Source organism: Hevea brasiliensis, chromosome 1 (genome assembly GCF_030052815.1).
Source record: "Hevea brasiliensis isolate MT/VB/25A 57/8 chromosome 1, ASM3005281v1, whole genome shotgun sequence".
NCBI classification, from domain to species: domain Eukaryota; kingdom Viridiplantae; phylum Streptophyta; class Magnoliopsida; order Malpighiales; family Euphorbiaceae; genus Hevea; species Hevea brasiliensis.
The window spans coordinates 1739533-1810518 of NC_079493.1; the positions used below are offsets into that span (position 1 = coordinate 1739533).

The 70986-nt window shown below is 30.9% G+C and overlaps 8 protein-coding genes, 1 long non-coding RNA gene, 1 other non-coding gene and 1 pseudogene across 13 annotated transcripts in view; 2 read left to right on the plus strand and 9 right to left on the minus strand.

The window, feature by feature from the left end:
- LOC131173773 (uncharacterized) overlaps positions 1-381 on the plus strand; it is an 847-nt gene extending 466 nt beyond the window's left edge. The window contains exon 2 of the long non-coding RNA XR_009144098.1: positions 1-381. This exon is cut by the window's left edge and continues 36 nt beyond it. This is a non-coding gene — a long non-coding RNA (uncharacterized LOC131173773).
- A 1430-nt stretch (positions 382-1811) lies between these two features.
- On the minus strand, positions 1812-6982 carry LOC110673332 (uncharacterized). Of its 4 annotated transcripts, none has more exons than XR_009144081.1 (10): positions 6564-6982; positions 5356-5542; positions 5129-5262; positions 4923-5035; positions 4578-4830; positions 4217-4369; positions 3804-3883; positions 3473-3522; positions 2452-2787; positions 1812-2088 (listed from the first exon to the last, which is right to left on the minus strand). XR_009144081.1 is itself a non-coding variant. In XM_058135941.1 (10 exons), the coding sequence occupies exons 1-9, from the start codon at positions 6948-6950 to the stop codon at positions 2573-2575; spliced, it is 1572 nt and encodes a 523-aa protein (XP_057991924.1). In that variant the 5' UTR covers positions 6951-6982; the 3' UTR covers positions 1812-2088; positions 2533-2572. The 4 variants fall into 4 exon arrangements, 1 of the variants encoding a protein (XP_057991924.1); XR_009144075.1 differs by having other exon boundaries at positions 2213-2787; XR_009144087.1 differs by lacking the exon at positions 6564-6982 and adding an exon at positions 5951-6179 and having other exon boundaries at positions 2213-2787.
- An 11516-nt stretch (positions 6983-18498) lies between these two features.
- On the plus strand, positions 18499-19974 carry LOC131173779 (glycosyltransferase family protein 64 C3-like; annotated as a pseudogene).
- Positions 19975-20048: 74 nt separating this feature from the next.
- Positions 20049-23309, minus strand: LOC110673330 (uncharacterized). The gene is made up of 9 exons (XM_021836437.2): positions 22791-23309; positions 22511-22697; positions 22267-22400; positions 22052-22164; positions 21706-21958; positions 21323-21475; positions 20841-20920; positions 20526-20575; positions 20049-20345 (listed from the first exon to the last, which is right to left on the minus strand). Exons 1-9 carry the CDS (start codon positions 23175-23177, stop codon positions 20209-20211), a joined length of 1494 nt encoding a protein of 497 aa, XP_021692129.1. The 5' UTR covers positions 23178-23309; the 3' UTR covers positions 20049-20208.
- A 6961-nt stretch (positions 23310-30270) lies between these two features.
- On the minus strand, positions 30271-31023 carry LOC131173792 (uncharacterized). The gene is made up of 2 exons (XM_058136156.1): positions 30921-31023; positions 30271-30777 (listed from the first exon to the last, which is right to left on the minus strand). Exon 2 carries the CDS (start codon positions 30709-30711, stop codon positions 30403-30405), a length of 309 nt encoding a protein of 102 aa, XP_057992139.1. The 5' UTR covers positions 30712-30777; positions 30921-31023; the 3' UTR covers positions 30271-30402.
- Positions 31024-31119: 96 nt separating this feature from the next.
- On the minus strand, positions 31120-32648 carry LOC131173785 (uncharacterized). Its single transcript, XM_058136104.1, has 2 exons — positions 32044-32648; positions 31120-31469 (listed from the first exon to the last, which is right to left on the minus strand). The coding sequence occupies exons 1-2, from the start codon at positions 32119-32121 to the stop codon at positions 31137-31139; spliced, it is 411 nt and encodes a 136-aa protein (XP_057992087.1). The 5' UTR covers positions 32122-32648; the 3' UTR covers positions 31120-31136.
- Positions 32649-32748: 100 nt separating this feature from the next.
- Positions 32749-35521, minus strand: LOC110659477 (uncharacterized). Its single transcript, XM_058152654.1, has 5 exons — positions 34610-35521; positions 34429-34502; positions 34110-34304; positions 33712-34026; positions 32749-33634 (listed from the first exon to the last, which is right to left on the minus strand). Exons 1-5 carry the CDS (start codon positions 35519-35521, stop codon positions 32749-32751), a joined length of 2382 nt encoding a protein of 793 aa, XP_058008637.1.
- A 4754-nt stretch (positions 35522-40275) lies between these two features.
- Positions 40276-44697, minus strand: LOC131173795 (uncharacterized). The gene is made up of 9 exons (XM_058136197.1): positions 44255-44697; positions 43810-43996; positions 43572-43705; positions 43357-43469; positions 43013-43259; positions 41693-41845; positions 41362-41441; positions 40898-40947; positions 40276-40511 (listed from the first exon to the last, which is right to left on the minus strand). The coding sequence occupies exons 1-9, from the start codon at positions 44654-44656 to the stop codon at positions 40378-40380; spliced, it is 1500 nt and encodes a 499-aa protein (XP_057992180.1). The 5' UTR covers positions 44657-44697; the 3' UTR covers positions 40276-40377.
- A 5783-nt stretch (positions 44698-50480) lies between these two features.
- LOC110673327 (uncharacterized) lies at positions 50481-53762 on the minus strand. The gene is made up of 9 exons (XM_021836433.2): positions 53373-53762; positions 53079-53259; positions 52785-52918; positions 52584-52696; positions 52093-52333; positions 51710-51862; positions 51484-51563; positions 50845-50894; positions 50481-50760 (listed from the first exon to the last, which is right to left on the minus strand). The coding sequence occupies exons 1-9, from the start codon at positions 53754-53756 to the stop codon at positions 50621-50623; spliced, it is 1476 nt and encodes a 491-aa protein (XP_021692125.2). The 5' UTR covers positions 53757-53762; the 3' UTR covers positions 50481-50620.
- A 545-nt stretch (positions 53763-54307) lies between these two features.
- TRNAC-GCA (transfer RNA cysteine (anticodon GCA)) lies at positions 54308-54379 on the minus strand. The gene has a single exon. It is a non-coding gene; the product is annotated as a tRNA-Cys (tRNA).
- Positions 54380-55913: 1534 nt separating this feature from the next.
- LOC110673333 (uncharacterized) lies at positions 55914-58346 on the minus strand. Its single transcript, XM_021836440.2, has 9 exons — positions 57972-58346; positions 57653-57839; positions 57271-57404; positions 57052-57164; positions 56706-56949; positions 56470-56625; positions 56274-56353; positions 56128-56177; positions 55914-56044 (listed from the first exon to the last, which is right to left on the minus strand). The coding sequence occupies exons 1-9, from the start codon at positions 58344-58346 to the stop codon at positions 55914-55916; spliced, it is 1470 nt and encodes a 489-aa protein (XP_021692132.2).
- Positions 58347-70986: the final 12640 nt, after the last annotated feature.

Here is a 70986-nt window from a genome sequence, read left to right on the forward strand (position 1 = left end):
TGATTGTCCCGGAATTTGGGGGATTGTTGATTCTGGGATGGGGTTTGCCAAAGCTGCAATGGGAATAAAAGTATTTCTGGTGGGTGAGTTGATGGTATTTCGTTTGTTTACATTAGTTTATTAGTTGAATATAAATGTATAATCTTAGTTCTGGAAACTAGGTGGTTTTTGGTCATGATTGGAAATTCCTTAAACCTTATTATCTGATTAATGATTTGATTTGTGGTCTTTTGACACTAGAACTTGCTCATGCCTTGTTGGGTATTTGAGTGTTGAATCACTCTGGTTTTGAACATTGTCAAAGTGTATGAAATTTTTGTTTACTGGTGTAGTAGGTTGAAAGTGAGAAAATAAATGAACAAGAATGACTATTTTCTTCTAGTATCTGCATTTTTTAAAGTGTAAAGGAACAGCAAATGACTAGCTTGTCACAACTAAAGGAAAAGCGACTGCAATAGCTTGTCAGAAATGCACTGATTAATGAGATGATGATGAAAACAATGGTGTAGAATTGATTTGGTAGCCACAAGAAAGAATGGAGTGAGAAGGCAGGGATTCTTGAAGTCCTTTGAAATTATCTAGTGTTGAATACCAATTAACTAAAGGAGATTCAAGAGTTAAGGTCATGCTAGGATTTAATCTAATTAATCCAATTTATAATGTTTTTAAAGGAGATTAATTCAAAAATCACTTCAATTCTCTTTTAAAACATATAAGGTGTGTTTTAATCAAATCAAACCCTATTTTCGTAGCCTTTGACTTAATTAAAATTCATTAAGTTATTTAATTAATCATTAATTCTTCTTAAAGCCCCATTTTATCTCTAACCGTATTGCCATAACTTCAAAATCTTGGTTATCCATCGTTAACTTTGATTTTTTAGTCCTTCAATCAATGACTAAGATAAATACATAGCAAATCCTATTACTATAACTCTTAATATTGAAAGAAAATCTAATCAAATCCATAGATTAATTTAGAGTGCTACAAACATAACTCTGAAATCAAAATATCTACTCACTCATATTCATCAATGCAAAGAAAACCTTATAATAAAGAAAACATAAAAAAAATGAAGGATTAAAGAAATCAAGAAGATTTGCAGCTTTGATGATCAAGAAATCTTTGTTGAAACTTCCTTGAAGCAGAGAAACCCAAAATTTCTCCTGGCCGTCCTTGCATTTTTTTTTTCTCTTTTTTTTCAACTTGTGGCTAAACCTAGGAATATGATGAATATATTGTGCCAAAAAAGAAACCCTAATAGGCTAAAAACAGTACTGCGGGTCTAGAGAAAAGATCCAAATCGCATGGAATGAATTGGCATAAAAATAGAAAAACATGGCCCGTGCACTACTCCGTGTAAGAGAAACAGCAGCTATGTAATATTGAATGCTGGAATTACAGGCCCAAAAGCAATGGGCTTTTCTGCTTCCTCTAAAAAGTTAACCGTTTGCATTTTTCTTCCTAACAGTTCTAGTCTCTAATTCAACACACTTTTCTTACATAATCATGTCCATGACTTTTGAAGCCAACTGCATTCATGCTTAACTTGTCCATTCTACTCGTCAAAGCTTCAAACTTAGCCCTAGTTAATCATTAATTCGTGCTCATTGCATAAATCTCAAACATACTAGCTAGTTCTTCAATTAATCATTGATTCCTCTTAAAGCCCTACTTCATCTCTAAACCTAACATTCATTCAAAAAATCTTGGTTATCCATCATTAATCTTTATCATCTAATCCTTCAATCAGTTACTAATATCAATATATAATGAGGCCTAACACTAAATAAGCATTCAGTCACAAGAAATTGAATCAAAGCATAAAATTCATAATATTGAATGAAAATAAAATCAAATCCATAGACTAAATAAAGAAAAGAAAACATAAAACTCATAAAGAAATCTCAGTTGGAACCTCTTTGAAGCAAAGAAACTAACGGACATAGATATGAAGAGGTAAACCCAAATATATTCCAAATGGACATAGATTAGAGAGTTTATTGAAAGAAACAACAAAAGACAAACAACAAAACCAATTTCTGCCCATGACTTCTTTATTGTCTGGTAGCAAGTCTCACTAGCTTCCTGCAAAAGGAATTCATAATTAATCAAACCTTTTTTCACATCAACATTTAGAACCTTTCAAAAACTCTTAATTAAGTGGAAAAAAAAATTGATATGTAGATGCCAGGCCTTCTGGACGTTATACCTAACTCACAATTCAGAGAAGGATTGGAATAGAGAAGAGAAGAACAGAATAGTGAAGAGAAGAGAGAGAAGAGCAACAAAGAAGATTCGAGAAAAAGAGAAAAAAGGGAGAGAGAAAAGAGATAAAGAATTAGGGAAGAAATGATATTTGTTTTACTAATTGCATTAAATGTATTCTTCAGCAGCACAAAGCATTTATACTCTCAATGCATGACTCTACTTTCTCAATACAAGACTTACATTGATTGACTAATACAGCTAACCAATTATTAATTGTTCCCGCCACTTATTGCCAACTCAGCAACTGCACAGTAGACTTACTCACTTAACTCTCTTCCTAACAGTAGATTACTCTAAAGATTTAATCATGCTCATCTGGAGGCGAAATATGATGAGAGTGAACAGTTGCTGATGAGGCCAAAGCTCGACGGGCTATATTAGGGTGCTGATTTCTTAGATCATCATAGTACTCATTAATCCACCCTTCAATAATTTTGATCTCAACTTCTCGTTGTGCTACCAACCACACTGGATCAGTTGTTTTGTTTGCAAAAAGTATGTCCAAGCAATGAGACCCTGCATGCCAAATTTCATGTATTAGCAACAAAACAATTCTCAAGAATAGAAATCCTTGAATCAGAACTTGTACTCATCTTTCTTATAGCTTGTTTTCAGTTTTGTTTTTATTTATTTTTTTACAGTTTAAAGCAGGGGCATTTTATTTTTTAAAAAAAGTAGATAAACTTAAGTTCGAATAATGATAATATATGAGTATTGCTGTTGAGTTGCTATTAGGAAAACTCTTATCTTAAATATATAAGTTATAGGTAATTAAAAGTTGATTTTAAGTCAAATTTGACATGTTTTCGCTTTAAGAACTTTAAAATAGCTAAAAACAATTTTTTCTTTCAATATATCTAAATCGATGTTTTTTCAAAGAAAAGGTTGAAACCACAATTCCAAAAGCAAAAGAAATAGTTTCTCTTAACTCTCAAATCCTCTTAAATTTTAATGATTTTTTTTTTCCTTTTTAGCTTTCTTTATTTTGTAAATTAATATTAACTTAATCATTGGAATGGGCAGAGAGAAACTCTCTTAACACCCACTTGATGGCATCTCATTGTAACTTGCAGGCATTCTCCTAGCAGAAAAATATGGATGATTTATCAAATATAAAGTTCTAATAGATAATTTCTAATTAATTCACAAACAAATTTATATATTAAACATGCTTTAACATGGAATATATATGGGAACATACCGTTAACTGTATAAACAGCAGTTATGTTGTCCGATAAGTTCTCCAACACCCTATAGTTAGAGGAAAATATATATATATTAATTTCTCTCTTCATTAAAAAAAAAAATTCAACACATTCCTGCCATCCAACATATGCTAAATTGACAGAAAATTTAAAAAAAAAGAGTAAACTTTGAAAAACAACGCATGAAATTGAAGAGAGAGATTAATAAATTTTCAACTTGAAAAATCTTTATGAAGGTAAATAATAATTGAGAAACATGTCTAATAAATAAATCCATAAACAAATATAAAATGATGAATTTCCCTATTTTCAGTTTTTTGTATTTACCCGCCACTACTATAAGGATCTTTCAATCCATTGGAGAAAATGATGTTGCTGCCATACCTCTGGAGAATAACTTTTATACTCTGCAATCAAAAAATGAAGAAAATATACACACAATTAAAGAAAATTAATAGTTAATTTAATTTCCTTAATGTCCAGAGAAATTTGAGTTTCAGTCATTTTAAGAAAAAAAATGTTTAATTAAAATAATAGGTTGAATGAGTTAAAAGATAGAAAAGAGTGAGAAAACTCATTCTATTGTGTAGTCTAAATTGCAGAATATTTTATCATAAGAGCAAAAAAAATATCATTGAATTTTATCTCAATGGTATTGAAGTGTCTATAGATTGTGAGGTCTTAAGTTGAAATCTCAGTATGAGCTAAATGAATAAAAAAAAAAAAAAAAAAAGAATTACGTGGTTTCCATAATAGGCAGTGACCCAATGAGGACGGGGTGGAACGCCAAACAAATCTTTGCAATCTTGGATGTAGCTCTTGAGGTCAAAAGGGTCAGGGGGGAACATGGTGTCATTCCCGCGGCCAATAGGTATCACCATCTCGCTACATGTCTAAAAAAAATTTGCACATGAATCAATACATCAATTAACTCTTTACATTACCAGTATACTATATTGTCTTAGCATGATCAATAGTGAATATATTTATTATCAAGATTATTATTATTATTATTATTATTATTATTATTCTTATTATTATGATAGCCACTGCTGTGAATAGTGATGGGTAAGTGGAAATGAAAAAGCTAACGTAATTTACCTCCCATCTCCACCCCATACTTGTTTCAGGTACATTAGCGGGTGAATTAATATAGCAAGATCTGTCTCCCATGTAAGCAAAAAGACCAGCAAATATTTTGCTTAGATTATCTTTGCCAGAATCGGTGCTTGAGCTTCCATCTATGCCACTGCAGACTATATTTACAGGATATGTGGGTGGCTTATTGTACTGAGCAGCGCCACTATACATGGAAACCAAGTAGTTTTTGAGCTCATAGGAGTCAGTTAAGGATCTAGAACAAGAAAAGAAACAGAGTTAATGAATTACAATAAAGCATAATTGTAGTAAGGATTCCAGAAAGATTGCAGAAGGTAATGTTATTACTTGCAAGTTTTGAATTTCTTGCTGAGGATTGAAAGGCCATTGGGTTTAGATGCAATTTCATCAATTTCTGCCCATGACTTCTTTATTGTCTGGTAGCAAGTCTCACTAGCTTCCTGCAAAAAGAATTCATAATTAATCAGCCCATTTTTCACATCATTTAGACCCTTTCAAAAGGTCAAAATTAAGTTTAAAGATATGTAGATTACTCTAAAATCATTCGCAACGATGGAATCATGTCCATCAGGCGGCGAAATATGATCAACATAAAGAACAGGTGCTGATGAGGCCAAAGCTCCAAGGGCTATGTGAGGGTACTTGAGCCGAAACCAGCAAGCCAACACTAAGAACACCAATGAAAAGAAAAAACAGATTTAAATTTTAAAATGTAATCTATGGAATGGTTGTGAAGAAGAATATGTGTTCAGTGACCTACTTCCACCATAGGATCCTCCGATGGCGATAACCGGAGAATTTTCAGCATGTAAGAGTTTCTTGACATGAATGATAATTTCTGCATAGTCTGCAATAGCTTGTGCAGAGTTGAAATACCCACGAGTGCGTCCATTTTTGAAGGCTTCTTCCCTTGATCCAGATGGGATTGATTTCCCATAGTATCTATGCTGATGAAAATAAAAAAAAAATTAAAAAAAAAGAGAAAGAATTGTTTTAATCAGGGCAGAGCATTCGGTCATCGGAAAAACTGAAGGACCCATTTCATGCAAAATGCCAACCAAAACCACCCAACAACAAACACAAGATTTCCACAAACTTTAACAGAATCCTCACAAAGCATTAGCACAATCTAAAATTAAAATCTTCAAATCTTCAATTGAATCAACAATAAATAAACTAATATTTTAACAAGAAATCAAAAAACAACAAAATCAACAAATTACAAAACCACCATAAGAGACCCATGAAAAATGAACGGTGAAGAAGAGAACCATGAGAGAAAATAATACCACACGGAAGAAATAAAAAAAAGCTTCAAGGGAAAGAAAAAACTGAGGCTAAGGTTGAATCGGCACTGAGAAGTGAGAACACTGCAGGAGACGGCGTCGGCCACGAAGATAACAGGCGCAGCAAATAGTCGCATGGAGAGCTTTGTCTCGCAACATGAAGCCAAACGGGTTGATGAAGAGTGAAAGACCAGAAACTAAAGGATATGCAGCTTTGACTCCGTGTAGAGAGACCAGTGAGAGCATGGGTTCGTGGAAATGCAAAAAAAAAGTTATATCTGTGGGCATTGGCATGGAGTGATGGGCATCAGAAAAGATAGGATTAGGAATTAGGATGTTTAGCGCACGCGCTCGCGCACAAAATCACGTGTTTTTTGACTTGCCAATCCCATTTTCTTTAAAAACTATCAGGATTAGTGACCCAACCAACCTCAATCTTTACCCATCCCAACATCAAGATTAGCAGCCCTCATTAAGCTTACACATCGAGCTTAGCAACCCACATCAGTCAAGCTTAACCATCCCAACATGAGATGGATAGATCAGGATAAACTGTTATAAAGGTTTGAACATCATGAGAAGAACTTTTAATTCTAATTTGTAAATCGAAAACTGCACACCTTTTAGTAATAAATTTTTAACAGCGGCTTAATATACAGGAAAAAAAATAATTTATACATACCTCTATATATAACAGAAGAGCATTCAATCGAAACGCATTGTCAGAGAGAAAACCAACAACAGCAAGATCACCATCAAGTGGTGCTTCTGCTCCAAAATACACAAGAATAGGTGCAAGAGAATTAGCACCACCCCAGTATTTGGAACTGATAACATATCTTTGCTCAAAGGTATTGTAGCTTTCAGGTTTATAGTTGAAGTGATCAAGGGTTTGGTTGTAAAAGAAAGTCTCCAGATCATCTGAAATTGATTTAGGCAAAATCTCATCTGAATCTTCAAGAATTCTTGGTCCTATTGGACTAAGCCTTGGAATATTAATCGGTGCAGTTGATGAGGCTAAGAGAATGAAAAATAACAGAAAACATTGAAACACGAGTATTGGAGACATTGTGGACAAGTGCCAATATAAATATGTTTTTTTCTGAGGATTTTGTTTGTGAATTAAAAGCTTGTATGCCAGAGTCTGCTTATAAAGCTAGAATAGGAAGGACCTTTGAACAGTGTTTTTTGCCCATTCTACGTGCCCCCAGGTTAGGTGATGGGCTAAAACGCACGGAATCTTACAAAAAAAATGATAAGCACGGTACAATATGTAACGTCATGATTTGATGGGTGACAATGGGTGACAATGTCAACGGTTCAAAATGCACCTTGTGTAACCGGCAACTGTGGAAAGCAGATCTCACGAACGAAATATGGGAAGCCGTTGTACTGTGTAGTTTTCGTAGGTTGTCAGAGAATTAATTATACTTCATTATTTAGGGTTCTAAAAATCCACACGGCAAAGTTTTGATGTAGAGGAGCAGTTAGGAGTAGCTATGCAATTTGTATCGCAATTTTAAAATTATTTTAATATATATATAATATATCGCAATTTTGAAGTTTCATTGTTTGACCATACACGTTAGAAGGGCGGTTTCAATTTTTTTTTTTTAGGATTGGATTTACTTTAAAATTAAAATTTTATTTATAATTTTTAATATATTTTTTCATTATTATTAATTTTTTAATATTTTTTAATTGTCTCTTTTGAATTTTATTTTCTTTTAATCTTTTTTATTTTTATTTTTAATGCTTAAGATGATGTCCATATAGATACATTATGATTTGAATTTTGCATAGCTTTTAATATAATCTTTTTAAATATAATATTTACTGTTTAAATTTTTATTTAAATAAACAATAAAAATATTTTAATTTTTATTTTCTTAAAAATACTTAGAATTTATTTTCTATTTATTTTTTTTAATAACAACTCATAAAAAATAAATAAAATTAGAAAGAGTTAAACAACAAAATTAAATGAAAAGAATGTGAAAGATAAAAAAAATTAATTTCAATGGTTGACTTTGGAAGTGAGGTGAGTAATTTTATGATTACATTCAGTTTTTTGTTTTTTCATTTTCTTGTAATTTTATATCTTGACTTTTCAAATAAAAAACTGTTATAGTTTTATGTATTTTTGTAAATATTTAAATCTATTTTATAAATTTATTTTCTACAATTTAAATTTTATTTTTTATAAAAGTTATCTAAATGAATATTAATGATTACATATTTACACTAATTAGAAAAACCAATATTAAAATAAAGTTGTTATACTTTTTATATATGGATTTTTCTCAAATTTTATTCTTATTAGAATTAGTTAAATTATTGTTATTATATTTGGTTTTTATATTTACTAAAAATTTTGATATTTTAATCTATATAGTGTTATTGTGAAAAAAAAAAATAATAAATTTTCCTTATCATGCTAATAATAAATACTATTTATAATTTCATCATATCCCTTTTAATCAATTTTAATTTTATAGTGAATAAAAATAGTTTTTTTTTTACAATATATTGTGATGTTTATTAATGAAAATCTCGTGCCTTAAAAGATATTCGTACACAACATTAATTGAATTTATATTAGAGATAAATTATATTTTAAAATTTTTTTAATCTATTTTTAAAAGTTAAATGACATATTTATCTCCACAGGCTTATTTAATTTATTTTTAAAATTTTAAAATACTTATTTAATCTTTTTTAATGATCGAAGGGCTTAATTAGACCCCAAAACACTTGAAAGACTTATGTAATTATTTGACATAACTTTAAAAGCCAAAATAGACATTTTACCAAAAACAAAAGAGAAAGTAAGGGTAAATGATTTTTTTTTAATAAAGGTAAATGAATCTAATAACTACAAAATTATACTATATATGAATTATGTAAAATTCAATTGAATTTTATATTCTAATAATAGTAATGCTTTAAAGAGAATTAAGTATCAATTTCTTACTAGATCAAACTAAGAAAAATATTTATTTTAATTTTGATTCCAAAATTTAAATCAAATGGATCTTTATACAAATTTTCTTATATAATTTCTTTATTTGATTAGAAAAATATTTTTCATTAATCAATTTTTTTAATATCCTAAACATAAAAAAATATAAAAATATTTAAAAAAAAAATCTTTTTCACATAATAAATAGAGCCTAATTTACAAAATAATACTTTGATTGTCCTGGTAGGGTGATAAGAGAGTTGAATTGAACACTTTTTTCTTTTTAAGAATTTTTGGTCTTTATTTGAATTCTTTAAAAAAATTTACTAATATTTTTCAAGATGTGTGATATTAACTATTAAATGGAAAAAAAATAAAAAAAAAACAACTGCAAATATAAAATTCATTTTAATTAAAGAAATTAATTATGGTCTGAAATTGAAATAAAAATTAGAGCATATTTATAACAAGCTATTTTACAATTATTTTCAAAAGGCATGTACCTTTTGAAGTAATTATGCCCCCCCTAATTAAAGAAAGAGAGAAGATTTATCATTGAAGAATAATAAAAAAAATTACAAAGTTAATGACAGTACAATTAAAAATTATGGCAAAATGCTATGGCAATATTTATATAAACAAACCTTTTAAATTTTTTAAAAAAATATTAAAATTTTTTTTTAAATTTTAAAAATAAATCAAATAAGTTATTTTATTATTTTAGAGATAATTAAACTTTTAACTTTTAAAAATAAATAAGAAAAAGTTATATTATAAATTATTTTTAATATAACTTTAGTCATAATTATGCATGAAGATATTTTAACTTGTGAAATTCTCATCATCATCAGTAATTCTACGTATATAATTTGTAATAACTTAATAAATATTTATTATATTCTAGAGTAAATTAATAATTTATTATTTATCAAATTATTAAAAAGACTTATAGAAGTTTCTTGAATCATTTTATAAATAATAACTTATCAATTAATTTTATGATATAGTAAATTTCTATTAAAATATTATCAATTAGATACTTAAAATTGCTAATAAAAATTCATACACTACAAAATTTTTGTGCAAATATGGGTGGAACTAAAATTCAAGGTTGGAGCTAAAAAAATTAATATTAAAAAGAAGTTAAACGAAATCTTAATAAAAATATAAGGATTAAAATAAAATATAAAACATTAAAATATGAAAAATAAAACAATGCAAAAATATGAGTAAAAATACGGATAAAACAGTAATAAAAATAATTAATTTCAAAAAAAACTTTGAGGTGGTAAAATATTAATTGTATTATCATTATTTTTGTTCTTTGGTCGTTAGGGGCGGCTGCAGATTCTGTTCGGTGGAGTTAATTTTGGTTTTTTGGAAAGTAAAGTGGAGTTAGTTGAGCCACTGATTTTATATAAATTGAGCGAAATAAATTTAAATAAATTAAAATATAAAATTATTTATCAAATTAATTTAATAAATTATTATTACAAATTTATTATTCTTTTCCCTGTATAATACACAAAGAAAAAAAAAACTAAATTATCTCACAACAACTTAATTAGATTTATTAAAAATTTTATTTTTTATTTTATTTATTTCTTTTAATTTTGCTTTTAATTAAAAGAAATTTTATTATATAAAAATCTACTTAATATTTTATTTTTTTAATCCAATGAAAAATTATTATATCATATTAGCTGCTATTTAAAATAGCAAATTGTGGACTCATCTCACATTAAAAAGTATACTTTCCAGAAAAAAAAAAAAAAAATTTCAACCAAACAAGGCATTGGTGATGGACCATTTCAGCGCAGCAAATCGAGGACTCATCTCACATTAGACTATTGCAAGAGATAAGCATAAGCATTTCGGCGTGGACTCATCTCACAAATTTGAGCTAATGCTTATGGATATAAGCATAAGCATACTATCCATTCTTCAATAATTGTAATCTAAACTTTTCTTTGTGCAATTTCTAGATTTAGTTGAAATTTAAATTTGAAATATATATCGTTCCATTAAATAATTAATTTGCAATTTTATAATCTTAATTTTTTAATTAAATTTTAAAATGTACAATAATTATTATATAGAATAAATATATTTCAATTTATATAATATTAATTTAAAACTTAAGTTAACACGAATAGCTTTATACTTAATTTCTACTAATTTTATTTCATGAACTAAACAAAAATAATTCTCCATATATTTATTAGTTCGAAAAATATAAAGATCTTCAAAGTTGAGATTATATCATTGTTTGTATGAAAATAGGCCAAGCAGTTTTTGGTTTAATTAAATCAAATTAAATTAAATTATTTTTTTTCTTAATGATTTGGTTTAATTATATTAAGAGATTTTAATTTTTTATTTTAATTTTAGTTTTTTTTACTTAATTATCAATAAATTAAACTAAATTGACCTTTTAAAAATTGCAGCATTTTACCACGTATGTGTATCTATATCTATAATATATATAAATGTATAAAGAAGGGACGAATTTATTAGCTGAATAAAATATTTTTATATATTTAATATAATTATTTAATTTAATTATTATAAAATTATTAATTAATTAATATAAAAATTTAATTAAATAAAATTTAGGAATACTAATATAATAAAAAGTCTATTATATTAGGATTTTTTATTTACATTTATGGAATGTAATAATTAAATTATTAATTAAATATGTGAAAAAAAAAATAAATTTCATTGCTTGGTTAGGTAAAATGTGACGCCCCTTACCCGTTTACTGTATAGCCGAGCAAGAAGTGCCACATTCGATGCCGGAGCACCCTATCTTGTTTTATCATATCTATTGTAAACTTTTGATGTCATTTAAAACATGTATTCTATGTATAGAATTTTTTTTTTTATATCTTATTTCTGTGGAGACCCGGACAGATCCTCCTCTGTTTTATTAGCATCTGGCGGGTTCCACTATCACTTGTTAACATATTCATAGTCATCTCACATATTTCCATATTATATTCTCTTTTATCATATCATTCACAACTATTTATGAGATTTCAAAATGAAGTATCATTTATTGCATTCATATGAAAATTCATAGATAATAAATTACAATTTTTCATTTCAATCTCAAGTTTAATTTTAAGTCCCAAATGAAATACATCATAAACTAGTAATTACATCATGGCTAAACATAATGAATCAAAATATTAGTATATACATGGGCCCTACCAAAATACAAAAGATCGGTGATGTGACTTTGGACAATGGCAGATCTGGTCAGAGCTCTGTCAGTGCACTACTGGTGGTGCTGCTGCGACTGCTGGGACTAATCTCAAGTACCTACGCGATCGAAAGCTAATGCGCTAAGCATAACGCTTAGTGGTGCATAATTTATAATAACAATAATTTAACAATTGAAATAATATTTGCAAATAATAATTTCTGGGTCTTTTACTTTTTTTATTGCTCTTTGTAAGCAATTAACATTATTGGGATCTTTTATGATTACTTATTATATTTTAAGTCTTAATTAATTTTTATCAGTGCCCAAAAAACCTATAACAAATTATAAAAGCTGGATGCACTGGTGTACACTGGTTAGACAGCCATATGTCTATCCAGTATACGTTTGTCAAGCACAAGGTCAGCTGTCGGGCACGAGACCATTGTCGGCTTGTAAACCGTAAAAGTAGGCACAATGGCCAGTAAGTAGGCATATAGCCTGTAGAACAATCATACCAGACATATATTGTCAGTTCATGATTTTCTCGGTAGGTAGTACTGCTATCTGTAGTCCCTAATTGGTATACCAATTTATCCAAACTAAATAAATAAGTCTAGGTATACTACAGGCAATTAAATATTTTTAATTATTTTAGCACTATTTACTGTTACATTTTTTTTGGTACTATTCATTGGTACCATTAATTTCATATTAATAAGACATTAGTCCCAATTTACATATTCATATCATTTTTAATATTTAATTATCCTTATGAGTATTTTAATTATCATATATAGCATTTTTGCCATGAACTTTTCTTTAGGTTCATGTTGATGTGTTATCTTTATCTAGGAATTTGACTAGGTTAGGATGTCTATTTAGTCACACTTCCTTCATAACAATTGCTCCTCTATATTTAAACTTGAATTTCAATTTTTGAATCACTGAATTTGGGGTTATAGAACTCAAGTTATTGTCAAAATACCATAACTGGTCCCTTTGCCTAAGCTATCCAGAATTTATAATTTCTGGTCAATAAACTTTGACCAGTCATTTGATCATTTTATGGTCATTTTTAGACTTAGGTTCCTTCACAAGATATGTTCCTCTATGTCTTAGGGACTTCCAGGTACAGTTTCATAATTTTTCAAGCTTGGTATAGTGAGTTATAGTCAGTGTATTAACCTGGACTCTCAGTCCTATAAGGGCAATAGCCAACTTTAGGGCAGTATGTTTGACCCTCTTTTTAGGGTCTTTACACTTAGAATTTGGCAAATGTGTCTAAATCAATGTTGTATCCCTAAGTATCATGTTTCCATTGATGAAATTTTAGGTCATTTGGACCAGTATAGAGAGAGTTATGACCAAATGAACACGTACTGTTCATTTGGTCATTTTCTGGGTTGACAGTTTTAGTGACTCAATTTTTGCTAATAATTTGATTTGGTTAAAAGCAAAAGTGAGTCAAGTGGTCTTCATGAAAAGTGTAGCCCTATGTCTAAGCTTTCCATTGATGAAATTTTAGGTCATTTGGACCAGTATAGGGAGTGTTATGACCAAATGAACATGTACTGTTCATTTGGTCATTTTTTGGGTTGGCAGTTTTAGTGACTCAACTTGTGCTAACAATTTGATTTGGTTAAAAGCAAAACTGAGTCAAGTGGTCGTCATGAAAAGTGTAGTCCTATGTCTAAACTTTCCATTGATGAAATTTTAGGTTATTTGGACCAGTATAGGGAGAGTTATGACCAAATGAACACATACTGTTCATTTGGTCATTTTCTGGGTTGGCAGTTTTAGTGACTCAACTTTTGCTAACAATTTGATTTGGTTAAAAGCAAAACTAGGTCAAGTGGTCTTCATGAAAAGTGTAGCCCTATGTCTAAGCTTTCCATTAATGAAATTTTAGGTCATTTGGACTAGTATAGGGAGAGTTATGACCAAATGAACACGCACTGTTCATTTGGTCATTTCTGGATTTTAATGTTTGGTCATCCAGGTTTGGGCAGAGGATTGGTCATGATTTGGGCAAAATTTGGGCATGGTGTCTACATGAAAAATGGGCTATTTTGAGTCTATTTTCACCTCTAATTGCCCTCATACCAATTGGAGTCACACATTTTTCAATTATGGATCAATAAACCGACTGGACTCATTAAGTCCAAACCTGCAGAAAATTGAACACTCCCAATATCTCAATTCCTTCAACTTTCTTACTTCTTTGCATGCAATACACTTCTATAAGCAACAATCTCAACTCAATAGGTCAATTTCCACATTTACACCAAGTCGTCAAGCATTTATACAAACCCTAGTTTTCAAAGTTTTAAATTTTCACAAACACTATACAATCAAACACCCAAACATTTCAACTCATCACACATTCTCATGAAACCATTTTTCATCACTTAAAAGCAATAAACATCAAGTTTCATGGCTACCAAAAATTCAAGGGTTCTTTCCTCAAGATTTTCTTTTTGTTTTAATGATATTTATGCTTGGCTAAACATGCTTTTCATGTTTAATAAAGAGAAGAAAAGGGATTAGTGCACTAACCTTACTTGAGCTTCCCAAAACTTCAACCTTTCTCCTCTTTATGGTTATCTATAGCTTCCTTAGAGTGTGGGGAGAATTTTTAATGAAATGTGTTATGGGTTTTGGTGAGGAAATGAGGGAGGAATCAAGCTTGAAGCTTGAATAACAATGGGGGAGGAAGGAAACCAAGGCAGCCGGCAATGAGAGGGAAGAGATGAGGGAGAAGATGAGTTAGGTAGCTTTTGTCTTTTGTGGGTATTTATATATTCGATATATGTTGTACTTTAATTTTGTTTTAAATTTTCATAAGCTTATTTTTCTTTTGTTCTTTTCTTCTTCTTTTCTTCTTCTTTCCTAATTCAACTCATAATATTAATTTGTGTTAATTATTTTTATTCTCTAAATTTTATTTTGACATTTAGGTCAAAATTCACCTCTGAGAGTGAAATGACCAAAATGCTCTTCATAATGTATATCGGGTTATTTTTATTATTTTTGTACCAATTTATAAATCCTCTAAACTTTAATTTATTTTTCTCCAAATTTTTCCTATATTTTCTTAAAATTTATTTCTTCAATTTATGCCTCCTCACTATAGTTTAGGTGTAGTTTCAGATATTTTGACTGTCTGAACAGATATTAGTCGTCAGAACAGTAAAATATACGGACTACCTATGGTGAGGGCGTTACAATTCTTCCCCTCTAATAAAAATTTCGTCCTCGAAATTTACCTAATGTGAAAAGCTGAGGGAACTGCTGCCTCATCGTCTCTTCGCTCTCCCATGTCGCTTCTTCCGTGTTGTGGTGTCTCCACAAGACTTTCACTAGTGGGATCCTCTTGTTTCTGAGTTCTTTCACTTCCCGTGCCAAGATTCTGACTGGTTCTTCTTCATATGTCAGATCAGGTTGCACAATTATCTCCTCTGCTGAAATGACATGTGAAGGATCTGATCTGTATCTCTTGAGCATCGACACATGGAATACACTGTGGATCTTATCCAGCTCAGGTGGTAAAGCTAGCCTGTAGGCTACTGGACTCACACACTCAATGACATCGTATGGACCAATAAACCTATGGCTCAACTTACCCTTCTTACCAAATCTCAGCACTTTCTTTTAAGGTGATACCTTAAGAAAGACCTTATCGCCAAACTCATACTCTATATCCTTTCTCCTCAAGTCGGCATATGACTTCTGTTTGTCCGAGGCGACTTTCAAATTTTCTCTGATGAGTTTTACTTTTTCCTCTGTTTGGGCCCACTAAGTCGGCATATAACAATTTATTTTTTCTTGTTTATTTTCTTTTCTCTCACTTTTCTTTTTATCAAAACAGGGTGTAAGTCAATATATATACAATATATATACATATATATATACGTAAAACCCTCACTCTATTATTATTTCTTTTCACTCAGATTTCTTCTTCTCCTCTTCCTTTTCGTCTTATTCAACCAATAAACATCTTGAAAGCAATGAGCACAGTGGCTTGAAGACGGAGCCTCACTCGAAGGCTTCTCATCCATCCTCTGTCCTTGAAGTCAAATACTTCTGTCTCTGACTTTTAGCTTTTTGTATTGCCTTGTTGAGGAATCAACTTGGGAAAATTCTTGTACGCAAGGGTGTATATACATTTAATTAATAAAAAAATTAAAAATTATTATTTTAAGTAAGCTCTATAATAAATATAGATAAAATCATCCTAATTTTATGTTTTTATGTAATGCGTCATGTTTATATCAATTGGGTATGTTCACCTAAGTGTAGATAAACTCATCGATTTGTCTCGGGGTGTTTGATTTCCATTGTATTGCTCTGTTTGTTGAGGGATTGATTTGTCCTGCATGTTTGATTTTGAGCCATCGTATTGCTCTGTTTGGGTTTTATTTATTTTTCCCTCGTGTTTGATTTCCGGGTTGACCCTTTTTCCTTGTGTTTGATTTCCGGGTTGACCCTTTTTCCTTGTGTTTGATTGAAATCCTGTTTCTGTTTAATTACCCGCCACTGCTGTAAGGATCTCAGAGTCCATTCGAGAAAATGATGTTGCAGCCTGTTCCTTGACTTACCTAGTTTGGACTTGTGTCCAGAGAGTTTACATGTTGGGCATAGATTGAGTATGGCTGTGTCCCTCTTTTAGTTGGACTCTTTAAATTGTAATGGGCCTTGATCCTGTCCAAGCGATGAGATCCTGCAAATGCAATTCAGAATTAGCTGCTTGGAGATCTTAATTCGAGTATTGCCATAGATTTTGTATTACTATTATTGTTGCTGTTTGAGACACCCACTGCTATAGGGATCTCTCAGCCCTTCTGAGAAGATAATGTTGCGGGCAAATCTATGGAGAATTTATCAATTTTAAATCCTGCCATAGATTTGGAATGACTGCCTAATTGGATCATCAATTATTCGGGTTGAAAATCACGCGAGACACGTCACAAAAAATTTTATAATAGATTATATAAGATTCTAATTCGAATAACTGTTAGTAAAAAAATAAAAAATAAGTGATTTTATTAAAATAAATTGAAGTATAATAAGTGAAATGAAATAATTAACAAAGTTGAGGAATTAATAGATAAATTTATACGAAACAGAAGAGAAGGTTAGGTAAAGAAGAACAAAAGATCAAAACGCTGCGTTTTGAAGACCCTGTACGCGCAGTGCAAAGTAAGCAAAACTAACCAAGGCCCACAAAAGATTCAAGCTGCATCACATTCTGTGGGGATTTAGAGATGACCATCTTAGATTTGGGCCATGTCTTCACTAGATTCGCATCTTTTCATTGGTCCCTTCTAATGCCGCTGAAAGGAGTTATTTATTTATTTATTTGAAGGAGAAGATTCGATTTTTAAACATCTCTAACTAGACCATTTCTCTCTATCAGGTAACTTCTGTGGACAGACTCTAATTTCTTGAACTGCTATTGTCAATTGATCTATGAATGAGGAAAAATTTATATATCTATAAAATGTTTTGATTTGATGCTTGATCATTTGGTTATTGTCTTGTTTTTATTCTTTCATTTGGGTTCTCATATTAAAATGCAGATTATCTCCAGAGCATGATTGTGGTGGGATTTTTGTTTAGAATAGCATCATATGGTAATGTGAATTGATTCATAGGTTACTGAATCAAATTGATTTTATTTTTGTGATCTAAGATATAATGGAACTTATGATTCATTTCTTAAATTGATATATCTAAGCTATAATTGTCTTGGAGAGAAGACATTTGCTTTTCTGCAGTTAGTTTCTTCATATTTTCAGATACATATTTTCATTCGATCGTCCTGGAATTTGGGGGATTGTTCATTCTGGATGGGGTTTGCCAAAGCTGCAATGGGTATAAGAGGATTTCTGGTGGTGAGTTGATGTTGTTTCTTTTGTTTACATTGGTTTATTAGTTGAATTAATATATGTATAATCTGAGCTGCGGAAACTAAGTGGTTTGTGGTCATGATTGGAAATTCCTTAAACATTATTATCTGATTAATGATTTGATTGAATTGACAAGTGGTCTTTTGGCACTAGAACATGCTCTTGCTTGGGTATTTGAGTGTTGAGTCACTCTGGTTTTGAACGTTGTAAAAGTGGATGGAATTGTTGTTTACTGGTGTAGGAGGTGGAGAGTTAGAAAGTAAACGAAACAAGAGAAAGTAAATGAATCAAGAAAGACTATTTTCTTCTAATATCTTCATTTTTTTGGAGTGTTAAAGGAAGAGCGAATGGACTAGCTTGTTACAACTAAAGGAATAGCGACTGTACTAGCTTGTCAGAAATGCGCTGATTAATGAGATGGTGATGAAAGCAATAATGTATAATTGATTTGGGAGCCACATGAAAGAATGAAGTGAGAAGGCAGGGATTTTTGAAGTCCTTTGTATATGAATCTTAGTAGTTTGGTGTCTATGAATAGAAAATATATTCATCTTTGTGCTCATTTGGAATCTTTGCTTGTGCAAGAAGCATGAGAACTGTAAAGAATCCATTTCTTCAACACTAGAATTATAATATTCAGATATATGCTGATCAGTGAACTTAGTTGCCAATCAGCACCACGCTTGAATTCCTTTATATTGTACCAATAATTGCTACTATTGATACTTATAAATTCTCAGATCCAAGTCATAACATTGGAATTGGACAAAGTCTTGTTGAATCAACATAATCAAGCTCATTGGAATTGGGAGCATTGGAGAAGAATACAGGTAAAACACACACATGCACACACACACACACATTGCTATGGCAATTGTTAACATAAAGTTGTTAAGAAACTTGTGACAAGTCAGATGTTATCAATTGCAGCTAACAAATGAACACCATGTGAGCCGTGGAGATGAAGAGTATTAAAATTTCACATAATCACATCCATGGTGAATGTTTTATCATATGTATGCTTGTTATTACCATTGCGTCTTTGTATGTTCTCCCTTCACACTCTCCCTTCTGATCCATGTGAACCTAAAAAAGAGCTGGATCCACGAAACCTCCGAGCAGATCACATCACTGTCCTTATTAATGGTTATTCCGAGTCTCGCATTCCTCTCCTTCAGACAATTGCTGCCACATACTCTGCCTCCTCACTAGTATCCTCAGTGCTTGTCCTCTAGGGAAACCCTTCCACTTCATCCCAAACACTAGCCCACTTGGCTTGTAATCTCCCCCCGCTCCTCATTTGGCCTTGCGACCATCTCCCTTGTCCGCCAACCTTCAAGCAGCCTCAATGATCGTTTCCTGCCTAGATCCTCCATTGGTACGCAAGCTGTCTTGATTTGCAATGATGATGTGGAGGTTGATCCTAAATCCTTCAACTTTGCTTTTCAGATTTGGAGATTAAATCCTGATCGTCTAATTGGGTTATTTGTTAGATCCCATGATCTTGATTTGTTAGCAAGGAAGTGGATTTACAACGTGCATCCAGATAAATACTCAATTGTGCTCACAAAGTTCATGATTTTGAAAAGCCAGTATCTGTTTGAGTATGGTCGCCAGGGTGGGTCTAACATGAGTAAAATGAGGGGGATTATCGATCAAATGCAAAACTGTGAAGATATACTGATGAATTTTGTGGTGGCTGACAAAGCAAATGCAGGGCCTATATTGGTGGAGGCAGAGAAGGTTAGGGATTGGGGGGGATGCTCGAAATGATGACAACGATGATGGAAGGTTGGGATTGAAGGATGCCAAAAAAAGGAGTGTAAGAGCAGTGGGGTTGAGTAGTAGAAGAGAGGAGCATAGAAAGAGGAGAGGAGATTACATAAGGGAATTTCATAATTTGTTAGGAAGGCCATTGAGGTATAGTTTTGGGAAAGTAGTTAATTCAGTTGGCGAACAAGGATTGTGCATGAAAGGAGACAAATTGGTCTTTTGTGATCAATATCAATGAAAATAAAAAATGTTATTTGTTCACCAAATTAATTTTATGGTTTGTAACTATGTCTACTTGCTGGAAATTGTAAATATACAACTTGCTTCTGATGCATTTATGTTTTCATGAATTTTTCTTGCTCAAGAATAACAAAATAGACACATTTCTTTCATGATTTCATTATATTGGAGTCCTTTAATATTCCTACTACCATTAATCGCATTCCAGATTATTACAAATTTGGTGTGGTTTTCATTGCTGATTCCTTAGATCATCATAGTACTTGTTAATCCATCCTTCAATAATTTTGATCTCGACTTCTCTTTGTTCGACCAACCATACTGGATCAGTTGTTTTGTTTGCGAAAACTATGTCCAAGCAATGAGACCCTGCACGCCAAATTTCATGTATCAGTAACAATTCTCAAGATTAGAAATCCTTGTATCAGGTCCTATACTCTTCTTTCTTATTGCTTGTTTTCAGTTTCTTTTACAGTTCAGAGCAGGAAAATTTTGAAACAAATTTATATATGACACATGCTTTAACATGGAGTTCATAAAGGAACATACCATTAACTGTATGAACAGCAGTAATGGTGTCTGATAAATTCTCCAACACCCTATAGTTAGAGGAAACATAGAGTACAATTAGAACTCAAGGAAGGTTTTCTCTATTCATTTTTTTTTTCAACACATTCCTGCCGTCCAACATTGACAAAAAGGTTTGAAAATTAACCTTTGAAAAGCAAAGCATGAGGAGAGAAATTAATAAATTTTCTGAAAAATCTTTATGAAGGTAAACAATAATTGAGAGACATTTATAATAAATAAATCCATAAACAAATATAAAATGATGAATTTCCCCATTTCAGTATCTGTGTTTACCCGCCACTACTGTAAGGATCTTTCAATCCATTGGAGAAAATGATGTTGCTACCAAACCTCTGGAGAATAAGCTTTATGCTCTGCAATTAAAAAATTGGAAATTTACACGCAATTAAAGAAAATTAATAGTCAATTTAATTGGTTTAGTGTAAGGAGAAATCTGAATTGGAGTGTATTAAATTTGAGAGAGTGCTGAAAATATTATAATTTAATTTATTTTAATATAAATTTATATGAGTAATTAAATTATTTTACATATTTAAATATTAATAAAATTAATGTTGTAATTCAATAATTTATATTTTGCCCTTTTATTTTACATATTTTCAAAGTATGACTTAGCCCAATTCATTTACGTCATTTTCAAAAATTGGTGTTTAACAAAAAATACTAAAATCGACTCTAAAATTGAAATCTCAAGTTGAAGTTTTAATCGGAGCAAAATGAATTTTAAAAAAAGAAAGATTAAAAACAAAACATACATGGCCTCCGTAATAGGTGGTGACCCAATGAGGTCGAGGTGGAACACCATAGAAATCCTTGCAGTCTTGGATGTAGCTGTTGAGATCGAAAGGGTCAGGCGGGAACATGGTGTCATTCCCACGGCCAATAGGTATCACCATCTCACTACATGTCTACACCAAAATTCCACATAAATCAATTAATTCTTTGCATAATTAAGTTCAATTTAAATTTCCCATCAACACTATAATAGAATAACTCTCTTATATAGTAAATTATACAGTGCACTCCATGCTTTTTAGTGTACTAGACCCTGACAAAAAATCAATTAAGGCTTGAATTTAGGAGGTAGGCCTATGTGAATTTGTTCCACATGCCTAAAAGGCTAATGTGATCGACTTACCTGCCATCTCCACCCAACTCTTGTTTCAGATACATTAGTCGGTGGATTAATATAGCAAGATTTGTTTCCCCTGTAAGCAAAAAGACCAGCAAATATTTTGCTCAGTGTATCATTCCCAGAATCAGTGCTTGAGCTTCCATCTATGCCACTACAGATTATATTTACAGGATATGTGGGTGGCTTATTGTATTGAGCAGCACCACTATACATGGAGTCCAAGTAGTTTTTGAGCTCATCGGAGTCGTTCAAGGGTCTAGAGAAAGAAAAGAAAACAGAGTTAATAAATGGCAAGAAAGTAAAATTGTAATGAGGATTCCTGAAAGATTGCAGAAGGTAATGTTATTACTTGCAAGTTTTGAATTTCTTGCTGAGGATTGAAAGGCCATTGGGTTTAGAAGCAATTTCATCAATTTCAGCCCATGACTTCTTTATTGTCCGGTAGCAAGTCTTACTAGCTTCCTGCAAAAGGAAGGAATATATAATTAATGAACCCTTTGTTGACAACAACATTTAGACCTTTTCAAATGCTTAATTAAGTGAAAAATGATATGTGTAGATTACTCTAAAATCCTTGGAAACAATAGAATAGTATCCATCATGTGGAGTAATATCATCAAAGTATAGAACAGGTGCTGATGAGGCCAAAGCTCCAAGGGCTATGTGAGGGTACTTAAGTCGAAACCAGGAAGCCAACACTAAGAACAACAATGAAAAGAAACATATATAAACCAGATTTAAAATGTAATCTATGGAATAGTTGTGAAGAAGAATATATATATATGTATGTATATGTTCAGTGATATACTTCCACCGTAGGATCCTCCGATGACAATAACCGGAGAATTTTCAGCATGTAAGATTTTCTTGACGTGAATGATAATTTCTGCATAGTCTGCAATAGCTTGTGCAGAGTTGAAATACCCACGAGTGCTTCCATTTTTCAAGGCTTCTTCCCTTGATCCAAATGGGATTGATTTCCCATAGTATCTGTGCTGATGAAAATAAAAAAAGAAAGAGAGAATTGTTTTAATTATAAATTTTTAATACAGCTTAATATACAGGGAAAAAAAATAATTTATATATACCTCTATATATAACAGAAGAGCATTAAATCGCAAAGCATTGTCAGAGAGAAACCCAATAACAGCAAGATCACCATCCAGTGGTGCTTCTGCACCAAAATACACTAAAATAGGTGCAGTAGAATTAGCACCACCCCAGTATTTGGAATTGATAACATATCTTTGTTCAAAGGTTTTGTAGCTTTCAGGTTTATAGTTGAAGTGATCAAGAGTTTGGTTGTAAAAGAATGTCTCGAAATCATCCGAAATTGATTCAGACAAAATCTCAGCTGGGTCTTCATGAATTCTTGGTCCTATTGGACTAAGCCTTGGAATATCAAGCAGTGCTGTTGCAGAGGTTAAGAGAATGACAAAGAACAGAAACCATCGAAATAGAAGAATAGAAGACATGTAGAAATGTGCCCAATAGAATATTTTTTTTTCCCAGGATTGTGAATTAGAGCTTGTATCTAGGACTCGCTTATATAGCTAGAATGTGAAAGAAACCTCAGCGGTTTACATGGAAAAGCTATATATCATATTTACCTCAAGATACAATATATATAATGGGATTCATTTATATATAAGTCTCACATGGTAGCTTAATAGATAGAATAATTCTGCGTTTGGTATAGAAATTAATTAAGAAAAAATAAAATTTATCATTTCCATTATTTTTCTTAATCATGTAAAGAACTGATTGTCTAATCCACATTTTTTTTTCCAAAAAAGAATAATTTCATGAATTTTTAAAAGAATGATGACACAAATGAGTTAGATCAAGCAGGTTCAAATCAATTCAACTATTGTCCTTTTTGAATAAGTTTAATTACATTATTTCATATTATAATTGAGTTATCTATCAGGTCACTATATATCTAGAAGGTATCGCATGTGTCTAGTTTGAATTAATATATAGGCATTTATGCGTCAAGTCATCAATTTTCATTGGAAAAATTAGTTTTAAAAATTTTATTTATTTAACTTTTAGATTAAATTTAAGTTGATTAAGTCAAATATTAGATTGATGCTTTTTTTTTCTTATTTAATTCATATTGAGACTCAAATTAATTAAAAAAGAACTTACAATTCTAAAAACAAATCTAATACATACTACTAAGTTCAAATGTATTGATTAATCTAGTTTATATTTAAGTGAATTACAATATCTCTTTAAATAGGATGAGTTTAAGCGAATTTTTTTCTGTTTTCTAATCATAAAGGTCATATTCAGTAACAGATTTTAAGATAATAATTAGTATTTTGACTTTAGTCAAAATACTATCTCTCTTATTTATACTCTTTAGTGGCATAGTATTTATTTTAATATTTAGTATTTAGAAGTTAAAGGGGTTATTCATGAAAAATTACACCTCCTAACTTTTAAAAGTTAAGAGAATATTTTAACTAAAATTAATAAAAATAATACTACTATTTTTATATTTAACAGCTAATCTAATAATTATTTTTATCATGCGCTTTTACTTTAAATAATTGAACAAATAATTAACCATTAACCGCTAATATCTAGCAACTAACCGCTAGTAAAACAGTTGGCAGCTACTAAAAATAGCTAATTAAACAGATGACAGCTATTAAAACAGTTAATATTATAGAAAATGATCAAATTTTTTAATTTAATTTTTTTAACAAAATAAAAAATTTGTGAAATTTAAAGTACCCATGCATGGCACGTAGCATAGAGTCTTATTATAAAATGGAGAATAAAAAAGGGCAAGAGTTTTAAGGATTACGCTTGATTTCCAAGATAAAAATTGGTGATACTGCCAGCTTATGCCCTCTCTGGCACTGATCGAACAGCAGAATACACAAGAAATGGATCTTGAAATATTCATTTTATGCCAGCTATTAATTTTTTTTTTATTAACTTTATTCATAACTAAACAGGGCAAGAAATAATAAAAAGGTTTTCTTACATTTTTCCAGTATAATATTGAAGCTGGCAAACCGTGGAAGATTTGCTATTAACGTCACTTGATGACAATGAATTTGAATTGAATTTTGATCCCCAGCCAACAATTTTAACTCCAGAGTTGAAAGCTTCTGTCACAACCGATCTGTTCTTGGGTAATAGGTAATGAAACTTTGGTTTCATTGGCATCTAGACCTGCTTCTGCCACCAGATTTATTCATGGGTATGGTTTTATATTGTAATTGATTTTGGTTTTTGTGGTTTTCATTGATAAGATTAATCGATTTGTGATTGTGGGTATTGGATTTGTGATCATTTTTTTGTGCTTATTGTTAATTTGTTGTGATTATTTTGTTTTTATGAATTTTTTGATTTATTTTACATTTGAATTTTACAAATATTTTATAAATAAATTTATTTTATTAATTAAAAAAAATAAGATATATAAAACACATCCAGATACCTCATCACTATCAAATCTCTCTTTTTCTATTTTTTCCTCCATCAGCAACTACTTATTAAATAATTTTATTTATAAAATAATTGATAGGGTAACATGTTAATATAAAAAATTTTAATTTTTAATCATAATAAATTTTATAAATCAAATTAAAATTTGATAAATTTTATTAAAAAAAATTAAAAGTTAATAACTTTTATAAATTATCCTCTTTTCCTCTGTTTTTCCTTAAAATCTTTTTTACTTTAAATTTAGTTTGTGGTTGTCGCTATTAATCAGCAGTGGCCCATACCTCTTTTTCTTTTATTTGCTTTCAATAAATGCAGATTCGTTATTAGCATATATGCTTTTTTTTTTTTTTCTCTTGTTTCTCCTCTTTTCTGAAGTTCTTGTTTTCTTTTCCACACTTTCCCCTTACCTGTAAAGTTGATTTCCTTTACGTGGTTGTCTCATTTCCCATTGTAGATATTATTTCATATCTTCAATGAGAAGATGTTTATTAATTTCAGATTATTATTGCTCAATTTTGCAAAATAAATATGATCTCTCTTTGAATATTACAATAATTATGATGAAGAATTCTATTAAAAAAAATAAAATATTGAAACAATTTAGGATTTGTGTGGAAGGGATTTTATGTAGTATTTTAAGGGATTTAATTGATTTTATGAGATTAGATTATAATTTTTTATATCAATATTAGAGTTATATACGATTTTTAAAAATTTTAAATCGAATTAAAGAATTATATTGAATTAAAATAAAAAAAATTATTATTAGAAGAACTGAAACTAAAAGGAACTCAAACCGAAAGCATTCAAAATCAAATTAAAATTTAATTTTGATTCTAATTTTATAAATAAAAGAATTGAAATTTAATTTTAGTTTTTATTTTTATAAATAAATAAATCAAAATAAAAACTGAAACAACAAATTTCATGATATTTTTTATTAAAAAATAATTTAATTATTAAGTATTTTTGATGCTAACGTGGGATCTACTAAAGGACTTTTATAACGTAAAAGGTAAATAAAAGAATTAAATTTGAGTAGTGCTCTTTAAAAATGTTTAATATAATAAAAAAAATTGGGTTGAATTGTTTGCCAAGTATACTGTAGAAGGGATGAGCATTAACTTAGCCAAAGGTGACATCATTTTGCAAGCATCACTCTTTGGAAATTCAATAAAAAATTAGTAATGTAAAAAAGACAATATTGTCCTACCAAAGATATTAATGCAAGCTAAAGATAGTGCTGTACCCATTAGCGTACAGCATAAAGCAGCCGGCCACTTGGTATATAGGAGACTTTTTTTGGGGGGATTTTTGCTACAATTCTTTCCAATGTGTTTCACATTTCAGTTCTACAAGAATCAAAATTTAAAAAAAAAAATCCACTTTTTCTAAAAGTGATAAATTTTTCAAGAAGGCAATTACAATCTTGCTTAGATTATATTTTACAAATAATTTAAGTGACTCAACTTTCGTAATAAAAAAGATGAATAATTTGAATATATTCACTAAATTAATATCCATAAATTTCAATTCAGTGATGTTATAGTGGTTTTCAGGTAACAAAGTCTCAACTTCGAGTTTGAATCCTATTCGACAATAGCTTTAAAGTAGCATTTAGTATTTTGACTATAGTTAAAATATCACTTCTCTTATTTATACTGTTTGATAGTACAATGTTTATATTAGTGTTTAGATATTGAGAGAATAATTTATGAAAAACTACTCTTTTTTACTTTTAAAGATTGAGAAAGTATTTTGATTATATCAATAAGATTAAATTATTATTTTTGTATTTAACAATTAATTCAATAACTATTTTTATTGAATATTTCTACTTAACTGCTACATAAATAACTAAGAGTTAATATCTAACAATTAATTATTAGTAAAATAGATGATAATTATTAAAATAGCTAATAATTAATATTGTCAAACAGACTCCTAATCAAAATAGTTTGATTGATCCATTAAAAGTTGAACAAGTAATAATATATATTTATGTTATTTGGACTCAAATTCAAGTGGTGGGATCGCCATTCCTTGTTGAAGTTTTCGAATTCCATGTTCACATCCATGTTCAGACTAATCTCATGAAATTTGAATTTTATATGTTGCTTTCACTGGAAATCGTCCTTTGCTAGAAATGCTATCACAATTAATTAGATTAATTGCGTGTGAATGTCAAGTTGCCTTCACGTTTTGCCTTTTGTCAATTCTAGGTGTTCCTTCCAAACCTGGTTTTAGCTCAAGCCAGTCACTTATTTTCATATTTTTCTTATCTAAATTTAATTTATCATAAATTAAAAATATATAATATTTAAAATTTATATATAAAATAATTAAATTTTATCATATATTTTACATTTTAAATTTATACTCCTTTGGATTGACCCAAAATTAAGAAATATATATTATGTAAAAATATATATTCATTTAATTACTTAAAATTACTAAGAAAAATAAAAATTATAGTCTATTTTTTATGTTGACTTAAAATACTAATTTAAACAATTTAAATTCCTAAAATTGATAGCCTATTAATTCATAAATTTTATTTTCAAATTATAATCATTTAAATTGTAATGCCCTGAAAATTTTTAAAATTTAATAAATTGTATAAATAATTATTTTAATATTATTTTTGTTTCCTTTAAACATATTTTATAAAAATTAGTTCAAAACTTCAATTTTAAATTAAATGATTATTTTCCAAAGTTAAATTTTATATTCTCTAATTATTATTATTGTAGTACTTATGTAGTTATTTTAGTAAAAAGAAAAAATGTTAGATGTTGTGAATTAGATTACTATTAGTGTTGTTTTATTTAAAATATTGTTTTAAGGGAATTTAAATAGGATGGACTTAATTGAAAAGTATTTTGAACTTGATTGTAAAACTATGAAAAATTTTGGGATTAAAAGATAATTAAAAAACAAAGCTTTGAATGTTGAAAACCAACAACAGCCCCCTTCCCCAAAATCTTTCTCTCTCTCTCCCCCATCTCTCACTCTCTCTCTCCGTTCACTGTGCTTTGGCCAAACCTAGCGGCGGACGAATGCCGACGAACATTTAACAACCATTAGTAGCACCGGCGTAAGCTTATCGAGTGGTGAACAATGACGGTTGACGTGTCTTTCCGATGAAAAGTGCAAAGGGGGAGCCAAATGGTTTTTCTCTATTTTTCGGTGATTTCAACGTCTTATCCGAGCCAAACCACCAGCGTTCAACTCCTCTTCCTCTGAGCTACCATATCCAACTAACCCGCTCCTTATCGTTGCTGGAATTTGACAAATTGAGGAGAGAGAAACATAAACTTCTAGGATCGATTCCCACCAATCCAATCGTCAGATTGACGATATGAGACCACTGATGGATTCAGAGCGATGAAACATTCAAGATGGGACCAACCCGCTCCAATCGAATGCAGTTGCGATCATCGGAGGTCCATATCATTTAGTGAGATTTTCGAGCTTTTTTTATGCCTATAAATTAAATATAATTATATGATATTATTAATAATTTTAGAGTTTCATTTAGGTGTGATCAAATCAGTGATAGCTCACTGACATTTAGGACCGAGTTTTCAGGGCGGGTCAGGTGCCTGATGGGCTATCTTGGAAGATAGTTGTGTTTATAGTTTTTTCTAGCATTTTCAAATGTTTTGTACGCGTTCTAGGTAGCAGAATTTGCAAAGGTAATCCTTAACTCAAGTTTTATAGTTTTTGCCTTAATAAAGTTAGCTGATTAAATCTGTAAAATATTCTTAGTTGAGTAAAATTAAGTAAAATAAATTTAGCTAATACAAGGATGAGGTAGAGGACCTCTAGGAATCTTTTTTTTTAAATAATTTTTAAAGTGCTAGAAAAAATTATTTAGACTTTAAAGGAGCTAGGATCCCAAGACGGGTAGTCGTAACTTGAGCTAGTTTTGCTGGAACCTGATCCTTATGGATATGGAAAGTCGGGATGAGACACGACTTTGAGTTGATCTCACTGACTTCCGCACATAGATTTAAGCGAAAGTTCGGCTTGAGTTGAGCTCGCTAGTAGGATTTGAATTGAGAGAGTTATATAGGGGATCAAATCTTGTATTTATGCATTTATGTGATACACTGGGTGTGTGAGTAGCTCCAAATTATCTTCTCGTGCGAGTATTAGATGAGTTTTATATTGTATATGTTGGATGTGCATTTCATGGTAGAATTACATTAGTTTTAAGTAGTTGTAGAAATTGCATTTATAATCAATATCTAAACTCACTAGGTCGAACAATCACTCCTATTTGATAATTTTTTCCCAGGTTGTAGGAGTAATTTGCTTTAGAGTCTAAGTTGCATTTTTCCCTGTAAGGTACAATATTGTTAATAAAAAATTATTATTTTATTATTAGTTTATTTAATTATTTATTTTATTCTTAAAACTCCGCTGTGACACTATTTTATAAATATATGGTATTAATTAATGTTATTATATGGTTTATGCATGTTGGATACCAGGGTTGAGATAGACTTCTATAGTTGTGAATTTCAGATAGTTATCACCACAAAAAAACAGGCCATCTGCGACGGAAAAAATCCGTCGCAGATGGGCTAGTTTTCGTCACAAAAAATTTTAACGACTGATTTACGACGGATATGTTTTCGTCGCTAAAACACTCGTCAGAAAATTTTGCGACCAAAATTCTCTCCGTCGCTAATATTTAGTGACGGAATTAGCGACGAAATATGCCGTCACTAATATAAATGAAACCGAATTAATTTTCAGTTACTAGTGTCGTCAGAAAAATGCCGTCGCTAATCCGTCACAAATCTGTGTCTAATTTTGTCACTAAATCCGTCGTTAAAGTTATATGGTTTGTCGATAATGCATAAATAATTTTTAAAATTTTAAATAATTTTAAAATTTCGTCGCTAATTCGTCACAAATCTGTCAAAAAAGTATTATTATTTATTATTAAAATTATTATTTTTTAATTATTTTGTTATTCCTATAGAATAAATTAATAAAAAATCCATAAATAAATACAATATATTAATTATGATTTTCCTAATCAGCATAATTAAAATGCATATATTCATAAAGTTGTAAAATAATCCATACAAAGTAGCTAATATTAATAAAATGTAAGTTAAAATACAATCATATTTAGAAAAAGTACTATTAATATTCCGCACATAATAATATCTTTAAACGGAAACATAAATAGCATAGTCAATTATCTAGATTATCCTATGGATTTGTGGAGTCTGAAGTGGTTGGATGTGAAGATGTTGCAAACTGAGTACCACCTGTGGTCTTTAACTCCTTTCGCACCTGATCAAGTATTTCAGCCATCATCTCTGCCCTCATTCGTGATGCTTTTTCATCTATAAGTTGTTGAATTTCCTCTTGTGTCATCGCAGGCTGAGAAGATGACCCAGGATAAGCAGATGTGCATGATTGAGAGGTAGATGATCCACTTGTTTGAGTTGCAGAAGAACCAAAACCATACACCCTTCCTTTATTAAAGCCTCCAGATACTTTTATCCACTTATCCATATCAAATATTGGCGGGGATTCAGAATTAGAACCATATTTCTCCACAATTGCACTTGCATAATCTTCCTAAACAAATGAAATACAGTAATATCTTATTAACTGAATAGCCAACACACATAACCTTACATTATAATCTAATACAACTTAATGACAATGAAATTAAATTGGAAAAATATTGTGGTAAAATTAATATTTTCAAAGAAACTTACATCGACCCGTTGTGATTTGCCATCAATGAATACACCATCAGCACCCTTTTTGGTGTGAGTTGCTCGAAATACTTCAATCTTATTTGGTGGCTTACTTAACTTCTTTGTCTACAAAATAAAAATTATCATATTGTGTAATCAACAAAATACACACTAAATAATTTTACAACCAACAAAATGTATAACTATAAATAAAAAATAACTTAAATTTAAAAATTATACCAATCGATCCTCATGAATCTCAATTTTGATTGAACCACCAGCATGTTTTGTAATTGACCCATCTTTTACTGTCATTCTATTAATCTTAGCAGATTGTGACTTCTTTCGCCACTCTGGAGAACTCCAATAAGCAACAAGCTCATTCCACACCTCTGCTTTCATCCAGTTTGGTCCTAGATTGTGCAAATAAGCAATATCACTTTTCTTGTGCTTCACCAACATTTCATTCCTAGCTCTGTTAAGAATATCACGAAATCTATCCTTCCCAAGCTTATCCCAAGCAAGACGCACATTCTGCTCTTCAGTTTCATCCCACATGTAACGACCCTAAAAATTTCATTGTCAGATATTATAAATAAATATGACAATTTATATTTCGATCATCCAATAGATAAGTCATGTCAAATTAAATGAATACCCTAAAATAACAATTATTATTCATTAAAATCCGACAGCATTTCAGCTGTTTTTCAAACATCTAACAACAAAAAGACACAACCTGTTGAAAAGCCACTTCTATAATAATCATCCACATCCATTAATTCACAACCTTCCCACCATATAAATTCAACATATTCAATTGAATTAATTTCAATATAAATAGGTAATTTGTATCTCACTTGAAATTTTCCAAGTAGCTCATCCTTCATCTTGTTGGGTATTTCTGCCCAAGATAAGTCATGCCAAATAAATGAATATCCTAAAATAACAAGTATTTTCCATTAAAATCCGGTAGCATTTCAGCTGTTTTTCAAACATCTAACAACAAAAAGACACAACCTGTTGAATAGCCACTTCTATAATAATCATCCACATCCATTAATTCACAACCTTCCCACCATATAAATTCAACTTATTCAATTGAATTAAATTCAATATAAATAGGTAATTTGTATCTCACTTGAAATTTTCCAAATAGCTCATCCTTCATCTTGTTGGGTATTTCTGCCCAAGTTTTCCATGGAGCTGTAAAGTGCATCTTAATGTCATTGGTTATTGAGCGAGAGACAGATATATCCAAGAAGCTGCACCATTAATAACATTTAAAGTAAAAAAAACTTCACTTAATAAGAAAATTTTTTTTGTGGAAGTTTTGTTTAATTTACTCAACCGTCTTAAATATTGTTACTTACACAAGGCCCCTTAATCTTATCATCTGTCGATTTGTTGGGTTTACTGGTGCTGGCTGCCCTAAATTCGGACCTCTTGTTCGAACTGATGATGATGACGATGCTGCTACTTGCCCCCCTAACTGTAGTGGAGTAGGTGAAACTTGAGTATCCACTGGCAACTGTAGTGGCTCATGTCCTATGCTTTGGTCTTCATCTTGTTCATCCCTCAAAGACTGCATGGGTTGAGATATTGTGTCCTGTCGACCCCGTCCTCTACCTCTAGATGATGATATTCTACGAGGCATCCTGTAAAGCACAATATCCATAAGTACCAAAGAGCAAATAAATGCATATATGTAAGAATTTCATATGGATTACAAGCTATGCAAAAATAATAGCTTCACAATCACATATAATAATAAAACACAAAATTACACAACAACTTAAGCATGAAACGGTGAAATTACCCTTTTTGTACTATACAATAATGAAAATCAATCATCATCACTATCATCATCTTTATCGTTTTCATTTTCGTCTTCGTCTTCATCTTCCTCTTCGTCTTCGTCTTCGTCTTCATCTTCCTCTTCGTCCTCCTCCTCCTCCTCCTCATCCTCTCTACTCGGTTGCACTAAATGTTGCAATTCATTTTCATCTAACTCTACTATATGATTTGAATCAAGTAGCAAGCATGGATCATCAAGTTCAGTAGTTGGTAAAATTTCTAAAGGTCGAGAGATATCATCTTCTTGGTAAGCGACCTCATCAGAAGTAAACCCGTTATCACTTATATCAACCACCTTATGAATGTTAAATGTGCTCCTAGCTTTGGTTTTGAATACTGCACACCAATCACCCCTTGTTTTATTAATTGCAGGATATTTTGTGTAACACACTTGCTGAGCTTGATGGGCTAAAATAAATGGATCATTAGAGGCAAGCCTTGATTTGGGATGAATTTCTATAAGCCCATGCTGAGGATGAACTCTTATCCCTTTATTAGTGTCAAACCATTCACATTTGAAAAGAATTATATTGTTTCCTACTCCAAAATACTCCAACTGTAGTACCTCATTCAACAAACCGTAATAATCACTTTCATATTCATTGTAACAACTTCCTTTCACCCAAACACCACTATTCAATGTTTTTCGATCTCTACCATAATCATGTGTATGAAATTTAAAACCATTCACAAAGTACCCCTTATATGATTGAACTGTACGTCCAGGGCCTTGAGCTATTTGGTAGATGCGCTCTTCAACTTCATTCTTCTCTACATATTCTTTGAACCAATTTGCAAAGTCTTGTTCCCGCAATTGTTCCAATTGTTGGTCATTGATATCTGGTATTATACCTCGTAAATGGTCATCAAACATCCTACACAATAATTTGATCACTTATATGTTGTATTTCATTAATTAAAAAGAGGACACATGTTAGTTAGGAATACTTACTCAATAAATGGTTCGATCTCTTGACAATTCAACAATACATAAATATGAGCAGCAGAATACTCCTCATTTGACATGATCCTTCTATGCGGTATTCGACCAAAAGGTCGACCTGAATGAGTGAAAATTGAAATGCGCCCCATTGGTTCAATGTTTCCCCCATCATCATTTCTTGGAACTTTATTTAATCTTGTTGGGATTTGTGGCTCAAAGTAATGAGAACAAAAGGTTGATATTTCCTCAATAATGTATGCCTCGACAATTGAACCCTCAACCGAAGCTTTATTTCGAACTTTTTTCTTTAAGTCAAAAAGGAACCTATTATTAACAAATTTGATTGTTATTTCATCAAGAAATATATATGTGAAATAAATAAAAAAAGGCATTTTTGCAATATTTACCGCTCGAATGGATACATCCAACGATATTGCACTGGTCCACCTACTTTGGCCTCATAAGCAATATGAATAGGCAAATGCTCCATTGAGTCAAAGAAACCCGGTGGGAATATCTTTTCTAACTTGCAAATTGTTTCAATAATGTTTTTTTCTAATATCTCAATATTGTCCACAAATAGTATAGTTGCAGTAATGTCCCTAAAAAAAATGACTAAGCTCAGTTAATGCATCCCAAACTGCTTTAGGCAATATGTCACGAAATGCGATTGGTATCAATCTTTGCATCAATATGTGGCAGTCATGACTTTTCAATCCAAAAAACTTACAGTCCTCCACACTTACAGCCCGTGCAATGTTGGAAGCATATCCATCAGGCAATCTCAAATCCTTTAGCCACTGACAAATTGTTTGTTTTTGTTCTTTATTCAAAGTATAAGTGGCTTTAGGTTTGTATACTCTACCATATATTGCACTAAGTGTAATTCAGGACGCTTGCAATAAACTTTTAAGTCCTCTCTTGCTTTGGAGTTGTCCTTAGTTTTCCCATTCACATCCATAACTGTGTAGAATACATTGTCAAACACATTCTTCTCTATATGCATCACATCTAAATTATGCCGAATTAAATTTGAATTCCAATATGGAAGCTCCCAAAATATACTCCTCTTGACCCAATTGTGGTGTGCACCAAATCCAAGTATTGTTTGCTTCCCACTAGTTGTCCCAAATACAATATCAGGTAGTGAATTTGCCCGATTTTGTATAACATCACCAGACAAATGAGGAGGGGGTGGACTCCTTTCTATAACACCTTTTTTGAATTTATCTTTTTGTCTTCTGTATGGATGGTTGAGAGGAAGAAATTGGCGATGACAATCAAAGAATGATGCTTTCCCACCATGTTGAAGAACAAAAGCTTTACTACCTTCCATGCAATACGGACAAGCCAATTTTCCATGTGTGCTCCATCCGGATAACATACCATATGCAGGAAAGTCGCTTACTGTCCATAAAAGTGCTGCTTTCATATGAAAGTTCTGCTTAGTATGAATATCATGAGTCAAAACTCCTTCAGTCCATAACATTTTCAACTCATCAATCAAAGGCCTCAAGAACACATCCAAACTCTTGCCAGGGCTTTTAGGAACCGGAATCACCATATTCAAGAACATATAAGGTTTTTTCATGGCCATCCAAGGAGGTAAGTTATACACTGCAATTATTACTGGCCAACAAGAGTAAGGATTAGAACGTTGCCCAAAGGGATTGAATCCATCAGTGCATAATCCAAGACGAACATTCCTAGGGTCAGATGCAAACAAAGGGTAAGTGCGATCGAAGTGCTTCCATGCCTCACTATCAACAGGATGTGACATAGTCCCATCAGTATGTTGGTTAAAAGCATGCCATACCATGTGCGCTGCGGTTTTGGATGACATAAACAACCTTTGAAGCCTAGGAATCAAAGGCAAGTAACGTAACACTTTAAATGGTAGATTTTTTTATCGAGCCGTACTTGATTTCCTTGGCTTATACTGAGGGTGACCGCAAGTTTTGCATGATGTTCCATCACTGTTTTCTTTGTAATATAGCATGCAATTGTTGACACAAACATCGATTTTTTGATAACCAAGCCCCATAGTTGACATCATCTTTTTCGTGTTGTAGAAGTTGCTTGGCAAGAGATTACCTTCTGGTAGCATGCTCTTTATTATTGATAATAAATTGTCAAAACAATTATGACTAATGTGGAAATCTGACATGCAATTTAATAGTTGAGATACAGCTGATAAGCGTGTATGATTATTGCAACCTTCCCATAAGGGAGCATCAGCATCATGTAACAAGCCATAGAAACTTGAAGCATTTGGATTTGGTTCCTCTTGTTCAAGGCCCATGAAACAATTTCTCACTCCAGCCATATCCTCATCAAAATTCATTGCTTCCATAACCATACTTCTATAATTATTTGTATCAGTTGGTTGAGTCATATCATCAATCGAAGTACTAGAAGTTGGTAAAGAATTAAATTCAGATGTGAAACCTTCACCATGCGCATCCCACTGAGTATATGCCCCAACAAATCCAAATTTATACAAGTGATAGGTGACATCAATTCTTTGTAGGTATTTCTTGTTCTTACATTTAGAACAAGGACAACGAATCTTGTCATTGGAGACAAGATCTATTTGTCCATAGGAAAATTTTAAAAAATACTCCACCCCAACCTCAAATTCAGGATTAAGGAAGCCATTGACATCTAATCGCTTATACATCCAACTACGATCTACAGACATGATATATATTTTCTGAAATTCAAACAAAAGTGGAAACAATAATTAAAAAATAAAAAATAAATTAGCAACAAAAAAATAGAGGGTTGATAATATATTTGGATTAACACAAATTGAGCATTCATATTTATATATATATGTATGTGTTTGGTGAATTAGGAACTTTTGGTGAAGTAGGAAATTAAAGCAAATCTACTTATCACTTAAGCTAGTTTTGGTGACAAGACAATTTAACTAAAAGGAAAAAACATATTAAGTTGTAAAATCTGTCTTTATGACATTTATATACAATTAAATTTACTTTGTAGTGTGTGAAGAACATATCACAAAATTAATTAACAAATGCAATATGACATTATGACATGACTCCCTGCTTATATCAGAGAAAGCTCATTGCAAAGAAATAGTTAAAAGGATAGTATATAATGTGAAGGCACATCAAATAAGTATAAAGGTGTAATTTAACTTTAAGTCTAAATAAAATAGGCTAAATCTAAAGTCCAAGGAGCATGTAGCTAGGGACACATCTATTTAAATGCATGCATGGTAATTAAGTGTGGAGTTGAAAGATATTCTAGGATGTCCCCCCTAATAATTAATTAATGAACAAGAAGCACAATTTAATTTATTAATTAATTAAATGATGCCGTAAGCAAAAAGAAAATAAGCCTCTATTAATTACAAAGGCATAAATTTCAAATTAAGTTGTGGAACATGTGTCTTGCTTAGATTCATTGTTATTTATGTGTTTCTATGTAGTATTAATTTCTAGGCTGCTTTCTGAATGAATAATATATTATTTATTCATTCAATTATTATTTTTTTTAAAATTGAAAAATTAAATAATTTGATAAAAGAAATACAAGTTCTTTAATTTGAAAAATCATTTAAAAGTCATCCATTCAAATTGGACAGCATCCATAAGCTCTTGGACCGTAACACTTGTTTTTGAAAAGACAATAGACAGATACATTTAGCTTTCAATGCTTTCCATGCATGATGGTTCTTTTCTCTTTATTTCTAGTCTCCACGAAAGAAAGAAAGAAAAAAAAGAAAGAAAGAAATAAAAAGAAAGGTGTGATTTGGTAATGGGTATGGGTATGTTGAGCCATTAAATATTTAATACTTTTTTCTTATATCTGATCAATAGGTAATAACATATCTTCTCGTGTCCAAGCATAAACATTTAGAACATAAAATTTATAGAAACTAAATTTATAGACAGCTCAATATTAAAAAAAAAAAAAAGTTTGATTCATACCAAAATAAAGATTAATCTAATATCATTTAACAAAAACATACTGAACTTAATTAAAACTTTAAAATGATAACTTTTAATACTTAATTTTTTTTAATTTTTTATCAAATACATTAGTGTTAAAAGAATTGCTTAAGTCTTTTTAGGAATTTTACCTAATACTGTTGTGGACAGCAACTTTTTTTTTCAATGCTTTCACAAAAATGAAAGAAATAAAGAAAAAAAAAAATAAAGGAATAGAACTTAGGTGAATCCAACACATGGACATGCATCAATCAGGCTGTCCTTACATCATCAGATATTAAAATGCAAGTGAAATAAACCTTATTTATCAGCTAGAAAAAGAGATGTAAGTGTGCACATGTATGCCAGAGAGGCAGAGACAACTAAAAAAAATTCCTTTACACATTCAATGAAATAACAATAAAGCAAAATCTAGATTACAAACCTTGTGATAGTGTGTAAGCTTTCACAAAAATGAAAGAAATAAAGAAAAAAAAATAAAGGAATAGAACTTAGGTGGATTGTGAATCCAACCCATGGACATGCATCAATCAGGCTGTCCTTACATCATCAAATATTTAAATGCAAGTGAAATAAACCTTATTTATCAGCTAGAAAAAGAGATGTAAGTGTGCACATGTATGCCAGAGAGGCAGAGACAACTAAAAAAAATTCGTTTACACATTCAATGAAACAACAGCAAAGGAAATTCCAGATTACAACTCAGTAATTGATTTGTAATTAGGTTGGACCAACTTTTCATTCTCTGTCTGCTCCTTGTAATTTTTCCTCTTTTTTCATTATAAATATTCTAATTTTATAGGGATTCATTTATAAATAGTTTTAATTCTATGTATCTAAATACAATTTTTGTAAATACTTTACTTTTCTATGATAGATATTGCATTTTCTTAAGCAAATAATGCAGTCCTGAATTATTTCTGATTATATTCTTAATGACTATTTAATGACATAATAAGCATAAACCATCTCATCAAACTCATTCAAATCAAATATAAAATGAAATTAGAAATAATTTTTCAACCTTGGAGTTGTTAAGATCATAAAAATAACCCCAGCACTTGTCCACCTCAATCCAAACCATCATCACATGGTTGTCCATTTGCTCATTCACACATGCCTTGTTCCTAATTATATTAATGTTCTCTCTTGTCATTTGCATCTTTTTTAACACAGACTAATTCTTCTCCCCTATAGTTCAAATACAAGTCAATACTTTTGAATTTTGATCCCGTAGCTCTAAATTAACATCTTCTCATATGGATACCCTCTTGTCCCTTTACGTTAATCCCTCAATTATTTAATAATCATCTGTATTTGACCATTTTTTCATTGTCTCGGAAAAATTAAAAAATACTAAGCTCATATCTCAAAAACTGCACGAATACAATACCAGACTTGAATTTTCGATACAAAGTAAATTAAGAAAAGAAAGAGAACGCAAGAAATTCGATTAGAAATCTAAAACTAAAATCAAATTACTTACCTATTGAGCGCTGAAACCAGAAGCAGGAAATTGAGAACAACAAATTACTGTCGAGAGCGCTGAAACCAAATTACTTACGGTGGTGGATTCTCACAAACGAAAAGACGGAGCAACTCCTCACTGTCGAGAAAGAGAGAAAAGAGGAAGAGTCGTTTTGAAAGAGAGGGGATAAAATGCGGCTATCAACATTAGGGTTTTAAATCTTAAAATCTAAACTTTCTGACGAAATTATTGTCCGTCACAAATTTTGTTAATAACCCGTCGCTAATTAGTTTAATATCCGTCATTATTCCCTTAAATTGATACCCGTTATTAATCCGTTGAAAATCTGTCGCCAAAAGAAATTCTTTTTGACGGATTTATTTCCGTCGCAAATTCCGTCTCTGAAACAACTGTTTTTTTGTGGTGTATTGAATTGAGTTGGCCTAAATTGATTTATAATATTTATTTTATTTTATTTTGTATGTTGGGCATTGAATTTTGGGAGTAGTTATGGGTTTGGGAGCAGTAAAACTTATTACGGGTTTCGAAGGTTTTATACTAGCCTAAATCTTAGTACCGGTTCAATTCATAGAGTTAGATCATGACATAAATAATATAAAATTTTAATTATTCAGTTATTGTTCAATGAGATTAACTGTTTATTGTTCTTATTTTATTAAAATATTCTTTTTATAGTGATTGGAAAGTTTATGTATGTGTGATTTATAAATAATTTTTTTCTCATATCTATAAATTATATATATTTATGAATTAATTATTTAAAAAATGACTCCACTCAATCTTAATTTAAGTTTCTTGATAAATTTTGAATTTTTTTATTGGATGAAATTTGTATTTCTCAATTATTTTTTTTATTATTATGCTAATCATCACATGATCTAATTAAAAAAAAAAATCAATGTTAAAAAGAACTTTATTTAACTTATAGAATATGTTTTTAATTATATGAAACAAAAGTTAAATCAATAATTAAAAATTATTAAAAATAATATAACGGAGTTTAATTCACTAAAATTGTAGACATAAATATATAGATTTTATAAGATTTCACACAATAATTATATCTTGAATGACCATGTGGTCCTCCATGGATGCTTATTTTTTCCCTTATTTTACATAATTAAACATATACAAATTCCAACTTCAATTTCCAACGCCATTATTGATCCTATTACAATAGCTATGCATAAGCATTTTGGTGTGGCTTCATTGCTGATTCTTTAGATCAACATAGTACTTATTAATCCACTCTTCAATAATAGTAATCTCAACTTCTCTTTGCGCAATCAACCACTCTGGATCAGTTTTTTCTGCTTTAAGTATATCCAAGCAATGAGATCCTGCAAATCAAATTTATCAATTTTTTCTTCTTCTAGGAGGAAGAATTTTCCAAGAAAATCAATGAAAAGAGTAATACTAAGCTTTTATAAAAGAAAAAATATCATCATTTGGATCATTGAATTACATGAAATATAGGATGAGAATAATTAATTTCTAGATTTTGTTGAAATTTAAATTTGAAATATCATTCCATGGAATAATATGCAATTTTATAATTTTAATTTTTATAATTAAATTTTAATGTACAATAATTATTATATAGAATAAATATACTTTATTTTATATATTAATTTCTAAACTCATTTTATTTTATGAACTAAACAGATAATTCTCGATATTTTTGTTAGCTAGAAAAATATAAAGATTTTCAAAGTTGAGATTATACCATTGTTTGTATGAACAGCAACAATAGTGTCTGATATGTTCTCCAATACCCTGTAAGCAGAGAGATTAATCATTGGTAAAAAAAAAAAGAATTTTCAGTGGTGGATTGAAATTTCGTTGCCTAATAATATTGATCAGTAATGGATTAATGATAGAATCATTGCAGGTATATTGCCAATTCATCGCTAGTCCTTAATTAATGAAGATGATTTCAACAACAAATTAAAATCAGTTGTTGATGTTCAATTTTTAATTAACTATAATGAGCGATGGATTATTGTCATCGCTGAAAACCTCATTGTTGCCATTTGCGATGACTTCAATCTGTCATTGAACGTCTTTTTTTTTATTGGAAAGGAAATTATTAAAAATAAATAAATTTAGGAATCTCTCATGATTATTTCCTCAAATAATAAAAAAAAAAACCCATTGATTAATTTGTTTTGAATGTGTCTGTTTAATTACCCGCCAATGCTGTAAGGATCTCTGAGTCCATTCGAGAAAATGATGTTGCTACCGAATCTTTGAAGAATGAGTTTTATATTCTGCAATTGACAAAGAAATATATGCATATAACGTCTTGATATAGCACTCTAATTTAAATTATTAATAAAAAATATGAAAATAAAGGTGGTAACTAAATCAGATCATTCTGAGTTTTGAGTTTATTCAGATTATTCATTGTGTTGCCATACATAAATTTTTCAAATTATATTTGGGTAAATATACAGATTGCAGGTTTGGAAGAAGAAGAAGAAGAAGAAGAAGAAGAAGAAGAAGAAAGCAAGAAACATACAGGCCCTCCATAATAGGTGGTGACCCAATGAGGCCGAGGAAGAACACCGTACGTGACCTTACAGTACTGGAGGTATCTGCTGAGATTGGAGGGATGTGGTGGGAACATGGTGTCATTGCCAATGCCCATTGGTGCCACCAACTCACTACATGTCTACACAAATATAAATTAAATATAAAATAAAGGATATTGTTGTGAAAATTATGGTATATACATAATATCATCAATAACTAAGTTGCAATGCAATAGAGAGACAAAACTAGTTCATTCTTGCCATAATATATATCAATTACTAATTAGCATATAATTAATTAGAAATAAATATTTTAAAATACAAGTGTGTGTATGTATAACTAATTACGCTAAGTAGACACTTCTATAACAATTCTTATAAACATTATGAAAATAAAAATCAATAATTATTACTTTTTCAATATTCTTAAAATAGTACTTAAAGCATAATAATAATAATAATATAATAATAATAATATATGCTATTATTATATTATTAGATTTAAAATGAGTTTGAATTTAATATTTAATATTTGTGCAAGTTTTAAAACATACCGGTTGATATAATATTTTAGTAATTATAATCAGATTTATAAATATAGTTTATGATAAATTTTAATCAAATTTAAAATAAATTTGAGTCCTTATAAGATAATTTTTGTGGATATTTTATCTGTTGACATCTTTACGTGAGAAGTAATTTATGATTAAATAATCCATTAACATGTTGGATTATAATTTTTAAATTAAATTTTTTAAAAAATATTAATAATATTAATATCTTAATATTTAAAAAAATATTAATGATATTAATATCTTAATATTTAAAAATTTAAATTTATATTGAATCATTATGTTATTTAGTTATTATTTTTTTTATTTATAGTAATACAATAAATTTTGTAAAATGATGATATGTTTATTTTTATTTAATATATAATTAATATTTTAAAAATATTAAGAAGATAGTTATTCATTTATAAATGTATTTCAATTTCCTATATTAAATAAAAAATATTTATAATAATAATATTTAAAGTTGAATATTTTTAATATTTTCATATAAAATTTAAAAATATTGTTAAGTTATTGGTAAATATAATCTAATAAATATTGAAAGATTGATTCTAACAATAAAAATGAGTTTATTAAATTTATTTATTTATATTAATAAATGTAATATTTAATTAATTTTTAATGATTCATTAATGGAATTAGTGATCTATCAAGCTTGGCCATGCGTATACCAGTTTGTGAAGTCATTATTTTCATATAAATGAAGTGCCTTGTAATTCATCATTGATTTACCTGCCAACTCCATCCCGGACTTGATTCAAACACGTTAGGAAATGCATTAATATAGCAAGAGCTGTTTCCTAGATAAGTAACAAGACCACCAAAGATTTTGCTAAGAGTATCATTCCCAGAATTGGTGTTTCCATCTATGGCTCTGCAGATCATATTAACTGGATATGTGGATGGCTCATTGTACTGAGCAGCATCGCAAAACAATGCGTTCAAGTAATCTTTGAGCTCATCAGAATCCTTCAAGGGACTATGACAAGAAAAGAAAAGAAAAAAAAATTCATGTAAAGATCACAAAGTATTTTAATATTGATCCATAAAAACATGTCAAAAATTAATGTTATTACTTGCAAGTCTTGAATTTCTTGCTGAGGATTGAAAGGCCATTGGGTTTAGAAGCAATTTCATCAATTTCTGTCCATGATTTTCGTATTGTTTGGTAGCAAGTCTCACTAGCTTCCTGCAAAAGGAATTCATAACTAATCAACCCTTTTTTCACATCAATATTTAGACTCTTTCAAAAGCTTAATTAAGAAAAATTTAAAAATGTTATGTAGATTACTCTGAAATCCTTGGAAACAATAGAATAGTAACCATCCTGTGGGCTGATATCATGAAAGTAAAGAATGGGTGCTGATGAGGCCAAAGCTCCAAGGGCTACGTGAGGGTACTTAAGTCGAAACCATGAAGCCAGCACTAGGAACACCAGTGAAAAAACCAAATTTAAAATAAGATAAAAAACCACATATTTTATTTATTGCTTGTGAAGATCAACAAATATGTATGCAGCAGTGACGTACTTCCACCATATGATCCTCCAATGACGATAACTGGAGAATTTTCAGCATGCAAATTTTTCTTGACATGAATGATAATTTCTGCGTAGTCTGCAATAGCTTGTGCAGAGTTGAAATAACCACGAATGCTTCCATTTTTCAAGGCTTTTTCCGCTGATCCAAATGGGATTGATTTCCCATAGTACCTGTGCTGATGATATAAAAACAGAGATACTGTTAACAATCAATGCATAAAATATATAAATCAATTTATTTTTTTGATAAATCAGATAATTTTGTTAATAATATCTCAGCATGGAATTGCAAACAAAGCTGAGGTCATCAGACCTTTGCAGGACATCTGAAACTACAAATATGTCGTGCTAAGTAAAAAAATCTGGAGAGAATACAACTATTATATAAAGCTTAATTTTAACAGGAAAATCAATACATTAGTAATTAATTATACCTCTCTGTAAAGCAGAAGAGCATTAAATCGAGCAGCATTATTGGGGAGAAATCCTATAATAGGAATATCATCGTCAAGTGATTCTTCTGCACCAAAATGCACAAAGATAGGTGAACTAGAATTAGCACCACCCCAGTACTTGGAGTTGATCATATATCTTTGTTCAAAGGTGTCGTAGCTTTCAGGCCTGAAGTTGAAGTGATCAAGTGTTTGGGTGTAAAAAAATGTCTCCATATCATCATTATCATCAGAAACTGATAATTCAGACACAATATCAAGGTTTCTTGAAATTCTTGGTCCTATGGGACTAAGCCTAGGAATATTAAAGCGTGTTGCATGGACACTTGCAGAGATTAAGAGATTAAACAGTAAGAACAGTATCAGAAATATTGGAGACATCATGAGGTAGAAATATGCCCCAGCAGCCACTAGAATATTTTTTAAGGTTTTACTTGTGATTTAAGGCTTGTACAAGGATGCACTTATATAGTAATAAAGACCCTCTGTGGTGTACACTGGGAAAGATATTATACATACAAAAATCCAATTTGGATAGTCTAGTCTTCTCTCACAAAATGGATGGGCTCCAGTCCCCATGATGAGACTGATCACACCACTATCAGTCAACTGGTACATATTAGTCAGTCTTTTTAAATCATTATTTATAGTCGGAAAATCTGCTCAATTATTTAAAAGTTGGTGTCAAAAATTTAAATTTCACAAATTTAATTCAACAATACTAAAATCGTAGTTAAAGTTATGAATGATTGAAAAAATATTAAATTCCACCAATATACAATATTCATTAATATTAATAAGAAAAATTATGATTAAAAATATGATCCTTGAAATAGTAAAATTTTGATTAGATTCATAAAAACTTAATCGTTCAACTATTTTAATCTTCAGACTATTCAATCACACCCAATTTAAAACAAAACAAATAAAAATGAGAATAATTAGTGATTAACATGTTTACTATGTGATTTTATAATTATGGTATTAGTGACTTTTTCTTAATTTTTAAATAAAAGAATAAATTTATTACTTAAGAAGAATCCTAAATAAGAACAGCATACAAGAAATTGGGAGGTAATAGGCGTTCGCAAGTGTATGTATAATTAATATAATTATAAGTAGAGTATCATTTTCACATATATTGTCTTTAAGTATCGAAATTTATTTAATTTTATTAATATTTAGGCTATTGAATCAACTTGAATTAAAGAACTTAAAAGATAGCTAAGAATAAAATTAAGCTACAATAGAACTAAAATTAACTTCAGTTTAAAATTAGATAGCCAAAGTAATAAAAATTTTAGGTAAAAACCAGTTAAAATAAGGTTAGGAGATATTGATTTTACTTTACTCAATAATTAATCAAAATTAATTTTATCTAATAATCAAATTTAGCTGCTCTTAGAAGAGTTAATAATTAAAAATACTTAACAATTCCTTTATGGTCTTATCAAACCTTTTAATTAATAAATTTACCCTTTATTTCTCAATAGAAAGATAATCAATCAATTACAACCTTAAAATCGAATATTATTTTTAAAAACCCCATAGAATTAACCTTAATTGGTTTCCGCTCTAGTTAAAAACTTATGATAGTTGCTACAAATTTAGATTAATAATCTTGCTTACCAACAATAAATTACAAATCCAAAATCATTCAAATATTGGCTACAATACCCAAAAGCATTAAACACCATATAACAACTAATAGCAAAAGCAGAGAAAATTAAATCAAAATTATTTTAAAATTAATATTTAGTCAAGCTATGTTAAAATCCCTAACTTAACAATTTAGCCACTCATTTTCTCAAGTTTAAACACAAAATTCATTGAATAAGAATTCAAAGTCATCTAACAAGAGTATAACAAAATAACATTAAAGATAATAAGAGTAAAGACAAGAAAACTCTATGAAGTGCATATTGGGTGTTAGAAGACTGAAGGACGTCCCCCCTCTAAACAAATGGAAATTAAATTCCTTAATTAAATCCTACTATGGACTCTTCCTTTCCCTTTCTTATTTGTCCGATGCTGATTGGATGACAAAAAGAGCTACCGGAGACATCTCCCAACCAGATTGGGCGCCCCTCATGATTCTCATAGCCTCTTGTGCGCCTTCTTTTAATCTCATAGGTGTTTGTGCGCCCAACTCAAATCCCATAGCCTCTTGTGCGCTTTGCTTGATTCTCACAGCTAGCCATGAAATCCTTTGATATTTCACAAGTGCTTGTGAGATGTTCTGCCTCTATATGAAATTCTCCATTTTTTTATCATTCTTTATCATAAACTCTTGCATAAAAGAAACAAACTTCAATTAAAACAAAAGAAATTAACTTTTAATTAAATTAATCTAAGAAATACAAATAAAAATTAACTAAAAGTCTAAATATTTAGATAAATTAATAAAATTAACACTAAAAAAATACTTTATATAGGAAGTTCTTCCTAGAAAATGAGACTAGCATAAAGCAAAGCTATCCTTATGATTAGGCAACCTTAATTATTTAAATAAGATGTGCACAGGAACAGACGTAGAATTAAATATGAATAGACTAAAATTTAAATAGTCATATAATTATTATAATTAATAAAAACGTATAAATTACATATATAATCAATAATCAATATTCATTATTTTTTGATAATTATAAATTTTATTTATTTTAAATAACTACTAAAAACTTAACAGATAAGTTTTTTTTTTATAGACAATAATCCAAGGATTAATCGTTATTAATAAACGAGTTCACATCCCATTTTATTAATCAAGAATTTTTTATTTTAAATTAACTTAATTTATTGCTTGAATAGTCTAAATGTGACCTTACGCAATACAGGAACAGTGCCTCTAGCACTAGGGCAAAAGGTGGAGAAGATCAGATTAAGCAGAAGGACGTTTGGATGTGATATAATGTTCAAAGGTTTGAATTTGTTGGAGGTGATGGATCTGTGCGATAAGGTCTATCATAACCAATCATTTGTCAGTGTTGTATCTTATCTAGTGTATCGCTTAGTTAGACTTCAACTGTATCTCGAACGCTACCCCGAATGCCTCTTATATAATGCGTGGTTCTCGTTGCGTTTTAACGGTTAAAATTATTTTTTTAAATAAAAATATTATTTTAAATATTATTAAAAAATTAATTTTAAAAAAATTATTTTAATATTTTTATAATTAAAATTTATTAAATTTAATTTTAAATTATTTTTTAATATTTTTTAATTAATATTTTTAAAAATAATAATTTTTTTAATAGTAATTCTAACATAATACTAAATAGATTTATAATACTTTTCAAGTTTAAAAAAATAATTTTTGAGAAGTCATTTTCTCCGATACTCAATTATCTTCGATCTATTTATTTTCTTTTAATTTGTATAAAAAAATCTTGAATTTATTTGTTTTAGATATATCAATTTTATTTATTTCACGAAAAAAATTTTTTTAAATATTTTTTACTTTTTTTGATATTTTGAGATACTTAAAAAATTAATTGATAAAAAATATTTTTCTGATAAAAAAATAAATTATTTTTTATTTTTAAAATTTTGATGATATTATTAAAATGTGAATTGAAATAAATATATATTATTAATATAATATTATAATTAAATAATTCAAAAAATATTTTTTAAAATATTTTTTTATATATAGATTATTTTTTATAAAATAGATAGGGCCATAATTGAAAAAAAAAAATAAAATTTGTCCCATATGGTAGTGGCGTCCAATATCCACTGAAAATTGATTGCTATTTTGAATAGAAACAAACAGAAAAAAGATAAGGTTATATAGTCTAAGCGTTAGGCTAAAGTCATTGAAGTAATGTGTCCATGTCTCACCATCACTTTACACTAATTTCCAAAATTGCATTCAAAGGAATATTAATATATCTCCACTTTTGAAATTTAAAACCAATTTTCGACTAATAATTTTATTTACCCACGTTAAGAATATTGCATTAAATCAATAAATGAATGTGAGTACTTTGAGTAAACTTTTTTTTTTAGATTGAATGGACTTCAAATTAAGTGAAATTCATTATAAAATTATTCTTATAACATTTATTTATAAATTTAATTTTTAAATTGAGTATTTTTTGAAAATAATAGAAAAGAAAAAAAAAACAGCCAATCGAATGAAATTTAAAAATGATTGACGATTCTAAAGGGCTACTATTACCACGAGACGGTCCAAGATTCCCTTGAGCACTTTGAAATGACAAATATGAAGGCTGGCTTAGATTCTAATGATAAGTACTTAATATACCCGAGGAAATTCCAAACACACGTGTGTGCGATATGTGAAACCTCAGTCAAAGCTTCCACCAAATGTTTCACGATTAAATTGACAAGAGGAAATTATTAAAAAAAAAAAAAAACTTTTGCTTTGAAATTTATACAATTATATTTTATATTAAAAAATTATTAATTAAATTTTATATTTTTTTAATTCACAAACGAAAACGTTGCATTGGCTGTCACATTAAATACCACGTCCTATTAATATTAAAATATAATTTATAAAAATTAAAAATATAAAATTTACTTAATATTTTAAATATTTAAACACATTCAAACTTCAATTATATTATTTAAATAATACTTAAATTCATTTAAATTATATATTTTAATTAATAATCTTAGCTAAATATATTTATAGTTAAAAATTTATTAATGTTAAAAAATTACAAAAATTTTTATATTTTTAATTTTTTTATAATTATAAATCTTTTACTTTTTAATTTTTATCAATTATACTTTACTTTTAATATGACATGACATCTAATGTGTTAATTGATGTAGTGTGTCTGTTCATGAATTAAGGGTTCAATTCACAATAACGTAAAATTGTACAATTAAAAAATATAGAGTTTAATTAGTTTTTTTTTTTTAACATGAGACATAATTATAAAAAATTTTAAAAGTACATAACTTTTTTAGTAATTTTCCCAATTGACAAATCATCTTGTTTTTTTTTTTTTTCTATTAAAAATCATCTTCTTTTATCATTAGCCCTATTTCAAAATCTAGCAAATCTCAAGTAGAGAATCTCCAACTCCATTTATATAGGAAGAAAAAACCATTGTGGCCTTAAAAAACAAAAAAATGAAAGTCGTTCATGATGGTAAAAATTCTCATTGCATGTTGGAGATTTATGGCGGTACATTTTGAATAATAAATATAGAGAAAATTTAAAATTTATTAAATTTAATAAAATCAATAAAATTAAAAACTTTGAATTTCAATTTCATAGATTTATATCATTTATCTTATTTGATGTAGAGATTAAATCCATGAATTTGAGGGGCATTTTTATAATGAAAGAACTATTGGAAAATAATTGAGAGATTTTACAAAGTCCAACCTAATTTCAAAATGAGCTATTGATTCTTGAATTTTGCTCTCTTTTTCCCTGAGAAATGAGTAACATTCGCGAGGGGTATGCACTATTTGGTTATAACTAAATAATTAAATCGATTTCCGATAAGAATAAGTTTAGTTTGATTTTAATTTTTATTAGTAATAATAAAATTTTTTGATTTTTAATTATTGATTAGATTATTTTTTTATTTGATAATTGAAATAACTGAATTTTTATTAATTAATATATTAATTATAATTTTATTAATCATATATTATTTATAATTATTATTTTTATGATTTTATAATAATATTTAACTTATAATTCTTATTTTATTAATATTATATTATATTTTTTATTTTTTATAAATTAAAAATTGTAAATATATTTTTATTAATATTTTATTAAATAATTAATATATAAAATATATATTTTATTTTTTTATTAATTCAACTACAAATAATAACCTGCAAAATATTTTTAATTTTAATTAATTTTAATTTTAATTTGATTTGATTTAATTAATATTTTTAAAATTAATTAATAATTGAATTAGTTAAAAAGTTTAATTTGATTTGACTCAATTATTCAAATGCTCACTCTTACCGGTAGCTAAGGAAAAAGACCACACAAGCTTAAGGGTGAACCTGCAATAAGCTGTGGTGCAATCTCATTGGCCAATCAAGCCTGTGAAGCTCAATTTAATTGGGTTCATTTGGTATCTTTTTATCAGCCCAGCCACAGATGCTAAAAGCAACAATCAGGGAAAAATTAATTTGAGCAATACAAGCCCAATCCGAAATTCAATTCCATTCCAGCGGGAATGAGCTTTTGTCCCTAAAACATGATAATTAAGAAAATTGATAGCTAAAATTCTAGGCATGTGGCGTTGGCAAAGCAACCAAGTTTTTGAAAATATCTAGCAATTAATTATTAATAAGCTGAATAGATAACTAGCAATATTATATTGAAGTGGTTAATTTCTATCCCTTGTTTGCTCCATCATCACCCTTCTTCTCACGATCAATCATTTGCTTTATTAAATCCAACACTTTCCCTCGATAATCAGTTAGCCATTGAGGATCACTTGGCTTTGCTGCAAGTAAATCCAAGCAGTGAGATCCTGCAAAAACAAAATCACATATGCTCATGTTTAATTTAATTGAACAATTCTGTCTCTGATACTTCTAAAATTGACCATGCATACCATTAGCTGTGTTAGTAGCAACAATACTGTCTGATATGTTCTGCCGCACCCTGAGATTAATTGGCAAAATATATATATATATTTCTGTTAAATTTGGTAGATCAACATGCTCTAATTAATTTACATATAATTAATTAATATATAACTACCATACGCAAATGATCTAATTTGATTTGACCCTTGAATTGGAATTAAATCAGTGGTCTGTGCCCTTGAATTGGAACTATGAAAAAGAATTTGACCCTTGATTTGATCCTCTTTTTAAAAAATAAGAAAAAAAAATGATTATTGAAATTATATTAAAATCGAAATCAAACTAAAATTGGAACTAAAATTCTTTAAATTGGACTAAAACTATAATTAGAGCCATCGATTTCGAATCATCTTTGAACTGGACCTATGTGGTTCCGTTTAGAATCTTCTCAAATGCGAAGCAAAATCACTGGTTTCAACACGGAATTGATACATTGGCAGGACTACATATGTGTGTACGGATTTTTATCACCTAAATTCAGAATGTAAGGTGAGATTCACTTATTAAATATACGAGCCTCATATATTTGTGTTTCAAATTTATGATCAATCGAGCTTAGATAAAAAATTTCCTATGCCTATATCGAATGTGTAATTTTGGTTTACCCGCCACTGCTCCAAGGATCTTTCAGTCCATTGGAGAAAATGATGTTGCTGCCGAACCTTTTGAGAGTTTTCTTTAAATCCTGCAGTTTTTCATCAAATTGATCAGTGGAAGAAAGAATCTCACGCAATTTTTTTTTTTTAAATCATAACAAAATAAAAGGAAGAAAAAGAGAGAGAGAGAGAGAGAGAGAGAGAGAGAGAGAGAGAGAGAGAAATGCATGTATACATGGCCTCCATAATAAGTAGTGACCCAATGCGGCCGAGGTTGAACGTTGTACCAACTCTTGCAGCGTTCACTCAAGCTATCTATGTTGAAAGGATCAGCTTGAAACATTGTATTGTTAGTGATGCCCACAGGTATCACTAGCTCACTACATCTCTATTTCACACAAATAATAATTTAAAAAAAAAACTTCAAATTATTTATTTCGTCGCAATACAAATAAAAATGATTAGTGTACTGAGCTGTTTAGAATATGAAATAAATGAAATATAAAAACTTAAATAAAGTGTCTCGCTACAACACTGTAGCTGTATCAAATGATTTTGTTTGCAAAATGGCATCTAAATTCTGGAATTCAAAATGCATTATTAATGATTATATATTACCTGCCATGTCCAAGCATTATCTGCCTGGGATGGTGTTGGATTAACATAGCAAGATTTGTCGTTGCCTTCATAAGCAACAACTCCTGCAAATATTTTTCCAAGAATATCAGTTCCAAAAGAAGCTCCATTTATAGCTCTGCACACAGTGGAAACTGGATATTCTGGTGGTCCATTGTATTGAGCAGCATAGCCATACATTAATTTCAAGTAGTTCTTAAGCTCAGAAGAATCTTCTAATCCTCTAAAACAAGAAAACCCAATAATGAGATCATTGATAGTTAAATCTGAACAAGAAATATGGATAAGGATGGGTAAATTGCAGCAATAATGGTCACTAAACTAATCATTAAATATTAATGTATTATAGTTAATTCTCTAAAGATCGCAAAAGTAAATTGATTTAATCAATTAATTTTTTATGAACACAATCGTTTTGATAATTAATTTAGTGAAACTGATGCAATTTATCAGATAAAAATTATGTTCTATACTGGCAAGTCTGGAATCTTCCGCTGAGCATTGAAAGACCGCCGTACTGAGAAGCCATTTTATCAATAGCAAGCCAGGAATCTCTTATAGTTTGGTAGCAAGTCTCACTAGTATCCTGAACAAATCCATAATCACATCCTTTAATCATTTTGTTGAAGGATTTAACAAGCTAAGATAAAGAAAAAAAAATGATAATAGCTCACTCTAAAAATCTGCGTGACAATGGAGTGGTATCCATCCTGTGGGGTTATATCATCAAAGTAAAGAATTGGAGCAGATGAGGCCAAAGCTCCCGAGGCAATATGGGGATATTTTAATCGGAACCATGCCGCAAGCACTGAACAATCATCAAGAAAAAAGAAAACAAAAATGTAAGAAATCAAAGAAACATCAAAGATTTTCAGGTCAGAGTTATGATCTGTCTGCCTTAATAGCCACAGAAAAATAAGAAGGATTTAACTGAAAATTAATGGAATGTGTTCTTAATAATCACTTACTTCCCCCATATGATCCTCCAACAACAATCACTGGAGAATCTTCTGAATTATATGTTCTCTTTGCATACATAATGATCTTTGCATAATCTGCTAGAGCTTGAGCAGAGTTGAGATACCCAAGAGTGCTTCCATCATTTTCTTCAATTAAAGAAAATGGATTCGATTGTCCATAATATCGATGCTAATACAAGAAAGAAAATATACATTAAACCAAGATCAATGTTCACTGTCAATAAAATTAAACCAAAGTTATCTAACAACAAGATTAAGAAGCAAGAACTAATTATGATTTACCTCTATATATAGCAGAAGAGCTTTAAATTTAGAGGCATTGTCAGTGAGAAATCCAGCAGTAGTAAGATCCTCATCAATTGCCTCTTCAGCACCAAAATAAGCAAAGATGGGTGCAGAAGAATTTGGACCACCCCAATACTTAGAATTGATAAAATATCTTTGTTTGAAAGTATTGTAGCTCTCAGGTCTAAAGTTGAAGTGATCAAGTGTTTGGGTGTAAGAGAATGGTTCAAAGTCAACTGGAATTCCTGAGTTTCCTATTTTCCTGAAAGGAATTAACATTCTTGGAATGTTAATTGATGTTGCAGTAACAGAACTTGGAACAACTAGTGACACAAGTAGAAGTGGTAGCCATTGAAATAACAAGAAAACTATGGAGTTCATGGCCACTTTAGGAAATATTTTTTGCTTCAATGTCTATTGCAACTATATCTTTATATATAACTTTGGGAAATTCTAAATAGATTTTTTTTTTTCCTTTTTAAATAATTAAATTTGGATAATACATATCACTCCATAATTAATGGCAAGGCTAGTCAAGTTCAGAAATCAGAAGATAGAACTGGGAGCAAGTAGAAAGACTAGAACTATGAGAAAAAGCTAAAAATGAAGATGGTGTACAGCTGCTTCCTTAAAATAAAAATAGTTGTAGTATTCTAGAAGAAAACATTTAAAAATTCCTTAATATTATCTTTGTGAAAAATGACATTATTTATTTAAATAAATTTTTATATTTAAAATCTTATTTTTTGTTTAATATAAAATTTATTTGTAAATTTTATTAATTATAGTCAGCTCAATTTTTAGCCTTACTATTTTAAAATATATTTATAAATTCTATTAATGAGTTTGCATATGTTCATGTGTGTTACTATTTTAAAATATATTTATAAATTCTATTAATGAGTTTGCATATGTTCATGTGTGTCTAAAAAAGGGCCCTACCGGGTTCGAACCGGTGACCTCTTGATCTGCAGTCAAATGCTCTACCACTGAGCTAAGGACCCATATATTAAATTGTTCTATGAGTTATTATATATCATAAAAAAATAAATAAATAGATCCATCTTCAGATAAAAAAAAAAAGATGCTGGTAAAAAAAAATAATAATAAATGCACCTTCTTTAATTAAATTTTATTTTGAGTAGTGCTATTTGTTTATTCTTTTGGAAATTAAAATACATTAATTATTTTTAAATTTTATACTTATTTTTATTAAATACAATAATTATTTCTATAACTTTTTATAACTCATTTAAATTTTATCATCTCATTTTCTCTCTTGATTAAGTGGGATAAAAATAATTTAATTAAATTATAAAAAATTTTATTATAATTTAAATGATTTAATTAATTTTTTCATTATGATAAAAAACCTCAAATAATACGTAAAAGTGGAGGAATGTAGTCTTTGATAATCTCTTTTCTCTCCCTTCCTTGTGGGTTGTTTTTAGCGGAAGCTAAATGAAGTGTCTCCAACGTCCAAGTCAATGGTGTGTGGTAAAGATTGGTCATAGTTCATAAATTCCACCACATGGTATGCATCTTGAACGTCTAGCCCAAATTTCTGCGTAATGCATGGCCATAACATAGCCTAATTTGCCATGCACAATACGTAACATTCAGTCAGTTCATTATGCGCTGCTGATGAGCTGGGCATTGTTTCAGAGTTTCTACTTCTTCTCTTCACTTCCCATCAAGGAAATAAAAAAAAAAAAAAAAAAAAATCTTTTTCATTGTATTGTTAGGTTTTGTTTCATTCCCCAAATTTCTGCACAATACATGTGATAATTAAGTACTAAGACAATGTGGTATAGGGTAGCTCTTCAATATTTGGACATATATATATATATATATATATATATATATATATATATATATATATATATAATAGAATTTGTGATAATTTCATAAATGTTTTTTCCAGTAAGGGGATTCAGTAAGTGGAGACTTAGCCTAAGTTTGTCTAAGTGAGGGATATGTCTTTAGCCATTAAACAAACCAAACTAAGCATTTTCATAAATATATTATGTGATCTAGCATTTTAATTTTCGTTCAATGATATCCTGAACTATTTTCCATTGGACTGCACTCATAGCTGTTAAGGGTTCATTGACATTCTATTAATGGTAGAAGAGATTTTATGTGGTTGGACAATAAAGTCTACGTCGGTAGACAAAATACAAGAGAAAATTCCATTATAATAATAAAAAAATGTTATAATTGCTCATAACTCTCCAAATCCCAATCTATCTAAGTTCTCACAATATGCTCAAATAAGTAAAATTTACAATATTTATTCCTATTAGCCCATGCCATTCCTACTACTCTATTCTTTATAATTTTTTTTTTTAATGGGATCATATTGTGGACTTTTTGAATCTTATCATAATCAGACATATGAATACATATTCAAAATTCAAGCCAACAAAATGCAACTGTTATTGAAATCTGACTAGGACTCCATTTCAAATTTCGTTATATGTTGGTTACATTTTGGTCTCAAGAAGTATCTGAAATGAAGATTATTTTAACAGCGTTCTACTTGGTGGAAAGCTTGGCATAGTACTCAGCAATCCAAGCTGAAATGATTTTGATTTCTTTGTCTCTCTGTGCAACCAACCAGTCAGGGTCATCTGGAGTTGGGGAATACAAGTCCAAGCAATGTGCTCCTAATTACATTAAAAATCTCAATCAAAATCTGTATAAATAACTAGAAAATTCAAACATTTTCCAAGCAAAAGAAAATATATACCATGTTCTGTATGCACTGCAACAACACTGTCTGATATGTCTTCTAAAACTCTGTGGTTGATTTTTCAAAAAAGAAGAAGATTAATGAATGTATTAGCACATAACAATTTGTATATCAAAGAAGTAGAAATTTATATAGTTCTTTACCCTCCAATGCTATAAGGGTCTCGGAGTCCATTGGCGAAAATGATGTTGCTTGCAAAATTTCCAAGTACAGTTTTTACGTCCTGAGGATTTTTGTTATCATAAGTCCTGTTATGTTCTGATTTTCTGCTGTTGGAAGAAGCTTAGGAAGAAGAAGAAGAAGAAGAGGAGGAGGAGGAGGAGGAGGAGAAAAGCGTACATGGCCACCGAATTCTGTTGTCATCCAATGAGGCCTAGGCACAATACCAAAAACATCTAGACAGTCTTTGATGTAGCTCTTTATATCAAAAGGTTCTGGTGGTTCGAACATAGTCTCATTACCATATCCGATTGGCAATACAAGCTGAGTACATGTCTGAAAGAAGCAGAAAAGAAAAAATTCTGTAGATATTTGAAGAAATGGATATCATGGGTTAATGATTGCTTTAGATATACCTGCCAATCCCATGCACTCTTGTTGCTTAGTTCATATGGAGATATTTCATGGCATGAAACCCTTCCAGGATATCTACTTTTAAGACCTGCAATGATTCTGTCAAGAATATCAGTTCCTTCTGGAGCTCCATCAATGCCGCGGCACATATTCTCTAGTGGATAATAAGGAGGATTGTCGTACTGAGCTGCAACAACATACACGAGTCCTAAGTAGTCCTTGAGCTCTTGAGACGTGTTCAGAGGGCTTGAAGATGGATGCAATACAACAAAGCCTAATTTTAGCAGAGATTATAAGCATACAAGTAATCTATTCAGAGTGGTGCGTGCGCTAGCTCTTTTTATTTACCTGCAAACATTGAACTTATTGCTAAGTGTCATTAACCCGTTTGGTTCAGCTGCTATTCTATCAATCTCAGACCAAGATTGTTTTATTGTGTTGTAACAACTCTCACTGGTATCCTGCTCCAATCAATACAAATACAGGATACATAAATAGAATCTTTAGATTCTACAAATACTAAGTCATGAAAATTGACAGTTCCAATTTATTTGGCTAAATTCTTACTCTAAAATCCTTGGTGACAATAACATGGTATCCATTTTGTGGTGTGATATCATCGAAGTAGAGTATAGGGGATGATGATGCCAGAGCACCAATGGCAATGTGAGGATATTTTAGACGAAACCAGGATGCGAGCACTGATCAATGACAAGAACAAGAAAAGATTAGTCCGAGCAGTGGCGGATGTACCATGTTTTTTTTAATGATAGATGCATTTCCGAAAATGGGAGGTCAATTGACCTTCTTTTTATTAAAATTAATCTTGATCCCAAGAAAGTATTTTATGTTGATCCTAGGAAAAAAAAATTTCTAAATCCGCCACCGATGCCAAGGCCACAATTTCCCAACAATTAATTAACAAAATGTTGCAGTATAATTAACTTACTTCCACCATAAGATCCTCCAACTGCAATAGCTGGACAACTTTCTGCTGACAGGTTCTTCTTAACATTTGTTATTACCTGTGCATAATCTGCTAAGGCTTGTTCTGAGCTTAGGTAGCCAAAGGTATTGGCATTTTGAAATGCCTGATTTTCAGATCCAAAAGGCATTGATTCTCCATAGTAGCGATGCTGCAAAGAATTATATCACCGTTGCCTGTTAGTCCAGCATCAGGAAAATTATTAAACTAAATATGCAGATGAAAACCTGTAAAACTAAAACAGCTTCCATCAAGATCATATGAATAAAGTCAGTACTCTTACCTCTATATATAATAGCAAAGCCTTAAAACAAGCTGCAAGTTCAAGAATGAAACCATCAACATCATATGTTACATCGTCCTCTTCACCAGTATAAACAATGATGGGTGAGCTAGTATTTGCACCACCCCAGTATTTGTAATTCAATATATATCTCTGTTGAAATGTAGCATAACTCCCTGGTTTATAGTTGAAATGATCTAGTGTCTGTGTGTAGTAATGTATTTCATATTCTGGTGCAAGATCAATAGAGGGCTCTCTGGTAGGGAATCTTTTCAAGCCACCTAATCTAGATAATTTCCTAGGATGCACTGCAGATGCACAAACTGTTGCAAGCAGTAGCAATGCCAGCCATAGATGAAATGAAGGCAGTGCCATTGCAAGCTATGAATCTTCTTCTTTTCTATCATCAAGTTTAAATAGGTCATCTAAAAGTCCTTTCTTGTCTTTAGCTTTTGTAATTAATCGTGTTAATATGATTTAATTTTCTAAGCACCATTTGCCCTTTCAAAGATGATTATGTTTGGATTATAGCTTCTTGTTAGTCAAAATTTTAAATAGCCGGCTAAGACAAACGCCATTCAAAAATGTCGATTGGTATATAACAAAAATATGAGTGGAGAACAAATTCTCAATAACGCCATTATCATTTGCATACTAATCCATTTAGTATTATAGGCTTAGCTAATGTTAGAGAGGGAGAGAGAGCCCTTATCGAATGTATTAAATTATATGTTGATTTGACTTATTTGGATGAATTTTAGATGAAAATTATTATATTTTTTGATAGAACCCGTCAAAATTTTAAATGATGTATCGGTTAATAGATTGAATGAGTGTACATATCTAAGCGTAAATAAGTCTTTCCCATCAAGTTAATTACAATCATTAATTTATTGGACTAGTCTTGCTTCTTCAAATCAATATTACTTGTCTAGAAACAAGGCTGATTGAATCAAAATGAATGATTGCAAGTTAATGATAACATAAATAAGCTATATGGAAGGAGTAACAAGATTCAAAAGAACAATGAGAACCTAATGATACATTGCACATCTTAGTCAGAATCTAGTAGCCAACTATATAGTTCAGACACTTAATTACAACGGAATTTCAGACATCTGCAAAACTCAGTCAAATAGAGTTTGCAGAAGTTTTCGATCTTTTAAAATATAAACAATAACTTATACATCATTTGCCTACATATATAAACTTAAATATCATTTGTTAAAATATAAAAAAATGATATGACTTGAAATTTTGCCTTGCTATAGTTTAGTGATTTGTAGGCTCTCCCTGACCCTAATGGGATCTCCTCCAACCATAAACTTTTATCTATAAAAAAAAATTAAAAGAGCTTTGAAAGAGGTGATGGGGGGGTCAACACCCAAAGAAAAAGTTGCTTATCAAAAGAGAGAAAAAGGAAAAAAAAAAAAAAAAAAAAACAGCCTAAGCTTTATTAGCTAGTGAATCTATACTGTAATTAGCCTCACGAAAAATATGGTAGATCCTCACTTTCCAAGTGAAATTATATTTACGAGAAATGGCAAGTCAATAAAATATGAACACACGTATATATAAGTAGTCGCCAGTCTTGCTAGAAAGTTTCGCATAGAGTCTGCAAGTAAAAATGCAATAATTTTGATCTCTGTCTCTCTATGCAACTAGCCAGGCAGGATCACTTGTTGCATTAGGACTTAATACATCCAAGCAGTGAGCACCTATTTACCAATAACAAGCCCAATTCAATACCTAATTAGCTAAGCATATATAATAATATATATATATATATATATATATAATAATTCAACCAACTCGATGAATAGTCTATAAAGCTCTAAGGCCTCGAGTTTGAATCCCAATACAAAAAAAAAAGGGAACTATATATACCATCATCTATATGTATAGCAACAACACTATCTGATATGTCCTCTAAAATTCTGCAAGTCAAGAAATTAGAAATAATGAATGAAGATTATTGAAAATGTTAATGTGAATAACATTGGTGGTAGAAAATAAGTTCAGAAATCAAAAGTTCTTGGGGTTCTCTTTTACCCTCCCGAGCTCCATGGATCAGGCAGTGCATTGGAGAAAATAATGTTGCTTGCAAAATTCCGAAGTACAGACATTATATCCTGAAGATTAGAATATAAATTTTCCAAGCAAGTCAATTTCCAAATTGCTAGAAATCCAAATCTCTGCATGAGAGAGGAAGAAATTTATTAAGAAGGATGAAGATTAATAATTGAGGAGCTTACACGGCCACCAAGTTTTACAGGAACCCAATTAGGCCTTGGTGTGATACCGAAAGCTTCTTGGCATTATTTTGTGAAGTTGTTCAGATCAAAGGGTGAGATTTGGAAAATTGTATCATTATTATCAACCCCATTAGCATTACCATCTCAGTGCATTGGAAAATAAGGTTGCACTATTTTCTGATACGCTGAATGTATTGAACAATCTCTTTTGTAAGCCTACTGGAAAAACCTATATATAGATAAATTCTATTACCTTATTATTAGGCCTCATAGTGCAATGAGGGGTATTTATACAATAGTGAAGGAACACTTACCTCTATCTATAAAAGTAAACCTTTGAAACGAGCAGCAAGATCTGCAATGGAATTAACATACAAAACATTGCCCATTATGCCACTCTCTTCACCTGCATAAACAAAGATAGGCGAGCTAGTGTTTGCTTGAAATTCAAGATATATCTCTATTGGAAGGTTGCATAACTTATAACTCTCTGGATAATAGTTGAAATGATCAAGTGCCTGAGTAATAACGTGTTTCATATTCTGGTGGGATTTCTATGGAGTTGAAGGAGGATTTTTGGAGCACGGGTCGTTTAATGGCATTCTATCTCAACCCTGGAGGATATGCATCAGCAGATAGATATGTTGTAAGCACAAGAAGCGATACTAACAGCTGAAATGATAGTACAATTGCGATCTTCAGTTGCCACCAATTATTGCCTTTGCAATCAACTTATATAAGGTGGGTGATTTCTTTTTTAATTCTGTTCTTGGATTTAGCTTCCCAGCTAGTATTCATCTATGAAGTTTTGGGAGATAATCATAGATTTGGACTTGGCTTATGTTCTACAAATCTTAACAAGGCAGCCGGCCATGCAGCCTCAAGATTTAGTTGGCAACTAGGAGGCTCATACTCAGCAAAAGAAATGAATCCATCATGATTTTTGTCGTGGACATCCATCTCTCTGAGTCCTATGCATGACTTCCCTCTCAGCCTGGTTCATGTTCCCCTCAATCAATTCATGCTTGCTCACACAATCATCAACTGGGTCCATATCAATCTTCTGAAAAAGCAACAACTCATCCATCATCTTAGGCATCTCCTCGATCAAATATTGTAATAGCAGGCATATAAATCTAAGGCACACAAAATCGAGCAATCACACAATAAAAAAGAGAAAAAAGATAACATAGAACAAGGAGAGAAAAAGTTCTCAGAACCCTCAAACCCACCGCCAATGTGCTTCCCACCAATATATATTGGTTTCCTGAATATTTCACGAATGGTTCGGTGCCCTTCCCTGCCACAGAACTCACTTTTTATCTCAATGCCTTCGGATAAGACATACAAAATCAAAGCCATGTAAAAATAACAAATATTTTACCATAGAATAAGCAAATGTGAAATATTAGGAGAATAAAAACTACCAATTAACTATATTTCAGTTTGTCCTTCAAAAAAAAAAAAAGCAATGCAATATTATGGATAAGCTTCAGAGAACACTAATGCTCTGTTCAAGTAATTTAAATCTAAACAATATAGTTACACCAAATTCTCCTTAACAAGCAAAACAATGAGGTACTACTATGTGCCACTACAGAACTCTGTTCAGTTTATTCAAATCTAAAGAATTTAGCAGAAAAATACATAATCACATCCGTGAAGATAACGTATTTCCTCCTCAACCAATGCAAAAATGCAGACAATGTAAAAAGCAAAGAATCAAAGGAGAAAACCTGCCGTTGACAATGAATTTCTCTTCGTGCGTTCAAATAATCCTTGGCATCCATGAAATCATCCCACTCGGGCTGGGCCTCGTGGGCAGAAACGGAGACCATGGTGGTCTGAATTGAAAATAACTCGCCTAACCAACTGGCAGACCTCAATCAGGGGGGACACTCAACCTTTTCTTTTAGTCAGACTTTTTTTTTTTTTATTGAGAGATGGATGCATACACAAGATTAAGTAACGAATATGGACGCTTGTTAAAACCATGACAAATTTTTACAAGGTCTTTGTTTTCATACAAATCATATATACATATTTTCCAATAATATTAATTGTAATTTTAAATAATGTATGCCTTACTTAAAAAATATATATATATATATATATTTTCTCTATTTTTATAAAAAATTATTTAATAAAATCATTATATATAAAATAAATAAATTTAATAATTAATTTTACAATGAGATATATACAAAATTTATTATAATTAATAATTATAATAAAACGATAATATAATAGTTAATTTTAAAATTTCTCAATTCTTATATAAAACAAGATAAAAAAAAAAAAACTGTATATTGAATTTTGTCCACTACGTATAATTTTAGCCCACTCAATCAGGCCTAAAAAAGGCTTCTCATTAAAACGGACCAAATTAATGTTTTATTTTCTAAAAACCAACTAGATCATATATACAAAATATGATGCCCCTCGTAGTTTTTCCTACTAAGGTTTTTAATTTATGCACGATTACTGATTGCTGCATGATACTGTCCAAACCAGATAGTCAGCGAATTAAAAAAAAAAAAAAATCTAATATGATAGTTAAAGCATGAAGCATTCAAGCCATTTTATTCCATGTGGTCTTAAAATGTTAAATACCCTAGCAGAGAATCAAAGCCTCACTATTCTCGTGGCATTAAAACTGAAACCCTAAAACTCACGACTGCACATTTCACTTTACACGATAAAAATATTTTATTAAATATAGACTTATTTTGGCCTTAATTAAAAATAGATTTATTTGGCCCAAAATTTTATTTTGGACTTATTTAGTATTGATTGAAATTATAGGGTCTATTTGATAGTATTGATTGAAATTATAGGGTCTATTTGATATTTTTTTCATAACAAAATTCTAAAGAATCACATTCTCTTTACTTTTATATATGAGCTTATAAGTATTTAAGTTTAAATAATTATATATTTGATTAAATTGATTATAAATATTAATATAAAACCGGCAAGTTTGATAAAAAGAAGTTTATAAATACATATAAAATTAAAATTATTAAAAAAACATAAAATGAGGCATATGATGAAAAATTAAAATTTAATGAGAATAACTAGTTTACAAGCATGGTGCGTCCTATTTTTTTTTTAATTTATAAATTTAGTTTACAAGTTAAAAAAATATAAACAATAAAATAAATTTATTTTTAAAGTTTTCAAGCAATTTTCATCAAATACTTTAATTTAGGAATAATGGGTTAAATATTTTTTTGTTACTCGACTCGACTCAACTTGATAATAGATTTGAATAGCATATAATCTCTTATTTATATATTTATAATTATATAAATATAAAAATCCCATAACTGTATCATTATAATATAGGTGTTTGCCTTATAAATTAATATTAAATGTTTTATAAGTTAATTTCAATAAACTTAAAAAGTATTTAGCTTAACTTACAAAATTAACTTGTAAGTATTTTTTACTTTTTATAAGTTAACTAATCGTATTCTCTCTTTGTGTATAAATTATTAAAAAAATTATATAAATAAATTGTTTAATAGATTTATTAATAAAAAAATAATTATAAATTAGTAATTTGTCAGAGTAAAATTTCAATTTTACTTATCTCATATTTTAACAAATATATATTATTAAAATTAAATATAAAATAAAATTATGAATAAACGTAAATATTTTGGTTAAGTAGAAAATATAGGTAACTTTATTAAGTACAAATTATGTACATTAAAATGATTACAATAAAAACACTTAGATTTATTAGATAGCAAAATATTCTTACATAATAATAGATAAAGATTGTCACGACCGAACCTATGGGCCGGATCGGCACTAGGACCTGGGCCAGCCTAAAGCCCCCGAGGCCCGTAGTAAGCCTTAACTATTCATTTACCCAACTCTAAGGCCCATTTGGGCCCAATATCAAGAAAACAAACGGACAGAGTCCGGCCATAAAATGGACTTTCCAACGGGGAGTTTTCGACAACGGGAAGTTTTCGACTCACCCGACCTGTAAACATAATAAATACTCAATTGGGGAGCTCAGCTCACCCTCCACATACTCATATCCTCATAAAAATAAATGGGAGCTCAGCTCCCTCATCCAATCCATCAAACATGCGTATCATTATACGTTTATAGGTCCAACATGATAATAATATTACAGACCATAATCAAATAAATACTTCTAACACATGCGGAAATTCTAGGAGTAAATAAAATTACACAAATATCGATAATCAACCTGCGAAGGAGAAAAGCAGGTTAACCAAAATAAAATCCTCCTGTAGCCTGAAAAAAATATTGAACAGGAGTGAGCGTTCGACTCAGAGAGTAAAATATCAATTTTAACCATAATCTCTATAACTATCTAAAACTAATGCACCACAGAGAGTGAAATGCAACATCAACAACATTTTCACATCATAACATCAAAAGGTAATTTGGAGCACTCACGCACTCTGTAGCATCAATCATAACATATGGGAGCCGATCCTATACGCCTCTCTTAAATCCAACTTTGGTGCCGTGAAGAACTCAAGCGGACTTTCGCTTAATAAACCAAATCGAGGGTCCCAGCGAAGAACTCAAGCCGTGACTACCCCTCGAAGGATCGGGTCCCAGCGAAGAACTCAAGCCGTGACTACCCGTCCTATCCATAGTCCACACCACATCACACGCACGCCAACGCACGCACACTGCTCCAAATTACCACAACAACATCCATGGCACTTTAACAGTTATCAATGCAACATAAATCGTGCCTAGAGTTTAACTACATAAATATATGCATATAAGTGATGCATGGGCATGCTTGAACATATAATAATAGTAAAATTACAATTAAAATTAATATTTTACTCACAGACTTGACGACAATCACTGTGGCAGCTGGGCGGAGGAAGAAGGTCGTCCGGCTCACTGACAATTTTATTACAATCATTTAATAAATTTGACTCAATACAAACAAAAAAAGACCAATACGTCCTAAGTCGTGTAGAAAATCCGTGAAGTCTCCCTATACCTAGGACCTACCCAACTCGCAAAGGGCTCAAAACACACTTCTATATTCACAATCCATATGTCCACAACTCAATCACATCACACAGCCCCTCCTGGGCCCACCAAATCAATCATCCATCACAATATGTAAAATTTCAATTTAGTCCTTATAATTGATCATTTTTGCAAAAACTGCTCAAATAAGCTCTAAAAATTATAAAACTCGCCGCATGGTCCTTAGAAATATTACTAAGCTATTGCAAAAAGAATCGTAATTTTCTAAGCTACCACGAATATTTTATGGATTTAAGCACTAGAAAATTACGAAAAAGCAAGGTTCGGGTTTACCTTTGCCGATTCCTACTTCGGGAACGCACTCGGGATGCATGACAATGGTGGGGTAGCCAAAACCTCGATCCAATTCGGAGACTTTTCCGGTAGCTGGTCTGTCTGGCCGGAAATTCACAGATCCGGACAACTGTCGAATTTCCGCGAATTGAGGATACCTACACGAAGCCCAATAATAATATATAAAAAAATCAGGGGTGTTACATTCTTCTCCCCTTACAGAAAATTCGTCCTCGAATTTTACACAAGACAGAATAAAGTACATGATTACACATTGAACAGATAAGGGTACTTGCTACGCATGTCCCGTTCTGACTCCCAGGTGCACTCTTCCACTGACTGGCTCCTCCACAAAACCTTAACTATAGGGATCTGTTTTGATCTTAGCTGTCTCACTTGGTAGTCCACTATGGCTACAGGTTGCTCCTCAAATGTCAAGTTCTCCTTTAGTTCTATTACATCTGACTGTAGTACATGAGAAGAATCGGGAATGTATTTCCTGAGCATAGAGATGTGAAACACGGGATGAACGTGAGAAAGGTTGGGTGGTAGCTCCAACCGGTAGGCAACTGCTCCAACTCTATCAGTAACCTCAAAAGGTCCAATATACCGAGGTGCCAACTTGCCCTTCTTTCCAAATCTCATGACTCCCTTCATTGGAGAAATCTTCAGGAATACATAGTCGCCCACTGCAAACTCCACATCCCTCCGTCTGGGGTCTGCATAACTCTTCTGCCTACTGAAAGCTGTTTTCAGTCGTTCCCTGATTAAAGAAACTATCTCTGAAGTGTACTGCACTAGGTCTACATCATGCACCTTCGCTTCCCCCATTTCCGTCCAACACAGAGGAGACCTACACTTTCTTCCATATAGTGCCTCATAGGGTGGCATCCCTATGCTGGAGTGATAACTGTTGTTGTAGGCAAACTCCACCAAAGCTAGCTGCTCATCCCATTGACCTCCAAAATCCAAAACACTCATGCGAAGCATGTCTTCCAGTGTTTGGATTGTCCTTTCGGACTGTCCGTCTGTCTGAGGGTGGAAAGCCATACTGAAGTTCAACTGTGTGCCAAGTGCCTCCTGCAACTTTCTTCAAAACTGAGAAGTGAACTGGGGCCCTCTATCAGATATTATGGAAGCCGGAACTCCATGCAATCTGACTATTTCTCGAATGTAGAGCCGGGCGTACTGTGCCACAGAATATGTAGTCTTCACAGGCAAGAAGTGAGCTGATTTGGTTAGGCGGTCTACAATTACCCATATCGAATCATATCCTCGCGTGGTACGAGGCAACCCAGTCACAAAATCCATAGAAATCATTTCCCACTTTCATTCTGGGATAGGGAGCTCTTGCAACTTCCCTGACGGTCTCTGGTGTTCAAACTTCACCTTCTGACAAGTCAAGCACTTGGACACAAAGTCTGCTATGTCTCTCTTCATGCCATTCCACCAATAGCTATCTTTCACATCATGGTACATCTTGGTGGAACCTGGGTGGACATTGTACAGTGTATAGTGTGCCTCTCTCATGATTTCATCTCTAAGATTGTCCACATCGGGCACATACATCCTAGAACCTTGCACTAGGGCACCATCATTGGCAAATCCAAACTCACCACCTTCACCTTGCTGTACTCTTTCTATGATCTTCATTAATTGTTGGTCTCTGTATTGGGAAACTCTAACTCTATCTCGCAAGTCTGGCCTCACTGAAAAATGAGCCAACAAGACCCCCTCATCTGAAAGATCTAGGATTAAACCTTGATCCATTAACTCATGTACTTCCTGAATCAACGGTCTCTTCTCTGCTGAAATGTGCGCCAAACTGCCAGAAGATTTTCTGCTTAAAGCATCTGCTACTACATTGGCCTTCCCAGGGTGGTACTGGATGGTGCAATCATAGTCTTCCAGAAGCTCCATCCATCTCCTCTGTCTCAAGTTTAAATCCCTCTGTTGGAAGATGTACTTCAAACTCTTATAGTCGGTGTATATCTCGTACACTTCACCATACAGGTAGTGTCTCCAGATTTTTAGTGCAAAGACTACAGCCGCCATTTCCAAATCATGGGTGGGATAGTTCTGCTCATGCCTCTTTAGCTGCCTTGAAGCATAAGCCACTACTTTTCCATTCCACATCAAAACACACCCTAGGCCAACTCAAGGCGTCCACGATTACACGGTGTATCCTTCACCGCTCATAGGTAGTGTTAACACAGGGGCAGTGGTTAGACACTCCTTATCCTCATCATTATAACTGACTCTATCGAGCTCTCTTCCTGTCCTTTGGATCTTATCAACTTCCCTTTTCCTATTTTTGGTATTGTTGGTATCATTTCAACTCTTTGTACTTATTACTTAATATTAGTACTATCTCATGCTTACAAGATTTCCTTCAAAGATGTCTATCCCATCATCAACTTTAACTTTCTTTTTATTTCTTAGTCTTATCTTGATTACTAGTTTCATTACTTCGAGAATTCTAACCCTATGATTTACTCCTACCAGCACATTCTTCACCTTATGTAACACTTATAATTACCCATAGAGAATTTTTTTTTTGTACCCCCTTTTTTCCAACTTAACTATCAAAACATTATCATTCCCTACCAGCCTTAGTAGGAAATTGCTTATCCTGGATGAATATGAGCCCCATAAACTATAAGTTCCATCTGAACTAACACTGCTGTAGGAAATATGTGTCATGCCTTAAGTACAAACAATATAATTAACGTGTTCATTCTCCTTAATATAATCATATATCGCCCATAGCTTTCTAAACTTCAACCTCAAATTACCCATCAGCAACAATTTCATCTATTGAAACTCATCCATAAATAGTACTTCATCTAGCTTATAGTTTAAAACAGTAGTAAGCCTTAGTAGCTAACTCAATTTAACTCCTGTCATTACTCTGATCGTCCTTTCATACTTAACACTAGGTATGCACTTACTTGTCATTCTCATATCGGAAATTGTATATGAATTGGTGCCTATCAAAATCTCAAATAACTAGGTCTCCTTGCCTCGATCTGCTCCTTATATAACGCTCTGGAATCAAAAATACGAGCTAAACTTGAAAAGAAAGAAAAATATCCTCTATATTCAACTACGCCCGATTGTCCATATAATAATGTTTAACCTATGTTTTTTAGTTTTTCTCTTCAAATTTCATCATCTCCTAGCACAATTGTGCTCTACCTATAAGGTATCATCTACATGAACCCTTTACTATACCATCGTCCTTCCTGACATAATATTTTATAATTTATTAACTTTACTTATACTCGACCTATGATTCATATCTATCATCGTTTATATTGTGCCCTTAACCCTTGTTGAATCCTGAAAGATTTCTCTCGCTAATAGATTCTTCAAACACTAATTCCACCCTTATCTATGGTCATTAATTTGATCCTTAAACTTTCTAGTGATTTATTACCATCCATCCTTGTCACTTTTTATTCTACCCCTACTGTTGCTCTGTCGTTATTGCGTCACTGCAAAGTGATTCTGTTGATCATACTAAAAATGTTTGCCTAACATTCATAACGAACCTCTAACTACCTTCTCACTATCTCAAAAGTCTAACCTAAAACCTATGTGTCATTATATATCATTCTTTTCCTCTCATCATACCTATTTGATCCCTTAGACTGACTTTTATTTAACTTAACTAACTTCTCTTTCTCTACCTATTTAGGTAGTCCGCAATACCATCGCACACCTTCTAACATTTACTCATTATTATTGTATTCCATACCTCCATCACTTTTCTCACTAATGTGGTCCCATTTTGGATTTTCCATCCTTGTCATTCTCCTTGCCAAGAATAACACTTAGCCTATCCTATATCTTAACTTTGTTCCTTTTATTATGCGCTCTTTAGGTTGTCCTTTCATTTATTTCCTTTGTCTTACCCAAAATAGAACTTGACTATTCTATCCCTGGTTCCATTCTTCTTCCTAACATAACAGCTGTACTTGCTAACTATATCTTTCAGAGTCTCTATCGCGTTATCATATGTCTGTGCTACTCAGATTTGGTCCTTTGACCACTCTAGCTAGTACTCCCACTGGCACTTAGATTATATTGCATCTGTAATCAATTATCCCAATTTTCATTCTACACTTTCTCTATCTACTGGCCTTCTGTGATTTATCTTCGCTAATTTATTACTCTTAACACTATTATAATTAGATTATACTCTGTTTGAACAATATGAAGTCGAAGGAACTCAGAAATTGCGATCATACCTTTATCGTATGATTTCTATTCTTATCCTTTAGCTTACATAATACCCTTACTACCTCGAGAACTGATTCTGCAGTAATTTTATTTATTATTATTTTTATTATTATTATTATTATTATTATTTTCCATGTTTACTCAATTCCAAAACTTAAGATTTCGGGCACCCAAACCCGTCATCCAATTCAAAGGATTTACATCCATCGTGATCTGATTATATATGATTCCTATAATGGAACTTGTATCCTCTCCAGGATACCCGAGCCAACTACTCTCTACCACACTCTACAGTCCCATCTGGGGCACTATTTTGTGAGTCACCATTATTAGTAATAACTTTCGATCCCTTCTGAAAAGATAGGACTATACCCTAACTTGCTGCAACAAAAATACTACATTTACCACCTTGCCCAAAACCATGTCAAATTAATGACTCTCCTATCATATTATAGCTCTGTGAATCATCAATTCATAGTTTCGACTTTCCCTAGGTAGTAGGGTTGTACTTTATTTCATACTGATACACACAAGGTATACTATTCTCACTAAGTTCTAACCAAATGTTTGTCATACTGCAAAAACCATCCAAAATTCCATACTGAATACTAGATAATCTCACTCTATAGGTGTCACCTTTACTTTGCAACTAATCCAAACCTGCAGTCCGATGGCAATTCTTATTGTAACTCTAGCTCATGCTAGGTAATCGAGTCACTGACTCTAGTTATCACCCCACTGTGACCTCTCAATATTCTAACTCTAGACCCCTAACTAGGAGTTCCCAACTCCTCTGCAGATATAGAACTCTGTTATGGTATTACTATACCAAAACAGAGACTGCCTGCAAACATCCTCATCATAAGCACTACAAGGAAGTACGCAGCTCTACACAATAATCTCATGTCGGTACTATAATCTGCAGCTTACAGAGCAGACATCGAGAACATTGTATAGTTACTACGATACGTCCTGACAGACTAGGTCTCCTAATTTCTTATCTCTCCTGAATCTTCTATTATCACAAACTTATTATGACTGGGTCATCTACTGATGACTGCCAGTAGTGGTATCCTCATCCTTATCTAGGGCAACTGTACTTTTAAGACTCACTTTTATGTACTCGTGCCTTACACGAAATGGGCACACCATTTAAACCCATACTGACAAAAATATAA

Bases quoted from the DNA above. Each gene is read 5' to 3' on its own strand.
- LOC110673327 (XM_021836433.2), bottom strand. From the start codon at position 53,756: ATGAACTCCATAGTTTTCTTGTTATTTCAATGGCTACCACTTCTACTT. The intron at 52,919-53,078 runs GTAAGTGATTAT...ATGATTGTTCAG, and splicing joins TGGAGGATCATATGGGGGAA to TGCTTGCGGCATGGTTCCGA. The intron at 51,863-52,092 runs GTAATATATAAT...TGTGTGAAATAG, and splicing joins ATAATGCTTGGACATGGCAG to AGATGTAGTGAGCTAGTGAT.
- LOC110659477 (XM_058152654.1), bottom strand. From the start codon at position 35,521: ATGGTATGGCATGCTTTTAACCAACATACTGATGGGACTATGTCACAT. The intron at 34,027-34,109 runs GTAAATATTGCA...TGTTAATAATAG, and splicing joins TGGATGTATCCATTCGAGCG to GTTCCTTTTTGACTTAAAGA. The intron at 33,635-33,711 runs GTAAGTATTCCT...ATTATTGTGTAG, and splicing joins GAGATCGAACCATTTATTGA to GATGTTTGATGACCATTTAC.
- LOC110673332 (XM_058135941.1), bottom strand. From the start codon at position 6,950: ATGTCTCCAATACTCGTGTTTCAATGTTTTCTGTTATTTTTCATTCTC. The intron at 4,831-4,922 runs GTAATAACATTA...TTCTTGTTCTAG, and splicing joins AAGAAATTCAAAACTTGCAA to ATCCTTAACTGACTCCTATG. The intron at 3,884-4,216 runs GTAATTCTTTTT...TTTTGATTGCAG, and splicing joins CTGCCTATTATGGAAACCAC to AGTATAAAAGTTATTCTCCA.
- LOC110673330 (XM_021836437.2), bottom strand. From the start codon at position 23,177: ATGTCTTCTATTCTTCTATTTCGATGGTTTCTGTTCTTTGTCATTCTC. The intron at 21,959-22,051 runs GTAATAACATTA...TTCTTTCTCTAG, and splicing joins AAGAAATTCAAAACTTGCAA to ACCCTTGAACGACTCCGATG. The intron at 21,476-21,705 runs GTAAGTCGATCA...ATTTTGGTGTAG, and splicing joins GAGTTGGGTGGAGATGGCAG to ACATGTAGTGAGATGGTGAT.
- LOC131173792 (XM_058136156.1), bottom strand. From the start codon at position 30,711: ATGGATAAGTGGATAAAAGTATCTGGAGGCTTTAATAAAGGAAGGGTG.
- LOC131173795 (XM_058136197.1), bottom strand. From the start codon at position 44,656: ATGATGTCTCCAATATTTCTGATACTGTTCTTACTGTTTAATCTCTTA. The intron at 43,260-43,356 runs GTAATAACATTA...TTCTTGTCATAG, and splicing joins AAGAAATTCAAGACTTGCAA to TCCCTTGAAGGATTCTGATG. The intron at 40,512-40,897 runs GTATAATCTCAA...TTTGATTTGCAG, and splicing joins TGCTGTTCATACAAACAATG to GATCTCATTGCTTGGATATA.
- LOC131173785 (XM_058136104.1), bottom strand. From the start codon at position 32,121: ATGCACTTTACAGCTCCATGGAAAACTTGGGCAGAAATACCCAACAAG. The intron at 31,470-32,043 runs GTGAGATACAAA...TGAAATTTTTAG, and splicing joins AGCTATTTGGAAAATTTCAA to GGTCGTTACATGTGGGATGA.
- LOC110673333 (XM_021836440.2), bottom strand. From the start codon at position 58,346: ATGGCACTGCCTTCATTTCATCTATGGCTGGCATTGCTACTGCTTGCA. The intron at 56,950-57,051 runs GTAAATAAAAAG...TCCATCTTCAAG, and splicing joins AATAAGTTCAATGTTTGCAG to CCCTCTGAACACGTCTCAAG. The intron at 56,626-56,705 runs GTATATCTAAAG...TGCTTCTTTCAG, and splicing joins AGAGTGCATGGGATTGGCAG to ACATGTACTCAGCTTGTATT.